Source organism: Ceratotherium simum, chromosome 39 (genome assembly GCF_057802395.1).
Source record: "Ceratotherium simum simum isolate JZ-2026a chromosome 39, ASM5780239v1, whole genome shotgun sequence".
NCBI classification, from domain to species: Eukaryota; Metazoa; Chordata; class Mammalia; order Perissodactyla; family Rhinocerotidae; genus Ceratotherium; species Ceratotherium simum.
Window position 1 is genome coordinate 4,964,519 of NC_141938.1, and position 71,165 is coordinate 5,035,683.

The 71,165-nt window shown below is 39.8% G+C and overlaps 2 protein-coding genes across 2 annotated transcripts; one reads left to right on the forward strand and one right to left on the reverse strand.

The window, feature by feature from the left end:
- Nucleotides 1–15,645: 15,645 nt before the first annotated feature.
- On the reverse strand, nt 15,646–33,602 carry LOC147912123 (uncharacterized). The gene is made up of 4 exons (XM_087425405.1): nt 33,477–33,602; nt 19,232–19,358; nt 18,967–19,027; nt 15,646–18,579 (listed from the first exon to the last, which is right to left on the reverse strand). Exons 1-4 carry the CDS (start codon nt 33,477–33,479, stop codon nt 17,427–17,429), a joined length of 1,344 nt encoding a protein of 447 aa, XP_087281531.1. The 5' UTR covers nt 33,480–33,602; the 3' UTR covers nt 15,646–17,426.
- A 3,317-nt stretch (nt 33,603–36,919) lies between these two features.
- LOC101403120 (uncharacterized) lies at nt 36,920–54,420 on the forward strand. Its single transcript, XM_087425276.1, is given in 8 exon segments — nt 36,920–36,975; nt 40,145–40,175; nt 44,147–44,273; nt 44,486–44,546; nt 44,934–45,622; nt 45,625–45,965; nt 46,012–46,016; nt 54,138–54,420. Coding segments are annotated over 8 exon segments (1,593 nt in total).
- The last annotated feature ends 16,745 nt before the right edge of the window (nt 54,421–71,165 follow it).

Here is a 71,165-nt window from a genome sequence, read left to right on the forward strand (position 1 = left end):
CACACGCTCATTATGAAGTAAGGAAATTCCTTTCTATTCCTAGTATGCTGAGTGTTTTAATCACGAAAGGGAATTGATTTCATCAATTATTTTCATTGAGTCTATTGAAATGATCTTGCCATTTTTGATTTTTACTCTATTGACATCCTTTATTACATTAACGGATTTTGAAATCTTAACCCAATCTTTCATCCTTGGAATAAATTCACTTTGTTGTGGCATATAATACTTTTTATATGTTGCTGGATTGGCTGGCTAGTATTTGTTGTGCATTTTGCATTCATATTCAGAAAAGAAATAGGTGTGTAGTTTTTTTTGGTAATACACTTGGTTTTGGTATCACAGTAGTACTGGCTTCACAAAATGAGTGTGAAGTGTTTTCTCCATTCTCTTATTTAGAAGAGCAAGTGAAGAATCTGTAATAAAACTTCTTTAGGTGTTTTGGAAAATTCTGAGTTGAAGCCACCCGGGGCTAGTCTTACTTACAGGGCTTTTCATTTACTGATTTAACTATTTCACTTATTATACTTCTATTCAGATTTTCCATTTATTCTTGAGTTAGTTTCAGTACTTTTGTGTCTTTCAAAAAATGTATCCATTTCATCTGAGTTACCTAATTTGTTGCCATATAATTGTTTATTGAATTCCTTTATAATTCTTTTTATTTATGTAATGTCAGTAATAATAGCCCTCTTTTTTCTTGATTGTATTAGTTTGAATCTTCCTTCTTTTTCTCTAGATCAATCTTGGTGAGGATTTGCCTATTTTGTTAATCTTTCCACAGAACCCGCTTTTGTTTTTATTGATTTTCTCTATGGTTTTTCTCGTTCTCATTTCATGAATTTCCGTCCTACTTGTAAAATCTCCTTTTCTCCTTGCTATGCGTTTGGTACATCATCTTATCAAGTCTGTTTAGGCGAAGTGTTAGGTTACTGTTTTGAGATCTCTCTTCTTTGCTAGTATAGGTATTGATGGCTATAAATCATTTTCCATTTTGTGCTTGAGATGCAGCCCATAAACTTTCACCCTTTCAGCATGATGTAATGCTCCTCAATGTCTCTACTGATGCGTTTGTTTTCAAGTCTATTTGCATTATCTCTCCAGCTATCTTGTGGGTGCTGTTTACAGATGTATCTTTCCCATGCTTTTACCTTCAATCTATTTGTATCTTTGAATCTGAAGTGTGCTTCCTGTACATAGCAAATGTTTAGATCACGATTTTATTTATTTTTTAATCTGAGGTGACAACCTCTTCCTCCTGTTTGGATAATGTAATCCATTCACATTTAGTAGTATTGACATACTTACAATTACATCTGCTATTTTATATTTTGATTCCTACAATTCTCGTGTTATTTTTAGTTTCTCTACTTCTTTATAGCTTTCTATTGCATTTACTGAATATTTTCTAATGTAGGATTTTAATTTTTAAGTAAGTTTTTCAGTATATTTTTGATGTTGTTTTGGGGGTTGCTCTACTCTTTTTTTTTTTTTTTTGTGAGGAAGATCGGCCCTGAGCTAACATCTGCCAATCCTCCTCTTTTTGCTGAGGAAGACCGGCTCTGGGCTAACATCCATGCCCATCTTCCTCCACTTTATATGGGATGCCGCCACAGCATGGCCTGACAAGCGGTGTGTCGGTGTGCGCCCAGGATCTGAACCGGCGAACCCCGGGCCGCTGCAGGGGAGCACACACACCCAATCGCTTGTGCCACCAGGCCGGCCCTGGGGTTGCTCTACTGTTTAACATATACTTCTTAATTTACAGGAATGAGCTTCAGATTTATACAACCTTGATCCCGGTGATACTAGGAAACCTTACTCATACATTGCTCTATTCCCTTTTGCCATGTTTGTGGTATTGTTAGGCACATTGTATCTATTAATGATGTAACCCAATAATATAAGTTAGACATATTTCTTTACCATCTGTAGTCATTCCCTTAGCTCAATACAGCTTGATCCCACCATGTCTTTTGTACATTTAATGGCAAATATATTACATTTCTATATATTATAGTCTGAACAGCACTTTACATACATAGTATTTTATACAATTCCCTTGTTATCAGTTAAGAGAAGAAAGGAGAAAATAGGTACTGATTCTGTCTTTCATACTCACATAATTACTTATACTGGTGTTTTAGATTCTTTGTTTTGATATTAATTACCACCTGGGGTCACTTGCTTTCAGCCTGAAGATCTCCTCTAGTCATTCATGCTCGGCAGTTGGCTGTCAATGTATTCTCACAGTTTCTTTTTTTTTTTTTTAAATCTAGGAAATTGTTTATTTCACCTTCATTTCATTTTTTTTTACAAGGTAGTTTTAGTGAATATAGGATTTCTGGCTGAAATGTTCTTTCCTTGTGCACTTTGAATATGTTATCCCTCTGCCTTCTGACCTCACTTTTTTTCTGCTGAGATGCCAGATGTTAATTTTCCTAGGGTTTCCCTGTAGGAGTTCAGTCATTTTTTTCAACCGCTGTTTTTTTCCCAGTATCCTTGCATATCTTATAATTCTGTTGCAAATCATACATTTTAGGTAATATATTGTAGTAACTCCAGGTACTGGTCCCCTTCCTTCTAGGAGTTTTACTGTAATTGGCTATTTCTTTGTTCAGTGATTGGCTGGATTTAAGTTTATGTCCCTAACACAGAATGAAACCTCTGACACAGCTCTTAAAATCAGACATAGTTTTGGGAAAGCCTACTCTCCTAGGACAGTAATATTGGGGGTGTTCTCTTTCTCTTTCATGAACCAAAGCCAGTGGTTAAACTCCATTAATTGCTGGCTGATTGCTTTATTGTTCTCACCAATGTCCTGGGGGCATAACTTACTCTAACAATCAATTCAATAAAAGTATGGCTCTTTTACAGAAATGTTTTCTAAAGTCACTGGGTGATATTTGTTCTGAGTTTTGTAAGCCTCCTCTCAGGAGTCTAATTATCTTTTTTTTTTTTTTCCAAAAAAATAGCCAACTTATGCTCTAGGCTGTATCTTAAATAAATATATGAATCTACTCCTACTTGCCTTTTACCGTTTTCTTCGTAGGGCCCTTTGACTTGAAATTCTCATGATCTTCAGCCAATGAAGTTAATTCTTTGGAAAGTGACTAAGAGCTTTGTGTTCTATGGCTCCACCCCCATGTTGAGGAAAATCTCTATGTCAGGAACCTGGAGCTGTTTTGAGGACAATGGGAAGACGTTCCATCATTGACCATCCCATTTTAGGAGCTGAGGGTTCAGTGCAGTAAAGAGATAGCAGCGAGTGGTCCTCTCAATTGTGTCTCCTGGCCCCTCACAAATGACTTCTGTTACACTAACCTCATGAGATGGAACAAGGGTGATCAGCTCCCAAGTACTGCCAGCACACAACTCCAAGGCATCACCTCAGTCCCATGTGTAGGGACTGAAACAGTGGTGTCCCCACTTTTCAAGCACACTCTCCCAGCACTTATTTACCCTCAGCAACAGGTAGCTGGGCACAAGTTTTAAAATGTTGATGTCCTGTTCTTCTCAAGAAGATAGCCCTGTTAGTGGGATTTGAATTGACAGAGTGCCATGTGTTCTAGATTGCAGTAGTTGGGAGTGGAGTTTTCACCAATGCAAGCTGGGAGGAGCTAGGGAGACAATGTTCTTGGTTTGAATACCACAGACTCTCATGTTTCATTAAAAACTTCATAGGAAATGAGTGACATCAGCATTGTGGTGGAGTGAGCTCTCCCCTTAGACTCTCCCCACTAAGATACAACAAAAAGGACATTCATACACCAACTGAGGACATTCACACAATACAAATGTCTGAGAGACCCACACAGCCATACATCTGAAGGTAGAGGTGCTGGAACCCATGGAGGAAGTGGAAGAAGGTAAGGAGAACTCCTCTCCATCCCCAAAGCAGCAACCCTGGGACTGGACCACACGGCTCTCAAAGAGAGGGCTGAGGGATGGCCATCCATGGCAAAACCTTCATTCTCCAAGTTCCCTCACAGTCCATGGGAAACTCTCTCATGGAGGATATTGAACTGTTGTGGAGGTGTCTTCATCAAGCCAGCACCCTAGGAAAGCAGATAGTGAGGGAAGACCAAGAAGCCCGCAGGATCAGGCAGGAAAAGAAAGCACCCTTTGTCTGTTGCTTCAGCTCAGTCACTCTACCAGAGCACCCACAGATCACAGCGGGCTCAGAATACACAGATCTTGACCCCCACCCAGTGGCAGCAGGTGGAAGCTGTGACCAGATATTCTCATTATGAGGAAAAACAAATCCAGGCCATCAAAGAGTATGCAAAAATATATTAAATCTCCAGACCAGAGGAAAATGACAAGCACACAGAAATTAATCCTGAAAGCACAGAAATTTATAATCTAAATGACAGAGAATTAAAAATAGCTATCATAAATAAGCTCAAGGAGTTACAAGAAAATACAAGTAGACAGTTCAATGAAATCAGGAACTTCTTCACAAAAGAGATTGAAACTATAAAGAAAAACCAATCAGAAATGCTGGAGATGAAAAACACACTGGAGGAGATTCAGAAAAATCTGGAATCTTTAAAGAACAGAGCTGGCCGGCCCTGTGGCTTGGTGGTTAAGTGCGCGCGCTGCAATGCTGGTGGCCCGGGTTCGGATCCCGGGTGCGCATCGAGGCACCACTTCTCCGTCCATCCTGAGGCCGAGTCACACATACAGCAACTAGAAGGATGTGCAGCTATGACATACAACTATCTACTGGGGCTTTGGGGGGAAAAAATAAAATAAATTAAAAAAATAAATAAAATAAAAAAAAAATAAAGAACAGAGCTGACAATATACAGGAAAGAATTAGCAATATAAAGGATAGGAATACAGAAACACTCCAGATGGAGGGGAGAGAACTAAGGCTAAAAAGAAATTAAGAAATTCTTTGAGAAATATCCAACTCAACTAGGAAATGCAACATAAGGATTATAGGTATTCCAGAGGGAGAAGAGAGAGAAAAAGGAGCAGAGAGCTTGTTCAAAGAAATAATAGCTGAGAACTTCCTAAACCGGGGGAAAGAGCTGGAAATACAAGTGAATGAAGTCAATAGATCTCCTAATTATATCAACATAAAAAGACCCTCTCCAAGGCATATAGTAGCAAGGGTGGCAAAAGTCAATGACAAAGAAAAAATATTAAGAGCAGCAAGGCACGGCCGGGCCCGTGGCTTAGTGGTTAAGTGCGCGTGCTCCGCTACTGGCGGCCCGGGTTCAGATCCCGGGCACGCACTGACGCACTGCCTCTCCGGCCATGCTGAGGCCACGTCCCACATACAGCAACTAGAAGGATGTGCAACTATGACGTACAACTATCTACTGGGGCTTTGGGGGTGGAAAAAAAAGGAGGAGGAGGATTGGCAATAGATGTTAGCTCAGAGCCGGTCTTCCTCAGCAAAAAGAGGAGGATTAGCATGGACGTTAGCTCAGGGCTGATCTTCCTCACAAAAAAAAAAAAAAGAGCAGCAAGGCAAATAATAATAATGTACAAAGGAACTCCTATCAGGCTCTCAGCAAATTTCTCAGCAGAAACCTTACAGGCTAGTAGAGAGTGGAATGACATATTCAAAATTCTGAAACACTAAAACTTTCAGCCAAGAATACCATATCCCGTGAAAATATCCTTTGGATATGATGGAGAAATAAAAACTTTCCCAGATAAGCAAAAGCTAAGGGAGTTCATTGCCACAAGAACACCACAACAAGAAATGCTCAAGAAGTCCCTCATGCCTGAAAAAAAAAAGAGAAAGAGAATAAAAAGCCTTGAACAAGGAAAAAAACAGGTAGACAAAATGAGAAAAATTGCAGCTTTCTATGAGAACAGGTTACCAAACACTTAATTATAACATCAAAGATAAAGGGAAGGAAAACATGCAAAATAAATATAACCTCATCACTTTAACCACAAACCCACAACACAAGATGGAATAAGTTGTGACAATCATAACTCAGAAGGGGAAGAGGATAGGGATGGAATCGACTTAGTCTAAGGAAAGAAGAAGCCATCAGAAAAGGGACTATCTCATCTATGAGTTTTTTTAATACAAATCTCATGGTAACCACTAAAGAAATAATCAGAACAGAGACACGTATGATAAATAAAGAGAAAACTAAGAAAACCATCATACAGAACTGCCAAACTGAATTGGTAGTCTGAAACACATGGGATGAGAAACAAAGGAAATGCAGAAGAACTGGAAAATGAGCAATAAAATAGCAACATTAAACCCTCATGTACGAATAGTCACTCTAAATGTAAATGGATTGAATTCTCCAACCAAAAGACACAGAGTGGCGGGATGGATTACTAAACAAGACCCAACAATATGTTGCCTCCAGGAAACATATCTCAGCTCTAAACACAAACACAGGCTCAGAATGAAAGGATGGAAGACAATGCTCCAAGCTAATGGCAAACAAAACAAAGCAGGTGTTGCCATACTTATATCAGACAAAGTTGACTTCAAGATAAAACAGGCAGTGAGAGACAAAGAGGGTTAATGTATAATAATAAAAGGACACTCCACCAAGAAGACATATCACTTTTAAATATATATGTACCCAACACAGGAGCACCAAAGTACATAAAGCAAGTATTAACAAACCTAAAAGGAGATAAACAACAACAAAATAATAGTAGGGGACCTTAACACCCCACTTACATCAATGGATGTAAGTGACTTTCCAGACAGAAAGTCAATAAGGAAATAGTGGGCTTAAGTGAAAAACTAGATGAGATGGAATTAATAGATATAAATAGAGCACTCTATCCAAACACAGCAGAATACACATTCTTCTCAAGCATGAATGGAACATTCTCAAGGATAGACTATATTTTGGGAAACAAGGCAAGACTCTATAAATTTAAGAAGACTGAAATCATAATAAGCATCTTTTCTGACCATAATGCTATGAAACTAGAAATCAACTACAAGAAAAAAACTAGGAAAGTGACAAAGATGTGGAGATTAAACAACATGCTGCTGAACAACCAACGGATCATTGATCAAGTTAAAGGAGAAATCAAAAAATATCTGGAGACAAATGAAAATGAAAATACACCATACCAACTCATATGAGATGCAGCGAAAGCAGTCCTGAGGGGGAAACTCATAGTAATACAGGCCCACCTTAACAAACAAGAACAATCCCAGATAAGCAATCTTAAACTACACCTAACAGAATTAGAAAAAGAAGAACAAACAAAGCCCAAAGTCAGCAGAAGGAGGAAAATAATAAAAATTAGAGCAAAAATAAATGAAATTTAAACCAAAAAGCAGTAGAAAGGATCAATGAAACAAAGAGCTGGTTCTTTGAGAAGATAAACAAAATCGACAAACCCTAGCCAGACTCACTAAGAAAAAAAGAGAGAAGGCTCAAATAAATAATATTACAAAGGAAAGAGGAGAAATTATAACAGATACCACAGAAATACAAAGGATTATAAGAGAATACAATGAAAAATTATATGACAACAAATAGGAAATCTAGAAAAAATGGATAAATTCTTAGACTCATACAACCTGCCAAAACTGAATCAAGAGGAAATAGAGAATCTGAATAGACCAATCACAAGTAAAGAGATTGAAAGAGTAATCAAAAAACCTCCTCAAATATAAGAGTCCAGGACCAGATGGCTTCTCTAGAGAATTTTACCAAACATTCAAAGAAGATTTAATACCTATCCTTCTCAAACTATTCCAAAAAACAGAGGAAGATGGAACATTTCCTAACACATTCTACAAGGACAACATCACCCTGATACCAAAGCCAGACAAAGATAATACAAAGAAGGAAAATTACAGGCTAATATAGCTGGTGAACATAGATGCAAAAATTCTCAACAAAATATTGGCAAACCAAATACAGCAATACACTAAAAAGATCATACACACACCATGATCGAGTGGGATTTATACCAGGGACACAGGGATGGTTCAACATTCACAAATCAATCAATGTGATATTGATATAATATGTGATACACTACATTAACAAAACAAGGAATAAAAAATACATGATCATCTCAACAGATGCAGAGAAAGCATTTTACAAGATCCAACAACAATTTATTATAAAAACTCTCAATAAAATGAGTATAGAAAGAAAGTACCTCAACATAATAAAGGCCATATATGACAAACCCACAGCCAACATCATACTGAGTGGGGAAAAACTGAAAGCCATCCCTCTGAGAACAGGAATAAGACAGGGTGCCCACTCTCACCACTCTTATTCAACACAGTACTAGAGGTTTTGGCCAGAGCAGTTAGGCAAGAAAAAGGAATAAAAGGAATCCAAATAGGCAATGAAGAAGTGAAACTCTCCCTGTTTGCAGATGACATGATTTTATATATAGAAAAGCCTAAAGAATCCATTGGAAAACTATTAGAAATAATCAGCAACTATAGCAAAGTTGCAGGGTACAAAATCAACGGACAAAAATCAGTTGCATTTCTATACTCTAATAATGAACTAACAGAAAGAGAACTCAAGAATACAATCCCATTAACAATTGCAACAAAAAGAATAAACTATCTAGGAATAAATTTAACCAAGGAGGTGAAAAATCTATACAATGAAAGCTATAAGGCATTATTGAAAGAAATTGATGACGACATAAAAAAATGGAAAGATATCCCATGCACATGGATTGAAGAATAGACATAGTTAAAATGTCCATACTACCTAAAGCAATCTACAGATTCAATGCAATCTCAATCAGAACTCCAATGACGTTCTTCATGGAAATAGAATAAAGAATACTAAAATTCATATGCGGCAACAAAAGACCCCAAATAGGTAAAGTAATCCTGAGAAAAATAACAAAGCTGGGGGTGTGACAATCCCTGACTTCAAAATATAATACAAAGCTATAATACTTAAAACAGCACGGTACTGGTACAAAAACAGACACACAGATCAATGGAAAAGAATTGAAAGCCCAGAAATAAAACCACATCTATGGATAGCTAATCTTCAATATAGGAGCTAAGAGCATACAATGAAGAAAGGAAAGTCTCTTCAATAAATTGTGCTGGGAAAACTGGACAGCCACCTTGAAAAGAATGAAAGTAGACCATTTGCTTTCACCATACACAATGATTAACTTGAATGGGGGTCAGGCTATCTTTAATGTTTGCTGCAGCTGGAGGTGTCAGGGGCTTCATAGTCTGTAGTGACCTTGTACTTACTTCCCTGGTGTGTTTGGGTTTCCCTAGACTCTCATTCTTAAGTAGAGTTTGTGTCTTGCAGGTGTGTGTTTTAATCCTGGGACACTGCTGATACGGCGTCAGGTATTTGAAAGGGAAAATATACTCTTATGTTATGATGAAACCTGCAATGTTTGGTGGTAAAGAGTCCCTGGACTATGGACTTCAGAACAGGTTCTTAGCACATATATTTCCTCCACTTTAGTCAGAGGAACCTGAAGTGACCATCGGTGTCTGTCTGCACTTTGCCCAATCAGATAAGACTTTGGCACATCAGTTTCCTTTGAGGGATGGTCTACATTACAGACAACAAAATGCTTTTTGTGAATATCAAAATGTTTTCCTCCATTTCCTGCATGAAGAAGGAGGCAATTTTTTCTGATCTTCACTATGAGGACCAGGTTGGGCTGCTGACGGAAATATTCATGAATTTTGGGGGATCCCCGAAGACTAGGCTCACTAGTTTTTAAATCTCAAGATAATCCAGGGGCCGGCCCCATGGCTTAGCAGTTAAGTGCACGCGCTCCGCTACTGGCAGCCCAGGTTTGGATCCCGGGCGCGCACCAACGCACCACTTCTCCAGCCATGCTGAGGCCACGTCCCACATACAGCAACTAGAAGGATGTGCAGCTATGACACACAACTATCTACTGGGGCTTTGGGGGGGAAAAAAAAGGAGGAGGATTGGCAATAGATGTTAGCTCAGAGCCGGTCTTCCTCAGCAAAAATGGGAGGATTAGCATGGGTGTTAGCTCAGGGCTGATCTTCCTCACAAAAAAAAAAAAAAGAAAAAGAAACAGTCTTTAAAAAAAAAAAAAAAGATAATCCATATTATGTCTTCATTCATCCATCTACTATAGTTGATGTGTTCCTAGAAAGTGACTGCCTCCAGTCATTTCTCCTAGTACATGGTAATTCTATTTACCTGTCTCTCATTTTGGGGGCATTGTTTGCCGTGTAACCTCAAATCTCTCATGGATCTAAGAAGAGATGTTCCTTTTCAGAGTGTTTAGATCTTTTCTTGCTGTGAGGATGAGAGTGATCACACAGAGCTCTTTACACATTGGATCAGAAACCATCCATTCATGTATATTTCTCTGTATTTTCCCTTGTGGGACTATACCATTTTCATTTATTGATTCTACTGCTAGAGCCACATAGATGGTTTCTAAGTTCTTTTGTGACCAATACATCTGAAAACATTATCACACAGGGATCTCTGCTTTGGATTCCTTTTCATCTTATAAAAATTCCCTGCACTGAATACCTGTGCATCAGCCAAAAGATTTTTGATGGGTTACCTTCTGTTGTATTGTTGCCCTTTTGGGAGCAGGATTGACACCTTACCTAAAATGGGATTGGATGGCAAGACTGATGTTGCCACATGCATCAAGTGAATAGAAATATGTTTATTACTCAGAGGTACTGTCTAAGGAGAGTATGGAAAGGGTAAGCAGGTTGAGGTGGCTTCTGCAAAGGAAAATGGGTTGTCCCTTTAAGGAGTGTGGGAGTAGAGATAGAAAGATTTAAATGTCTGACCCTCCTACCCACTGATACAAAGAAAAGCGTTGTGTCAACCCTCCTAACTTGTTTACCATTGTGGACCAGGCAGGGTGAGCAGGGATCTAAAGCTGATTGGCAGTCAAGTATCAAAGATGAGGCCAGTGTTTTTATTAAAGTTCACTCCGGTTGTTCATTGCCTGAGTAATGACACATCTCATTTAAATGAGTTTGATTTGAATATTAATTAAAAAGCCATGTGAAAAACATAAGGAACATAAATAAGATGACAAAGCCTCAAAAAAACTTTTGAATTCAATCATTCCAAAGTGTTGGAGAGATCCAGGAAAGTGTGTCAGTATGGTTCCAGAACCCTGGTCAAATATCTAATAATGCTACTGTTTATTTTCATTTGTAGCTTTATTGGTGGCACCTTGCCAATGTAGCCTGCTCATAGGCAGCAAATAGCCCTTTTAGGGAAACAGAACTAACCCTGGCTAGTTAATAAATAGTCCAAACTTAAGTAGTCATCAGCTACTATGGCTGCCAGGGAGTTTCCTTCATGGAAAACATCTAAAACATTAGTGTCTGCTACAGGTATTTTGAGTATTTTGGACGTTTCTTTATGGCATTGATGATGTGTTTGTTGAATAACATCATGTGTGCCCAGATCAGTACTGGTGACTCCGACAACAATAAGCAGATGCATGCAAATGGTAGGAAAAGAGCACATTTGTGTTTGATGTGTTAGAAGGGTTTCTACGGAGCATGACCAAAATGAAATATTGACACACAGGGTAAACAGAGTATGGTGATGTTAGGAGGAAGACCCAGGAGTGGGATGTGAGTGGTGGCCAGGGTGCACTATTACAGTAAACCAAAGACCTGTAGGAGTGCCCATTCTGACAGGAATGTCTAGTATAGAAAGGCTCTACTTATAAGGTGCCACTAAACCTGACGATCAGGACAAAGTAATAGGCCCTAAAGACTGGGGATTGAACCTAACTGATGACTCAAAGAGCAGGAAGACTTATTTAAGAGACAGGAAGGTTTGTCAGCCATTAGGCCATCCTATGAGGGGGTAGCCCAGGGTTGTAAGAGAGGTACAAGGTCCACTGAATACCTTTTTCAAGAGCCCAGTGTTTTGTATTTTCATAAATGAGCTGATATTATCAATAATTTCTAGAGTGTCTCAGAGAATCCTTGCATTTTGGTTTCAGGAGGTCATGTATGATAGCATGAGTAATTTTTCTATGTAAGTTTCTACCATGGTATGAGCATGGCAAGTGCCCCAACAGAGCAGGGCAGGGGCCCTACAATGTCTATTCACCATCAGCTCTAGGGACTCCTTAGTTGGACTGGAAGGTATGTCCTTCAATTATATTACCAGCAACTTGTCTTTTCACATTAGCTGCTTTCATCAGTCAGTAAGGTAGCCATGGCAGATGAGAGAAGTCTCTTGAATTTTGCCTAAACCGTTAGGTTGGAGACCTCCAAATGGTTTTGTATTATGTGGGATCAGAGGGCCAAGGTTAATACCATCAGGTTTGAGGTGTCAGTATGTCTCTCAGAAATGTGAATCAATTTATCACCCTGAGTAACGACATGAGCCTCTGCAGACTGAGGTTTAATATGTGCACAGGAAAGAGTGACCTGATTTGCACTTGGTTATTGTGAGGCAAGATATTCCCAGTGATCTTTATGCCAAAGGCGCCACCTTAGATAAGGAGTTGATGCTAGTGTTGGGATGAGACAGCTAGATCACTGGTAATGCCAGAGGACCTATAAAAATCTGCACATGAGTTCAATACTTAGCCAGGGAATTTTCTGTTACTAACATGATTATCTGGAGATTGACAAATTGATCTGATACTTGGGTCCAATATTTGATCAAACATGGCCTGTTTGATCTAGGAAAAGAACGCAGCATCTCTGCACTGGACTCCATCAGCTGTGGTGGCAGCACACTCTCTATAAAGTATATGAACACGCTGGCTACCCATGTGCTCTCAGGTGACTCCCCAAGTGGCCATTGTGCCTGTAAAGGAAGTGTACTCTCCCACATGGATTATATCAATCAGAGACGAGGGTAACACACTTCCTCCTCTCAGGAGGAAATGCCACAAGCACCAATTTTTGCTCTATCCTGTAAGTACCCATATCTGTTCAACAAAAACTCTTCTGATTAGCAAGCATGAGGGGTCCTGCATTCATGGCCCAAGGCAAAATGAGAAGTTGGCTGTGGAAGACCACCAACTCAGGCCCCGGGAGGGCCTCTATTTAAAACAAGACTGTCAGTGGCCAGCAGTGGCTTCTCTAATTGTGTGCAGCACTGGATGAGAATAATTTCAGTACAAGAATGCCTTGGGCAACTTATGCCCACCAAGAGAGGTTTAGGGACTCTTGTATTCATAATGGGAGGCTGCTAAAGCCTTTATCGTAAAGGGTTGTGTGAAGGGAGATGCTAATGGAGGCACAGTTATTTCAAAAATTTCTAGAGCCCTTTGTTCCCCAATTCAAAGTCAGTCAATTTCTAAGTGTTGTATGAATAAGTAAGCAAGCAGATCCGATAAATATGGGATGTTTGTGGTCACTGTGGCTGACAGCTGACAGAATGTGCCCGTGACATGGGTTCTACCACGGCTTCTGTCCCCCTCTCAGCTCACAGCACCCTCGTGTTGCCTCAGAGAAATTTTCCAGAGTGGGACATGTGTGGATTTCTAAAGATGTTTCCAAGTAAGCAGATACAGAGTAGACTTGAGTTAGGAAATAAACAGCTGGAAATGGTCTATGGATGGAAATGAGAAGAACTGATGCTGATGCACATGAGTGAGGTGTCCCCAGGCAGATCCCTCTTGGGATACAATTTTTTTTGTGTTAGAACCATAGTATTTCTAAAGATCATGAACCTGATTTAAACTCAAGGACAGATTCTGGAAGCCCTTTCACTTCACTCCTAGTTATGAGTATGAGATGAGGGCAGGTGCAACTCTAGGGGGTGTTTTCTCAATTAAGACAGCGTTGCAGGAAAGGCCTGTTGAGGACTGAGTCCTTCTTGCCCAGTCCTGCAATCTTCCTAAGAAGGATCCCACAGTGGTGGAAAGATTTGAACACAAAAAAATCAAGGTTCAATAGAGCTTAACATTTTTCTAGCATGTGAAAGGCATTATATTATTCATTTTCTAATAATTTATATATAGAACACATACATAGACATATATAAAATATTTTAAGTGCACTCATGAGTCTTCTCAAATGTACAGAGATACTGATGTATAGAAATACTGACATCAAAAGAAGAAAAACACTCCTGTGGTGCCCATTTGAATGAAATCCCTCCAATACATAAACTAACACTAAAGAAAAATTGAAAACATTCCATTTCCTTTGTTGTTTTACCTCTTGAAGCTGTTACTGCTGTTTCCCACTTTTCCACACTATGTGCTGGACGTCTAAGCAATGGAAATGAAGCCTGTGAACAGCTAAATGGGCTCCTGGGCTGGGTGGATCATTGAAATTAAAGACTTCCAGCCACTCCTGTGATGAAAAGATCTTGAAAATTTCCCATTCTCCTTTTATACTCAATTAGGATATTATTCAAAATAATATTGATGAAGTTCACCTGAATTATTCCTTAAATGATTACCTCTAAACAACGATACCCTCACTCACTCCTACCCTCACAGAAGAGATATGTACACACCTCAGCCTGCCTATTAGCTCAACGGTATTTTTTACTTTCCTTCACAGCCCTTGTCTCTATCTTATAAATAAAGCTTTACTATCTGTCATCATCTCCCTTTTCCCACAAACATATAAGCAGCAGGACTGCAAGAACTTGTTTGTTTCAAGCACTTCTATCCAAATACTAACCTGCATTGTTTCTGCTAAATTGGGTACAACATGGTATGTGAGGGATGTTGAAACATTAGCATTAAAAGCATAGTCCCTGAGAAAGAAAGGCTTGATTGGCAGAGTGGTCCTGTCTCTCTCCCTTGCTAGGTTTGTATTGTCTCACAATTTACCTAAACTCAAAGGCCTCTGGTGAGTTATAAAGGAGACATTAAAAACATTATGTAGTATACTAAGTGAATTTATATAATTTGACTGAGGTACTTCAGGGTCAACAGTGTCTAATACACTGTAGGAAATACATCAGTGTCTTGATAATAAGCAGGAAAGGCAAAAGCTGTCCCAGAGGACCAGGAGCTGCCTGCAGTCACTGCAAGGCCAAGTCTCATCCTGCTGAAGAGAAAAATCTCACACACCTCCCTCATCAAAGGTACAGTCACCAGGACAATACTAAAAATATTCTGTAACATACCAGTACAAACAGTAAAAGATAAAATTCTAAATCATAAATATGACTAAGTTTCCCTTCTTCTTACTAAAAAGACTGACTGGAACTTCTTAGAAAATAACTTTTGCTCCACTGCCTTGTTTTGCCTTCTAGAAAAGAATGATTATATTTACCAATGACAAAATGCTTCCAAACACAGAATTATGTTTACCTCCTCACAGCATTCAATAGAGAAAACAACCTTCCTCCTTGAATAGCAATCAAATCCACAACCACATGCCAACATCTTGTAAGGAGGACTTCTGAGCACCCTGTCACTGTCACACCTCACAGTCCTTTATGGTCTGTGGTCAATCTTCTTAGAATTTACTGCACCCCTCTCTTTGACTGCAGCTGCAGTCTTGCAGGTCACTGGCAAGAGGGCGTTAAAAAAACATGATTTTTAAGTTTTGTGTTAAGAATAAATTAAAAATTAGTTTCACGAAAAAAATAGTAACTATAAAAGAAAGAAAATTAAAGTTTGCCTGAGGAAAAAATACCTGAATTTGTATGCACATGGCAAAGTAGACTCATAATGTATAATGATTAAATGAAGAAAATTGCAAAGTATATCTGAAAATCCATAATTAAAATGAATTTTAATATGTTCTTAGGAAAGAAAAGCACACGAATATTTATTAGCATATGCTGGATTAGAACAGTTGATAAAATATATCAATGAAACAACTACAGAAGTGTTCATTTCACAAGGAAACGCATAGTTTTAATGACATACAATCAAACATTATTTAAAACATATTGAGGGAATACATTCAGCTATAACTAACAGGAAACACACACTGTCTTCCTGACATGAGAAAGGGGACTGTTCTCACGTGAAGAACCGGGTCAAGGCAGCCACTGCACAATGCAGCAGAGAAACAAATTCCCAGGTCCTTTTTTTTACTGCCCTATTGTAGATCTTCACGGTGAATCAGGAAACACACTCACTAGCACTATTAATAGCATAATTAGACCTTACACAGCTATCATCTAGAGAAGAGGGGAATCAGAGAATACTCCCAACCACAAAAGTCTGAATTAGTTTCCTGCTGGATACAAGAGACCTTACAGAAAAATCCTAACTCTAATGGATCTTTGATGTGAAACTTGTGAAAATATAAGAGGAAAAGACAACTCTAAGAAAATGCAAGTCCCAACAGTTGGTGGTGCTTTTCAAGATACTCTTGCTTAGAAGGGCAAAGAATCCAGAAAACGGGATTGAGGATGGCATCCTCGAAGCTCCTATGTAACTGTCTCTCTCCCTGTATGGTGGCTCCAAAATCTCACCAATGCCTTGTTTGCTTCTGTCTTCCTAATCTCACGCAAGTGAGGCTACTGGTGAATTCCAACATGGAAGTACAAAGGGGATGGATTCTTAAGGATCCAGTTCTTAATATTACCCACATGGACATAATACACTATAGGGGTGATGTCTCCAGCTCTAGATTTTGTTGCCCTATCACAGGCCTCTACTTAATTCAATGTCTATTCACCAAATACCAGTCAGAAGGAAGGACAAAGAGCAAAGGCCCAAACGTGAAAATAAATTCACAGGAAAGTATACTGACAAACCTGCCATACATAAAACTTCATTCCAACTGTTCCAAGTGTGGAAAATAAAAACAGGCTCATACACCCACCACCCCAAAAAAGGAGCTCTCTCTAAGAAAGGTACAAAATGCACAATGGATTAGGCAAATCTGGGAACTGCAATATAAGGCCAGGAAGCAAATGCAAAACTACAAACTGTCATTTTTCAATGGCCTTTTAACACAGAACAATTAAAACATTAAAAATTAAAGAGAAAATATTAACTGATATAAGAGGAAAGTACCACCTATTAATCTTTATATAGTATTGATGAAGGATAACTTGTAGAATTATCTCAATATTCATTTTATTAATAGAAACCCACAATCCAATGTGGCACTTTAAGTGGCTTAGAAAACACAATATATTTACAAACTTTATAACAACTCTTTCATGTTGAAAGTTTTCTAGAACATTATACACAAACAAGTTTTCCCATGTTACTTACATTTATATTTCTTTCTGGTTGGAAGTTACACACAGAAGTATGTAGGCCAAATGAAGTCTTTCCCATGCTATTTACATTCAAATATGTAACGTTTCTATCATGCCTTCAGAAAAATCTGGGATGACATAAAGCATTCCCACATTCTTTACCTTTACATGGTTTTTCCTCTAGTGTGCATTCTCGCATATCCTCAAAAGTTTGCTTCAGAAATAAATGCTTTACCAGTTTCCTGACATTCACAGGCTTTCTCTCCTATGCGACTTCTTTCATGTCTTTGAAGTGATCTAAGAGAAGTGAACGCTTTACTGCATTTTTTACATTCATGGGGTCTCTCCAATATGCATTCTTTTATGTGAGTGAAGAGAACCGGAAAAAGTGAACGCTTTACTGCATTTTTTACACTCATAGCGTTTCTCTCCGGTATGAATTCTTTCATGTAATCGAAGATAACGCGAAGAAGTGAATGCTTTATTGCATTGTTTACATTCATAGCGTTTCTCTTCCGTATGAATTCTTTCATGTAATCGAAGAGAACTGTTAGAAGTGAATGCTTTACTGCACTTTTTACATTCATAAGGTTTCTCTCCTGTGTGATTTCTTTCATGTATTCGAAGAGTACTGGAAGAAGCGAATGCTTTACCACATTTTTTACATTCATAGGGTTTCTCTCCAGTATGAATTCTTTCATGTACTCGAAGAGAAGTGGAAAAAGTGAATGCTTTACTGCATTTTTTACATTCATAGGGTTTGTCTCCAGTATGAATTCTTTCATGTAATCGAAGAGAAGTGGAAAAAGCGAATGCTTTACTGCATTTTGTACATTCATAAGGTTTCTCTCCGGTATGGATTCTTTCATGTAATCGAAGGGAAGTGGAAAAAGTGAATGCTTTACTGCATGTTTTACATTTATAGGGTTTCTCTCCAGTATGGATTCTTTCATGTACTCGAAGAGAACGGGAAGCAGTGAATGCTTTACTGCATATTTTACATTCATAAGGTTTCTCTCCAGTGTGACTCCTTTCATGTACTTGAAGAGAACTGGAAGAAGTGAATGCTTCACTGCATTTTTCACATTTATAGGGTTTCTCTCCAGTGTGAATTCTTTCATGTATTCGACGGTAACTGGAGCAAGCGAATGCTTTACTGCATTTTTTACATTCATAAGGTTTCTCTCCAGTATGAGTTCTTTCATGTCTTTGAAGAGCACTGGGAACAGGGAAGGCTTTGCCACATTCCTTACATTTACATAACTTCTTTCCATAGTTTTGATAGTCATATGGTTTTTGTTCAGTGTGACATCTAATGTGTCTATTAAGGGATGAATGATGCATGAAGGCTTTTCCACATAGACTGCATTCATATCGTTTAACTCCTATAGTCTTCTTGTTCAGACTGAGATTTGGAGTAAGGCTGAATTTATCTCCATGTTGACTACCTTCTTCACTTTCACAGAGTCTCCCTGCTATACAACCACTGTAAGAAATAAGGAGCACATTATTAATGATTTCTTTATTAATGATTTTATATTTGTTATATTGATTATGATTCATAGGAAAAGTTTAGGTTTTCTGTCTTGTCTCAATTCACAGAAACTGAATATAATGAATGCTCTACAAGAGGTTTTCACCCTTCATGTTATCAAAACAGTGATATTCCTATATAGAGTTTATTAATCCTGTTTCCAAGGGAACTATTTTGCAAAAACTGATCCTCTACATCACATTTCAGAAAGCATATTTGATAAAAATTTTCTAAGAATAGCTAAATTTGAAGCAAGCGTTATTTGTTTTCTTTGCTTCTCTTTAAAATTTCACAACATACCAGAATTCTCACATCAGACACTGTTTTCTATATACTCACCTCTGTTTTCTTTCCCGGTTTTCATACTGATCTTCAATATCATGATCTTCCCATATTTTTCCTAAAATGCAGACCCAGAAAGACGATTCCAAAGTATTAGAAATTATAGAAAAAAAATTAGCTTTAAGTCCATGATGAGCTATGACCATTTCTAGTTTATTTACAAACACCCCCTGTTTCCACATTCTACATATTGGAACCATGTTGATGGGCAAGAAACACTTGTTCTCTACTTGATGAAGGGAAGGAATGTCCTCAGTCTTACCCATTGAGGCCAGGTTACTGAAGGTTTCCCACATCACATCTCTGTAGAGTTTCTTCTGTGAAGGATCCAGTAAAGCCCACTCCTCTGGGGTGAAGTTCACAGCCACATCCTCAATGGCCACTGAGTCCTGAAACATCACAAACATGTGTAGAGTAGGATGCATAAGGCTGACAGCACTGGGGATCTGTACTCCATATGTAGGAAGGTTACATATGATTCTGTCATCTCCAAACATTTATTCTATGTTGTGATCATCAAAAACCCACTCATTTTCTGTGCACACTTGCTCATCAATTTAACAGTATTATGAACACATGGAAATTATTTATGTATTTGTACTGTGATCACATTACATCATATTTCTCTGTAATGGCAGGGTACAGAGTATATTAGGAAATGACACAAATGTTATAGAAATAAAGCAAATATCATTTTAAGACTGATGATTCCTTGTGAGAAAAATTCTTTCATCTTCTTCCTTATTACCCACCAGTCACAGCACTCCATGAGGCAGAGGGTGAAATCTGCATGAGGTTTCAATCGATAAAAACATAGTCAAGAATGGGAAACTTTTTGTGTACTCCCGTCATCAACAAGAGAGGCCAGGAGACCCGTAGAAATCAGACTTACAATGAAGCCCAACTGGCCACATTGTCCTAGATTCCTCCAGATCATTACAAGGAATCAGATGCAGCTGGTGAATGTAAACCTTCTTGGGGGGAAGCATCACTTTTAATGCGTAATATTTATCATACACTCAGTTCTTTCTCTCTGTCTCTGTGTGATTTAGTGGGGCTAGAAAGTTATTTGGAACTTAGAGCTCAGACACAAGGAAGAAGGCATGACCAATTAGACCATAAAATCCCTATATTCAAGTGCCTCAAGGCTACTTCCTGCCAATTTTTAGAACACACAGTGAGATAACAATGTGCCAGAACAGCTCTTTCCAGTCAAACCCTAACAATGTACCTTGAGCCTTGCTGGCCTTGAGGGGCAGGTTAAGAGCTGCAGAATGCAACCAAGTTCACTGAAGCCCACAGTGGTTTGATAGTCAATTTGCTGATGATTATACAATACATGAAGCTTATGGACAAGTAAAATAAATGACAACAACATGACAAAGAAATGGGAAGGGGAAACTGGGGATAGTGTGTTAAGAGGTACTTGCACAACAGTGAAGTGGCATACTGTTATTTGGCAGAGGAGGTGGGTTAGTTGTAAATGTATACTGAAAACTCAAGAGGAACCATTAAAAAATGCTTTTCAAAAATGTGTAACCGATATTCTAAGAGACGAGAAGAAATCAGAGAAATTGCACAATTTCAGCCAGAGAAGACAGAAAAATGTGGAAGACAAAAAGAAAAAAAAACAAGGGCAAAAACTAGAAAACAGTCAAAGACCTCATAAATATTAATCCAGCTTTATCAATATCAGCTTTAATTATCAATGGTATCAATACAATTGAAACACACAGTAATATCAGATTTCAAAGAACACAATTATATATTGTCTACAACAAACCCACTTTAAATACACTTTATATACACTGATAGATGAAGGGTAAAGGGATGGAGAAAAATAGACAATGCCAACACTAGTAAAAAGAAAGCTGCCATCAGTATATGAATTATAGACAATGCAGATTTCAAACTAAGAAAAATGCAGAGATAGAGGGGCATTAGACACTGATAAAGGGGTCTATTCTCCAAGAAGGCACAGCAGTGCTTCATGTGTACCTGCATAACAGAGGGGCAAAGGAGAAATAGATGAATCCAGTGCTACAGCTGTAGAATTCAACTCGCCCTTACCAAGAGTTATAAATTCCAGTAGGCAGGATGAGGAATGACAGAGGTGAACTGAAGAGCACTATGAAACAAGTGGATTTCATTATACTCTATGGAATACTTCATACACAACAGCAGAATATACATTCTTCTCAAGGTCACATGGAATATTCTCCAAGACAAACCACATTGTGGGACAGAAAGCACACCTAATCAAATTTGAAAAAACAGAACACATGGGAAATATGCTCTCACACCACCTAGACATTCATCTAGAAGTGAATAACATCAAGATTGTTGGAAAACCTCAAATATGTGGAGAAACAATAACACACTTCTAAATAATACATTGGATCAAAGATGAAGTCTCAAGAGAAATAAAAATTTCTTTTGAACTAAAGGAAATGAAACACAACATACCAATGGTTCTGGAAAGCAGCAAAAGTAGTGCCTAGAGGGAAATTTTTGCCATTGAACAAATACACTGGAAAAACCAAAGATCTATTATCAATAATGTAAGCATCTAACTTAAGAAACAATAAAAAGAAGTGCACATTTAGCCTAAAGTAAGCACAATAAAAGAATAAATAAAAAATTAATTAATAAATAAAAAGAAAAGAAATCAATGTCATTGTCGAAATCAATGGAGAAAATGAAAACAAATGGTTCTTTGACAAGACTAATAAAATTGATAAACACTATTCAAGAAAACAAGGAAAGGATGGAAGACAGAAATTACTAATATCAGAAAGGAAAGGAGGGAAAAATGAAAATAAAAAAGGATTTCATAAAATCCAACATCCATTTATAACAAACTGGTAATAAAGAGGATGTCCACTTCTTAAGAAAGAACATCTTTATGAATCCTGTAGCTAAATTTATAACATTTTTTTCCATATGACATGATAGTCAGTGGAATGGCTAAAGAATTCACAACAGAAATTAACTCCTGGAATTAATAAGAGAACATAGCAAGGTTGCAGGATATGAGTCCATTGCTTTCCTCATAGACCCACACAAATATAATCAAGTGATTTTTTGTGTGTGTGTGAGGAAGACTAGCCCTGAGCTAACATCCGATGCCAATCCTCCTCTTTTTGCTGAGGAAGACTGGCCCTGGGCTAACATCCGTGCCCATCTTTCTCTACTTTATATGGGACGCCGCCACAGCATGGCTTGACAAACGGTGCATCGGTGCGTGCCCGGGATCCGAACCTGTGAACCCCGGGCCACTGGAGTGGAGCTCACACTTAACCGCTCCAGTTGGTTAAGGCCAGCCCCAGTCAAGTGATTTTTGACAAAGAAGGAAAGGCAATTCAAACGAAAAATTAGGTCTTTTAAACAAACAGTGGTGGAAATAATGGGTAGCCACATGCAAACACACACACAAAACAAATGTAGACACGGGCCCCATACATTTCACAAAAATTAACTCAACACACATCACAGATTTAAATGCAAAATGGAATGACCTCCTAGATGGTAACATAGGAGAAAATCTAGATGACCTTGGGTTTTCAGATGAATTTTTAGATATGAAACCAAAAAGCAAGGTCCACAAAAGGAAAAAAACCAAAAATTTTACTTCATTAAAATGAAAAACTACTGCTCTGAGAAATACAGTGTTAAGACAATAAAAACAACTCACAGAGTAAGTGAAAGTTTTTGTAAAACACTTATTGGATAAATGACTTGTATCTGAAATATCCAAAGAACTCTTAAAACTCAACAGTCAAAAGACAAACAACCCAATTAAAAATGGGCAAAAGATCTGAACAGACATTTCACTGAAGAAGATATAAGATATATAGACGGGAAATAGGCAATATGAACACATTCTCCACAGCAAATGTCATTGGGAAATTGCAAATAAAACAACAATGAGGTATCATTAAACACTTATTATAATGGTTAAAACTTAAAACACTAGGAACACAGAATACTGGTGAAGATGTGAAGCTACAGGTAAGCCTCATTCATTGCTGGTGGAAATGGAATTTGGTAACTTACAATGGAAGACAGGAACCTTCTTTCAAAACAAAATTCAGAGTTACTACGTAGAGTAAGATCCAGTAATCACACTCCTTGGTATTTTTGCAAGTGTACTGAAATCTTATGTTCACACAAAACATCCACCTGAATGTTTATAGGTGCTATATTCACAATTGGCAAGTCTTCGAATTTTAAACAAGATGTCCCTCAAGAATCAAATAGACAAAACAATCAATGGTGTATCCATACAGTGAAATACTGTTCAGTGATAAAAAGAAATGAAGTATCAAGCCATGAAAACACACAGAGGAATCTTGAACGGATATTGCTAAGGGAAAGAGGCCAATGTGACAAAATCTATGTAGTGTATGATTCCAAGTATATGACATTCTGGAAAAGAGAAAAGTATGAGCCATTAGAAGGATCTTTAGTTGTTAAGGATTTGGGGGTTGGGGGAGTGACGAATCAATAGGTGGAACACAGGATTTTTAGGGAAGTGAAACTATACTTTATGATACAGAAATGATGTTCTCAATGTGGCAGTTTAATTTTTAAATGACTTCACTATATTTTTGGAGTTTTTTTTTAGGGGTTACTCTACTATTTAACACATACTTCTTAATTTATAAGAATAAACTTCGAATGTATACTAGCTTAATTCCAGGGATAAAGGGAATGTTTACTCCTATATACCGCTCTTCCCTTTTGCCATTTTTGTGGCATTACTGTTATGTACATTATCTCTATTAATGATACAATTCAATAACATATTGTTACACTTATTTCTTTACCATCTGTAGTCACTTCCTTAGCCCAACACAGCTTTGCTCTCACCCAGGAACTTTGTGCTTTTAATGAGAAACAAATTATACACATATTACACTTCTATATGGAATAAGCACAACAGCATATGAAATGTATAGTATTTTATACAATTCCTTTGATAACAGCTAAGAGAAAAAGGATAAAAAACTTATTTATTCTGCCTTTCATATTTACATAATTACTGATAGTGGCATTTTTGTTTCTCTCTGTTGATATCAATTACCATTCTGGGTCACTTCCTTTCAACCTGAAGAACTCCTGCAGTAATCTCCTAAGACAGTTGGCTGTTAAGAAATTTTCTCAGTTTCTGCTAATCTGAAAAAGTCTTTATTTCAGCTTTATATTTTGCACGGTAATTTTAGTGAATATAGGATTCTTGGTTGATACGTTTTCTCTTTGTGCACTTTGAATATGTTATCCCTCTGCTTTCTGACCTCTCTTTTCTCTGCTGAGATGTCACTTGCTAGTTTTATTGGGGTTTCCTGCAATAGTTGGGTTATTTTTCAATTGCTGTTTTTTTCCCAGTGTATAGTTCCTACTTTCCTTTATCTTTGCATGTCTCATATTTCTGATGCAAACCAGACATTTAAGGCAGTATGTTTTAGCAACTCTGGGTTCTGGTTCCCTTCCTACTTCTACTTTTTATTGTTATTAGCTTAATTGCTTGTTCAGTGACTGGGTAGATTATTTTAGTTAAGTCTGTATCCTCCACACAGAGTGAAACCTCTGATTTATCTCCTAGAATCCAGCATGGCTTTGGGTACGTCTACTGGCATGAGACAGAGGTACTGGTAGGGCTCTCTTCCTCCATCATGGACGCACCACATGGTTAAACTAGATTAATTGCTGGCTGATTGCTCTCCTGTTTTCACCAATGTGCTGGGGGGCATAACTTTATCAAATACTCCAGTGAAGTTCTGGCTCCTTTGTAGAAATACTTTCTGAAGCCACTGTTTGATATTTGTTCTGACCTTTGAAAGCACCCTCCCAGCAGTCAAACTCTCTGGTTCTTTCCAGAAACTAGTCAGCCTATAGTCTAAGCAGTATCTTCATTAAATACACAAATCTACTCGCCTTTCACCTCATTCTCCGCTTTTTTCTTTTCAAAGTGTCATCTGACTTGAACTTTTCATGATCTTTTGCTGGCCAAGTTAATTCCGTGGGAAAAGAATTAACAGGTTTGTGTTTTAGAGCTGGCTTCTCCCCCATGTTCAGGAAAAATCTCTGTGCCAGGACACTGGAGCTGTGGTGGGGACATTAGGAAGCCTCTCCCTGGGTGATAATCCCATTTTAGGGGCTGAGTGATCAGTGCAGTGGAGAGACAGCAGCCAGAGGTCCTCTTGATTGTCTCCTGTTACAGCCACCTCATGAGCTGGGGAAAGAGTGACCAGTGCCCAGTATTCTCAGCAAACCATGAGCACAGCAGAGCCTCTGTACCAGGAGAAGGGGCTGGGTGCAAGAAGGGGGTCCCGGGTTCTCATGTGAACCAATGAGGGACTTAAATTCATGAATATGTAGCTGAGGGCAGGATGGGTAATGTTGAAGTCCTGCTCTTCCTGGGAAAAAGCCCCCATTCTGGAAGCTTAGGGAGACAGAATCATGTCTTCTGGTTCAGGGTGCAGCACTCTGGAGAGGAGTGTTCACTTGCTGAGCTGAGAGTGGGGAGAGAGTGGACATGGTTCAAATCCCACACACTCTCCCCTTTCTCACAGAATATTTATCAGTTTTCTTGAATACATGTTCCTCATTTGCTGCTTGCCCTTAGAACGAATTCCGGAGGGTTTAAATGGTTGTTTTAAATTAGTTTTTACCAGTTTCACTGGGGAGTGGGTCAGTGCATCTGCTTACATTATGATACAACTCTAGTGCACTTAATACACGGCCCATATCAGAAATCCTCTCCAGATTGATATACAATGGCACTACAGGCTGTAGTATCACTTGTCATTTTACAGAGAAACAATTGAAAAAATTAATATTTTATAGTTAAAATGTATTGCACACTTGAAAAAATTATTATTTAGACAATTAACACATAGAGCTCTGGCCTCCCATTAAAGATACATTAGTCATTTGATTATAAACTATTGTTAACAAGAAAACCACAGGCCCCAAATGGAGTCACTTTTGCTAGTCCCACATCACCAAACCAGGGTTTATTATTTAACCTAACTGCAGCTTCAATCTCATTCAGGTCAGTCTAGAATTTTCTGGTCTGTACCAATGAGGTAATGGGCCCTCTCCAATTCCCAAAAGAAGATGTGGTAATCCACCTAACAATACCCTTGCGTCCCCAAAGGAAGGTAACTTTGCCTAAAATAACCCTTTTATTCTGCTTATGCCTTCCTTCTCCTGGCTTTAAAACTTTTCCCTTTCTATAGTCCTATGGACCTCCTCCTCTCTACTTGCAACATGGGATGCTGCCTAATTAATGAATTGCTCAATAAAGCCAATTAGACATTTAAAATTTATTCAGTTGAATTTTTGTTATTCAACACTATTAAAAATAAAATACGGGGCCGGCCCAGTGGCTTAGCGGTTAAGTGCATGCGCTCCGCTGCTGGCGGCCCGGGTTCGGATCCCGGGCGTGCACCGACGCACCACTTCTCCGGCCATGCTGAGGCCGCGTCCCACATACAGCAACTAGAAGGATGTGCAGCTATGACATACAACTATCTACTGGGGCTTTGGGGAAGAAAAAAAAGGAGGAAGATTGGCAATAGATGTTAGCTCAGAGCCGGTCTTCCTCAGCAAAAAGAGGAGGATTAGCAGGGATGTTAGCTCAGGGCTGATCTCCCTCACAAAAATAAAATAAAATACGGTTAATACAATTTTTTTTTGTTTATCATGAATATCAATTTTCAATAACTCAGCCTGATATTTTTAAAACCGTGCCTGGAGGCTGGTCCTAACATGAATTCTAGCATTGGCTTCTAGATTCCCCATGCTCATGTGGATAACAATGTAGTTCATTTCTTGTAAGGCTTTTCAGCATTTGTCTACAAAGAAGCAATTTAAGTACCTATTTTTTTCTTCCCTTTGAAATGCAAAGGACGTGTGTTTTCCTTTATGAACTATGCTTTGCTTTCTGGTTCACGAAAAAATAAATCCTGCACCTATTTTCATATCAATGGTGGTCTTATGACCATCATATGATGGTCCCTAACCAGGCCATCCCTGATCAAAGACAGGACCTAATGGTCAGCAGGATTAGTCAACATGCAGGCATTCATGCTGGAAGATGCCCTGCATGTCAACACCATCTTCATATTTTGAGACTCTTATGGTCTAGCTGCCTGGCAACAAGAACATCAGCTACTTATCCAAGGTCATGCTTTGGGAGAAAGCACTCTGGGATAATCTTGCTCATACTTACTCAAATACATAAGCAGGTCCCACATGTCTCTGCACATATTAAAAATCAAACGACAGAGCCTCACTTCAACCCTCAGGCTGAAAAACTAGTTACAATTTCTGAAACACATACTGACACCTCAGTTGCACTCAGAAGCAGAGAAAACAAACAGGGGGTGTGGGAGCCAGGCTTTGGAGTATCAAGACAGTGAGGGGCCCCTATGAGCCCATGGGAGGATGTGAATGGCTTATTTGAGTAACTCTGTGGACAGACACGGTAATGACACCCACTACGCTACAGACTGATAAGACTGTAATACTATTCTTTAAAAGCATAACACTATACTATACACTGCAAAACTAATTATAAATATGTTAATATATAATATATTCTATTTATACATAATATATACTAATTCTGTACAATACTATATACTACCTATAGTATATACAGGTAATACACTACCTATAACATATATATTAATATAGACACGTATACATACTGTATTATAAATTCTGTCTATATATATACATAGACACACAAAGATATACACTATATGCAGCATTAGATAATTTTATACTATATACTACATTATAATTCAGTACACAAATCTCTCTTTTCAATATAGATGAAAAACGCTCCACAAAATACTAGTACAGTGAATCCAACAATAGATAAAATGACCTGAACAGCATGACCACACGGAAATTTAACCCAGGAAAGAAATGTTGGTTTTACATCTGAAAGTGAATTAACATAAGAAACCATTAATAGAATCAACATCAACAACTACAGGATAATCTCATTAGATACAAACAAGCATCAGACCAAGTTCAACACTCCTTCACAAGGAAAACACTCGATAAACTCCCTCAGTAAACTACCTCAACATGAAATAAAGCATCAATGAAAACCCACAGCTGACATCCTTCTTGATGGTGAAAGACTGGAGGCTTTCTCTCTGAGATCAGAGAGAAGACAGAGATGTCTGCTCTCACCCGTTCTACCCAACGTGGTAGGAATGGTGCTGCCAGGGCAATTAGACAAGAACATGGAAAAAACTTAACAGATTTCAAAGGACATGTGCATAGCTCCACAGACAGACACGCAAAATCACAATAACCTTAACGTGGCACATATAGGAGGAGACACACAGACACAGACACACAAACTCACAAATCCTCAGAGTTAATGGCTCAGAGACACACAGATGTTCCCATAGACACACAGAGCCCAGGCCCTCTGCACTCCTCCCCACTTTTCTTTACTCTTCAGGGCCAATCATCAGACATACGGTATAATTTTACTTATATATCTTCTTCTCTCTTAAAATGTCAGCTTTAAAGCAAACGGGGATATTTGCTCTGCTTTGTTCACAAAAGCACCTACCAGAAGGCCTGTCACACCAATATTTCTTGCATATCAGGGCTCATAGAGAGACAGACACACACACGCTCACATGGAAGCTTCACACAGACCTCATCACAGGCCCAGACCTTCACACAGTGCATCGTTCTCACTCCCACCCCACCTGGTAGAGGGGTGTCTCCTGGCTCCCAAACCAATCCCCAAAGAGGGTGTCTCAGCTCCTCCACATGGGGAAGGGATTTCACCCTTCCTGACACCACACAGGACAAAAAGTACATCTCTACAAAAAACACAAAATGGGAGACTGGATGGCACAGTCAGAAACCAGAATGGCTGGAGTCATGATGTTCCAGCCCCTCTCACTGCTACAAAAGCTTCCAGAAACTCACTCATCATGAATTGTCCCTCTGTCACTTTGCTTTTCTATTGTGAGCTCAGTGAGGGAACAAAGGTGAGTATCTCCTCGCTCAGCATCCATGTCCTCTGCTGCAGGCTCCTTGGTAAACGTCACCTCTGCTGTGGACTCATATTCCCACAGACCTCACTCAGTCCTCCCACGGTGGCCCCACCATCGTAACTGAACGCTTTCTCCTTAGGATCAGTGTCCAATTTGTACCACTGAGATTTTCATTTATGGAGGTGACTAAGTGACAACAAGGACAGGCCGCTGTCATTGAAATATTTTATTACTTGTATTTCCCAAAGTAAGGGGGCATGCCATGTCAGGCAGGGTCACAGGCAATGTATCAGATTTGCTCAAGAGGTCAAATCAGGAGTGGGACAAAAATCTAGGCCAGAGCCTTCATTTGGGGTTCCATAGGAAACACAAGTCAGGGCAGTGTAAGCAGCTTAGGATTGGCTACTTTTAACAATTCCAGCAGGGTTTGGGGCATAGAGACGGTCTTGTCATTTGGTACCTGGCCCTGCGTTGGTTTAGGGCAGGGGAGATATCGTCTTGGTGTGTGAGAGGTGGATCAGGAGGTCTGTAGGGACAGGGCACTGGACCGGGTGGTGTGCACACGAAAGGCCTGCTCCAGACAGGCTGGCCACTGCCAAGGTGGAGTTAGGTGCCCCTGGGAGGGGCAGTGTCTCCCTATGTCTGAGAGGCCCCCAAGATGTCAAAACATCTTAAGATACAGAAAATAAAACACAGGATTAATATAATCAGAAAGAAGACAAGGACTTGTCTGCTCACACCAGGGCAGTCAGGCACCAAATGAAAGAAAAGCATTCCAGATTTTAAGGACATACACACAGCCCCCCAAACAGGCATACAAAATCTCACAGGCTTTCTCACTGGACATACCTGTGCACACACTCACACACAGACACCCAAAGTCACAAACCCTCAAACACAGTGGCCCAGAAACACACAGCCCAGGCCCTGAGAGGGGAGAGTCAGAGCCCACAAGGGCTGCAGTGGTCATAATATTCCAGCCCCTCTTACTGCTATGATCACTTCCAGAAACACGCCCCTCACCACTGGCCCCTTCCTCCCTCTGCTTTCCCATTGGAAGCTCAGTGCAGACAACAAAGTTCTGTTCATCGCCCAGCCACCGTGTCCCACCTGCACACAGACCCCATGTGGGTCGGCCCCATGGGCCATCCTCACTGAGGTGTTGATCACTACCCTGCCCCGGAACATTCACTGATCCGGGGGAGGAGGCCTCAGTATCTCAGACCCCAGGTCTCCCAGAAACAGAGACATCACCTTGGGGACCCAGGAAAGCACTGGAAGTTGTTGCAAGAGCACACTGGGATGTGGCTTGGCTCATTCCTGCCCCTTCCCTTCAGGAAACAGTGAGCGTGGCCTCCCACAAAGGAGGGGGCATCACCTGCACCTGCACATTTCAGGAGGGGTGTAAATCCTCACCATTTCCCCCCACTTCCCTTGGTGTGGTGCCTGTTGCATTCTGGGTGCCATGTGAAGGGAGGGGCCCATGACTGGAGGGTCTGGCTGGGATCACCATTTCCCACAGGCCTCAGGGCTGGAACTCTGCAGGGTGGGTCCTGTTCCAGAGAAAGTAAGCACTGGCCTTGGTGGGTGGGCTCCAAACTCACTCTGGAGGCAGGTTCTGAGGTGTGGGAGCCAGGTGTGGTCAGCAGACGAGCCACTGAAACTGCAGGGTGGAATGTGCCAGAGATCTCAGGGAGAGTGGTTTAGGTACAGCAGGGCACCTGAGGGACTCAAGAGCTGGGACAGGCAGGGCATCTCTTTTTGACATAATTGGTGGTATAGAGACAATTGTGAAACTGTGCTTGTTGGTGCAGAGGTGATGTTTATGTGACAGTGGGGAGTACTGTGCTCCAGGGGCCTGTGCCTCATGACATGGGTTCTGGGTTCTGCCACTGCCTTGCCACATGGTCACCTGGGGTTGCAAATGTCAACAGAAATACAGGAAATCTCATTGCAAGTGGAGTAGGCAAGCCCTGAAGGAGGACCTCCCATGCAGTACTACTCACTGTATTTTTCAGACCCCAAAAAAGAAGCGTACCTCCCATTCCTCAACAGGAAGATGCCTACCTTACACACCCCATCTAGAGGTAGGAAGAATTTCTCCTTGCCCAGTAACAGCCCAGCCAATGAGAAACCACAATCAGCTACTGTCAGCAGAATTCAGTTTAAGGTTGTGACACAAATAAACTCCCAAATCTATGGACCCTAATGAAGGACACAGAATTCCTGACTTTCACAGACTTTCTCAATGTGCACAAATTACCCTCTGTGTGCCCCTACACTGTGAAAACTCCAACGTGTATCTAGAAACAGGCCCAAGTGAAGCACTGTTACAACCTCAGAAAGGGCATCACCTCCCCCACCGCCACCTCCTCCAACCAAACATCACATGGTGCACCCCCAGCTTTCCGGGACTCTGCAGCTTCTCTCAGTATAAAGGCTCCTTTCAAGGTGGGGGAGAGCAGGGAGGACACCTGCAGGGTGAAGCTCCCCCAGAACAACTGGACGTTCAAGTGCTTCCACTGGAGGCTCAAGGGGGTTGTATCTTGGAGTCATCAGCCTCAGACCTCTGTCCTCCACTGGAGTTGCTCTGGACCACATTGATATTTTAAATAACAGAAACCCACTGTTTGAATAATCCAATAAAATCACTCAAAACCGGTGTTCATGTGGAGAGGAGGGAAGAAGATTGTAAGGCACTTTGCGAGCTCAACAAGAAAACCCAGAAGTATCTAAAGCATGCTGGAAAAAAAAATAATGTTAATTGTTATTTCCATGGCAAGAAATCGTTTTATAAACTATTTATTAAACTTGAGCACTTCAGGTCTGCAAGTCTAACCTCCTGGAAAGTTGGAACTTTTGAACTTCCCCAAAATTAAAGAACAGATCTCAGAATATTAGTACCAGCAATGTGAAAAAAAAAGGAAAGAATGGAATACATGCAAAGGAATATCAGAATAATTCATTTTTCTGTAATTCACCTCTAAGGGAGGAAGATCAATTTCTACCCTCTGGGTCCTTCTGGCTGGGCTACGAATTAAATTGACATGAGACAGAATAACAGGAGAAAATCCAACAAAGCTTTATAACATGTATACATGGGAGAGACCCAGGAAAACTGAGCAACTCACCAATGGCGGAGGCTGTTACCTTAAACACTATCCTCAGCTGAAGACAAAGGAGGGTGTTGGGGCAGCCGGGAGTCAGTTACGAGAGATTACCAGAAAAGTGGTCAACAAGAGTAAGGTTATTATGCAGATTTAAGTCTTTGCCTTCTGCATTGACAAGAGTTGCTAGAGATAAGGTCATCCCCCCTTCTTCCTGGTACAGGGAGGGAGACAAATGGAGATTTCCCTACAACTATAAATGGCTCTTACAAAGGGTAATTTCTACTTGATTTTCAGAGCTTCCTCCGGGTCTGCAGTTCCTTAAAAGTAACCAGCCCAAAATAATCCTCATGCCAAATAGACACATTTTAGGGTGGCCAATTCTGATCCCCCACAACCTCTTTCTTGCCTCTTTGAAAATATTTTACATTGTGTTTGAAATGGTATTGATTATAAAGTAATTTTCATTCATTGAAAAACTGAGACTAAAATAAAGTGAATAAATCTTTTAAAGGTGGCTAACTTAGGTGGGGCCAGCGCTGACAGGTGAGCTCGTCCAAAACAGTCCTCAAGAGGAAACTCCACCCAAAGGACTTCCCCTAGGCTGTCTGCGCTCAGGAAAGATCCTGGGGGGAGGGGCACAAGGATTTCTCACCACGTAGTTCCAGCTGGTTACAGGCTGCTTTTCACTCGTGTCAAATATCCACACACACACAATAAATTTTAAAACAGCCATCCATTGTGAGAAAATGATAAACAATTAAAATACTGGATCTGTTTCAAATGCACAAAGGAGGACAAATAGGTGATAATGCTGTGAATCAGAGATGGGAACGTGGCCTTTGGGAATGCGGGGAGAGAGTGGAAATTTCGACATTTGCTGTCAGCCCTAGGAAGACCTAGACTGGGGGACAGAGTCCTGGATTTGAGACTCTGCTCCCTCAAATGTATGGAAAATTCGGAATAAAATGAGTTCCCTCTGCGGAGAAAGGAAGCACTGAAGACCCCACAGCCCACAGCTCCTCCCACGCAGGAACCCCGGAGGCCGAGTCACGATTGTCCCCGATGACCCTCCCGTGGTCACCGCACCATCTGGGGACACGCGGGGCTGCGGGCGCAGCGCTGCCCAGAGAGGCTCCGGGGCCGCAGTCGCCGCGCGCAGTGACCACAGGACGCCCGGGGTCCCGGCTGCCGGCCCGGCCCCCACGCTGCGGCCGGAGGGGACTGAGGTCCGAGCGGCGCCCCCGCGGACTCGGGTCCGCAGACTCGGAGGTGACCGCGGGGAGGCCGGTCCCGCCACGGCCGGTTCCGACCAGCCCCTCCTCCCCCAGCCCCAACGCCCGGGCCAAACTCTCACCATTTCTAAGTTCCCGGGTTCTGTGGCCTCCTTCCTACGATTTGGTAGCGGTCACAGCGCGACACCGTCGGCGGCAGAGCACCGTGGGGGCTTTAATGGCGGAGGACAGAGGATCCCGAGCGCGGAAGGAGCGAGCAGCTACTTCCCGGTGATGCGACCCCTTTGTCCCACCCACCTGCCCCAGCGCCGCCTCTGATTGGACCGCTCACAAGACCTCGCCCCCTCCTGCCTGAGTGACAGCCCCCTGAGGTTACGTTTCTGAGCCTAACGCCCCCCAGAACTTGTCCTTCCCAGCGAGATTTGCGTTGAAGAGTAGTGCTGGGAGCGCCCTCCTGGAACTGTGATTCTTTTACAAACACAATTAAAAGTCACCTCGCCATGTGCAATAATTACTCTCTCTCCATTTTGACCTTTGTTGACAACTGGAGTCTGACATAGTTTTGCCAAATACGTACACAGACACCAGGGATGCATTAGGTGGGCATCCTTCCAGAACTTCAGTCAGGTTCAGAGAAAGAGCATTAAAACCAAGAACAAGCCTTGGTTTCAGGAGAAAAATGACTTCTGGGTATTCAAAATGGTTAACTTTAGAAAATGTTTCTGGGGCTGGCCCCGTGGCTTAGCGGTTAATCTGCTACTGGCAGCCTGGGTTTGGATCCCGGGTGCTCACAGACGCACCGCTTGTCCAGCCATGCTGAGGCGGGGTCCAACATACAGCAGCTAGAAGGATGTGCAGCTATGACATACAACTATCTACTGGGGCTTTGGGGAGAAAAAGGGGGAAAAAAAGGAGGAAGATTGGCAATAGATGTTAGCTCAGGGCTGATCTTCCTCAGAGAAAAAATAAAAAAATAAAAAAATAAATAAAAATGTCAAGATCATGGATACAAATGTAATTTGTTTACATTGAGAAAGTCTGTGAAAGTCAAGAGTTCTGTGTCCTGGATTAGGGTCCACTAATTTGGGAGTTCGTTTGGGTCAGAACCTTAAACTGAATCCAGCTGAGTTTTCCTCATTGTGAGAATGGGAGCCTGAGAGAGGGAGCATTTGCATTATTCCCTGGGGAGGGGAGGGTGTGTGGCGCTCCCAGAGTTCACTCCTGTGGCTGCTCAGGTGTCTCCACCCGCCTTCACCAGGCACACAGCACTCTAGGGGGTACGTCTCAACCAGAGGTGTTTAGACCCTAAGTTTGGGAATATGGTCACTTTCTGAGTGTGGGTTTTCCTTCTTTTTTTTTTTTTTTTTTTTAAAGATTTTATTTATTTTATTTTTTCCCCCCAAAGCCCCAGTGGATAGTTGTATGTCGTAGCTGCACATCCTTCTAGTTGCTGTATGCGGGACTCGGCCTCAGGATGAACGGAGAAGTGGTGCCTCGATGCGCACCCGGGATCCGAACCCAGGCCACCAGCATCGCAGCGCGCGCACTTAACCACCAAGCCACAGGGCCGGTCCTGGGTTTTCCTTCTGAACTGTAGACAAGCAGGCTGTTCTATGGGCTCATTGGAATATTCAGTGTCTGTCCTTGGATTCCTTTATCAGTTGAAGATTTCAGCCCTTTGCTTATAGTTTCATTTGTACTTGGGGTTTTAAAATTTATGCTGATTGAGAGATATGATGTGAGTACGGCAAGAAAATTGTGCAGCCAAATACAATTTTTGTTCTGTTTAGGTAAGAGAACCTCAGCACGAGAGATGGGTGTACTTAAGTTGTCAGGTGCTTTTTCCACGCTTGGGTCAATTTCTGATGTCCCTGTCCCTAGAGAACATCGATGTTTATAAGGCTGTACTCTCCCTAAGGCAAATGATTTCCTGTTTTAGCGGATGTGAGGAAAAAGCACTTGAATTTCTGTTTTCATTGATATGAGGAAACAGGTCAAACCTTATGCAAACTTTTGGAATTCCTAGTTTATTTCAAGGCTTAAGTGCAAACCTCTAATGTGTTATAATATGCTATTCCTTCCTGAAAATATCCCCAGTGTGAAATAGAGTGGAGGGACAATCTACAATGTCCCTTGTCCTTTTAGTTAGAAAGGGGTTTGTCATTTTTTTATGGTTTACAGTTTTATGTTTACTAGCATTTAAAGGATTAAATCTAGGAGTGGTTTCTTATGTAGAAAAGTTAAAATTAAATTAATTTTTAAAAGCTAAAGTTAAGAATAATGATTAACCATGTGAAATATGGTGTTTATAAATTTCTCTCCTTATTTTAAATAAATAACACATGGGAAGGTTAAAGAAATTCCTAAGAGAGAAAACTAACTTAAGGAGACTCCCTGCCTGCACATCCTGCCCCACTCCTCTGCTCTCACTCCAGCCCCCCTCAAATGACCAGTTTTGATTCCTGCTGCATCATCCTGTTAGTGTTTCTTTATATAAAACCAAGACAGTGCAAATGCCTATTTCTCTTACCCCTGTTTATTCTTTTTTTTTTTTTTTTTTAAAGATTTTATTTATTCATTTTTTCCCCCCAAAGCCCCAGTAGATAGTTGTATGTCATAGGTTCACATCCTTCTAGTTGCTGTACGTGGGTCTCGGCCTCGTGTTGGACGGAGAAGTGGTGCCTTGGGGCGTGCCCGGGATCCGAACCCGGGCCGCCAGCATCAGAGCACGCGCACTTAACCGCTAAGCCACGGAGCCGGCCCCACCCCTGTTTATTCTTGTAGTGAGTGTCCAGGGTCCACACATTTGATGTTTGACTTCTGAACACTTAAGCCTCACCCCTCCCTTTCCCCTAGGCCTTCTTGTCTGGACGGGCTGATGAGAAAGCCTGGAGGCTCCTGCACTGTGAGCTGCTGCTTGCTGGGCAGCTCCTCCTGTGAGCTGTGCTGCCCTGTGTGCACTGTTCACCCACCACGCCTGGGTCTATGTACAGAGGACTCTGAATTGGCAATTTTAGTTCTTTTGAGAGAAGGAGTCTGGGGATGGGCCCTTCTCAGTGTGGTTCTGGGTTATGTCTTGAGTGGAAATCATCTGTTTGTTTTGGTAATTTTTGGCAGTTTTTCCTTGTCCTTGGAGCAGGAATCTGGGAATGAGGCGCTCCTTAATGTAGTCCTCAGTCAGTGTCTTGAGTGGAATCTGTCTTTGTGTTTGGAGTGAAGGTGAGGCTGAAGCTGGGTTCGCCTTGACGTTAGGGGGAATCTGGGGCTTCAAGCATGATTATACCTGTGAATGATCTGAGCCCATCAGATGGTCACTGGTTAAAGAGCAATTATTTCACAAAGAAGAGATTGGAAAAAGCAGGCAGTAGGTAGCAAGCTTACGGAGGGCTCCCCAGGACCCCTGAGTAACTCTGCTGCTGCCACCCCTGCATCTATTGCGATAAAGATCCTGACACTCTGGGTTATAGTGGACAGCACCCACAGATTGTATTTGGCCCAGCAAAGGGATTAATTCATACTCGACTTAAGCCCGTGTTCCTGAAATGCTACAAAGCAACCAGCTGTCATGGAGGAGGCCACTAACCCTGATGGCAGTGATTTGAGGCTCTCAGGAGGAGGACTGTAAGTTGTCCATAGGCTTCTGATGCAAGAACCTGCCCTGGTCCCCACACTATACACCATTAGAGCTGCTGTTGTCACCAGGTACTGAGATCTCTTGAAAGTATAGGCTCTCACAAGCACTGAGCATGTGACCCTCTACTGAGGTGCCTGTTATGCCTTTGGCCCTGGAAACAGCCTCCCACCAGCATATCCCAGGTACTACACCTACTTCTGATATGATGGAGCCTAACCTGGGCCCTGTAGCTTATGTCACCTGCAGGAGGAGCATGGCATTTGTTTCTTCAGTTTTTTGAAAGATGCTAGGGGGTGGAGGAGGTCACCCCTCTCCCAGACTCCTTGGTTCCCTGGGTAGTTCCTTGGGGTTAACTGAATGCACAGCACTGGGGAGTGCATAGACTTGAAGAACAACAATACACATTCGTACATGATGGAGCTCAGTGGAGAGTTGCTGCTCTTCATCCCTTAATTGGGACATCCCTGATGAAGAACCAAATCCAAGTGTCACCAGAGCTATCCAAACATCAGGCAGTCGTCATACTACTGGCCAAAAATTGGGCTCATCTGCATATGTTCACAAACTCTTGGATGATTGTCTAAGAGATGACCTTTTGTGGAAAAAGAACTTTGGAAAACTCCTGACTCACTGATAGCCAAAATAGAATCAAGGTAACACTTGTCTGTACATTGCTAGGTGTACAATATAAGGCCTCACCAGGACACTCGTTATCCACCTTGGAGTTTTTTCTGACACTACTGATAGTAACCATGGCACCTCTCAGAGTATACAGTGCCCTGCTCTCCAACAAGACATTTGGTGGAAGTTTCACCTCCCTTGTGGGTCTCAGGCTCATAGAGCACCATACTGGCTTATTGAAATCAGTTGAATGAGAGATGTCCTGTTTCAGTCACCAGGGGTGAATTGTAATGAGTCTGTCTTCACCTGTTTTTTGAAAGACTTCATTTTTTTAGACCAGTTGTAGGTTTACAGAACAATGGATCAGAATTTACAGTTTCCACATAACCCTTCTCTCTGCATCCACACAGTTTGCACTCTTTTTCACATTTTGTTTTACTGCTGCACATTTGTTACAATTTCAAGACCCATATTGATGCATCACAGTGTACAGCGGCATTGATTCTTTGTGTTATACGTTGTATGGGTTTTGGCAAATGTATAATAACATGTGTCCATCATTTCTGTACCACATATTGTAGTTTCACTTCCCTGAAAATCCCCTGTGCTCCCTCTATTGATTCATCCCTCCCTCCATCCCACAAGTTCTTCACAACTAAAGATCCTTCTACTGGCTCATGCTTTTGTCTTTTCCAGAATGTCATATACTTGGAATCATACACCACATACCCTTGTCACATTGGCTTCTTTCCATTAGCAACATACTTTTAAGATTCCCTCATGTGTTTTCGTGGCTTGATACCTCATCTCCTTTTATCACTAAACAGTATTTCATCGTATGGATACTCCACTGATTGCTTTTGTCTATTTGACTCTTGAAGGACATCTTGCTATAAACTCTAACTCTTGCCAATTATGAATAAACTGCCTATAAACATTCATGTGTAGGTTTTGTGTGAACATAAGGTTTCAGTTCATTTGGAAAAATAACAAGGAGTGTGATTGCTGGATCTTACTCTATGTGGTAACAGTGTATTTTGTTTTGAAGGAAAGTTTCCGTCTTCCCTTGTAGACATACCAAATTCCATTTCCACTGGCAATAGAGGAGAATTATTTGTAATTTTGCATCTTCACCAATGTTTGGTGTTCTGATAGTTTTACCCATTTAATAAGTGTTTAATGATACCTCATTGTCGTTTTATTTGCATTTTCCCAATGACATTTGATGTGGAACGTGTTTTCATATTGCTTATTTCCTATTTATATCTTCTTCAGTGAGCTCTCTGTTCAGATCTTTTGCCCACTTTTAATTGGGTCATTTATCTTTTTGCTGTAGAGTTTCAAGAATTCTTTGGATATTTCAGATACAAGTCATTTATCTGATAAGCATTTTACAAACGTTTTCTCTTACTCTGTGAATTGTGTTGTTATTCTCTTGACACTGTCTTTCCCAGAGCAGGAGGTTTTCATTTTAATGAAGTAAAATTTTATTTGTTTTTCTTTTGTGGACCTTGCTTTTTGGTTCTGTATCTAAAAATTCATCTCCAAATCCCAGGTCCTTTAGATATTCTCCTGTGTTATCTTCTAGGAGTTTACTTGTCTTGCATTTTAGATTTTGATCTGTGACGTGTTTTGACTTAATTTTTCTGTGTGTGTTCCCTTGTGGATATCTATTATTTCCACCAATGTTTGTTTAAAAGACTTTGTTTTTCATTTGAATTGCCTTCCTTCTTTGTCAAAGATCACTTGACTATATATTGTGTGGGTTGATAGGAAAAGCAATAGACTCACGTATTCTTCAACCTTGCTATACTCTCTTATTAATTCCAGGAGTTATTTCTGTTGTAAATTCTTTCAGAGGTTTCACAGAGACAGTCATGCCATATGGAACAAATGTGATTCATAAAGATTTCATAAAGATATTCTTTCTTAATAAGTGAAAGTTCCCCTTTATTACTAGTTTGTTATCATAAGTGGAAGTTGGATTTTATCAAATCCTTTTTTATTTTCATTTCTCTCTCCTTTCCCTTCTCATATTAGTAATTTCTGTCTTCCATCTTTTTTTTATCTTGACTAGATGTTAAGCAATTTTGTTAGACTTGTGAAAGAACCAGCTGTTTTTGTTTTTTCTCCATTGATTTCCCACAATGACATTGATTTCTTTGCTGATTTGTATAATATCTTGTATTGTGCTTAATTTGGGTTTCATTTGCTCTTCTTTTTATTGTTTCCTAAGGTAGATGCTTACATTATTTTTTTTTAATAATTTTATTTATTTATTTTTCCCCCAAAGCCCCAGTAGATAGTTGTATGTCACAGCTGCACATCCTTCCAGCCGCTGCATGTGGGACGCGGCCTCAGCATGGCCAGAGAAGCGGTTCCTCAGTGCGCGCCCGGGATCCGAACCCAGGCCGCCAGCAGCAGAGTGTGCACACTTAACCGCCAAGCCATGGGGCCAGCCTGATGCTTACGTTATTGATTAGAGATCTTTGGTGTTTCCAGTGTATTTGTTCCATGGCATAAATTTACCTCTAGGCACTGCTTTTGCTGCATCCAAGAACCTTTGGTATGTTGTGTTTTCATTTCATTAAGTTCAAAATAATTTTTATTTCTTTTGAGACTTCTTCATTTATCCTATGTATTATTTAGAAGTATGTTGTTGAATCTCCACGTATTTGGGTTTTTCCAGCTATCTTGCTGTTATTGACATCTACATGAATGCCTGTGTGGTGTGAGAGCATATTTTATTTGATTTCTCTTCTTTCAAATTTTTAAGGTGTGCTTTATGTCCCAGAATGTGGTTTGTCTTGGTGAATGTTCCATGTGACCTTGAGAAGAATGTATATTCTGCTGTTGTATGAAGTATTCCATAGATTACAATGAAATCCAGTTGTTTCAAAGTGCTGTTCAGTTCACCTCTGTCCTTCCTCATTTCCTGCCTACTGGAATTTATAATTCCTGATAAGGGTATGTTGAAGTATATGCTTATAGGACTGGATCCATCTATTTCTCCTTGCATTCTATCAGTTCTTGACTCATGTATTTTGCCCCTCTGTTGTTCTGCAGTTACACATGAAAGATTGCTGTGCCTTCTGGGAGAATAGATCCCTTTATCAGTATTTAATGCTCCTCTATTTCTCTGAATCTTTTTTGGTTTGGAATCTGCATTGCCTATAATTCACATACCTATGGCAACTTTCTTTTGATTACTGTTGGGATGGTCTATTTTTCTCCATCCCTTCACCCTTCATGTATCTTTGTCTTTATTTTGAAAGTAGGTTTCTTGTAGACAACATATAATTGTGTTTTTTGAAATCTGATATTACAGTATCTTTCAATTGTTTTGAGACCATTGATGAGTAAAGTGGTTACTGATACACGTGGATTAATATTAACTAAATCTCTTCCTGTTTTCTATTTTGCCCCTGTTCTTTGGTTCTTTGTTTCTTTTTGCCTTCTAACTTTTTTCCATCTTCTCTGGCTGAAATTGAGCATTTTTTCTGATTCTTTTTTATCTCCTCTCCTAGCATATCAGTTACACAATTTTTAAAAAACATTTTTTAGTGGTGTCCTTGAGTTTTCAGAATATATTTATAACTAACTCACCTCCTCTGCCAAATAACACTATACCACTTCATGTTGTGCAAGTACCTCTTAACAACTGTTCTCAATTTCTCCCTCCCTGTCCCTTGTCAGATTGCTGCCATTTATTTCACTTCTACATAAGCTTCTCATTTCCAGATACATTGTTGCTAGTATTATTTTAAACAAAATGTCATCTGTTATATTAATTATAAGAAATATAAAAGTTATTTTACCTTCATTTTTTCTTTTTTTAATCCTCTGCATTTATCTTTTGAATTCTTTTTGATACATTTTTGAACATTTCATTCAAAGTAGGTGTACTCATGACAAATTTCCTCAGCTTTTGTCCGAGAAAGTCCTTATTTTTCCTTTATTTTTGAAGGACAATTTTGCTTAACAGAATTCTAGGAGAGTGTTCTTTTATTTTCAAAACTTTAAGTATTTCACTCTACTCTATTCTTGCTTGCATGGTGTTTGAAAAGAAGTATAATTTATTTCAAATCTTTGTTTCTTTAAACCAAAGGTGTGTTTCTTCTCTGGCATTTCTCAATATATTCTGTGTCTTTGATTTTTCTCTAGTTTGAATGTGATATCCTTGGGTGTGCACTTTTGTAGTTTATCATGTTTTGTGTTCTCTGAGCTTCCTGGATGTACAATGTGCTGCCTATTATTAATTTTAGGATATTTTGGTGATAATTACTTCACTTGTTTCTTCTGTTTCTTTCTTTCTTTTCCTTCAAGTATCCCCATTGTACGTATTTTAAACCTTCTGTTAAGGCACTTCTGGGTTGTCCTAGGCTTCATGAATATTGTATCCTGTTTTTTTGTTATTTTCGTCTTTGCGTTAGACTCTGGTAAAGTAGATTTTTTGTTTAGTACAGGCCTTGTTAAGAACAGAGTATCTGGGCCGGCCCTGTGGCTTGGTGGTTAAGTGCGCGCGCTGCAATGCTGGTGGCCCGGGTTCGGATCCCGGGTGCGCATCGAGGCACCACTTCTCCGTCCATCCTGAGGCCGAGTCCCACATACAGCAACTAGAAGGATGTGCAGCTATGACATACAACTATCTACTGGGGCTTTGGGGCTTTGGGGGGAAAAAATAAAATAAATAAAATCTTTAAAAAAAAAAAAAAAAAAGAACAGAGTATCTGTGGCTTATTTAAAAATCCCATTGTTCTTTTCCTCTTTCCCAATTTTGAAGACAGTAGTTTGCCTTGTGACCTCAAGGCACTCAAGGATTTAAGATGAGTTGTTCATTTTCTTCTTGTGAGTCAAGAGTGACAGCTTCTAAGTTCCTTAAGCATGGCATCAGAAGTTGGCAGGGCATCATCTAGACTGTCTGGTCAGGAAACATTCCTCTTGAAGTTGGATAATGGAGATTTTACGTTCTTTTGGAGGAAACCCCTGTTAAATCCTTCACATATTTTATAATCATGGGCAAATTTACCATCAAACCATTGTGGACTTCAAGGAACTCCATCGTAAAATGCAGCTCTTGGGCTGGACCCGTGGCTTAACAGTTAAGTGCGCATGCTCCGCTGCTGGCGGCCCAGGTTTGGATCCCGGGCGCGCACCGATGCACTGCTTCTCCTGCCGTGCTGAGGCCGCGTCCCACATACAGCAACTAGAAGGATGTGCAACTATGACATACTACTGTCTGCTGGGGTTTTGGGGGGGAAAAAAAGGAGGAGGATTGGCAATAGATGTTAGCTCAGAGCTGGTCTTCATCAGCAAAAAGAGGAGGATTAGCATGGATGTTAGGTCAGGGCTGATCTTCCTCACAAAAAAATAAAAATAGAAAAAAAATTAAAATGCAGCTCTTAACCTGCCCTTCAAAGCAACCAAGGCTCAGGGTACACTGTTAGTGTTTGATCAGAACGAGTGCTTATGGTATATTATTATCTCACTATGTGTTCTTTTTTCTTTTTTTTTTTTTGTGAGGAAGATCAACCCTGTGCTAACATCTGCCAATCCTCCTCTTTTTTTGCTGAGGAAGACTGGCCCTGGGCTAACATCCGTGCCCATCTTCCTCCACTTTATATGGGACGCTGCCACAGCACGGCTTGCCAAGCGGTGCATCGGTGCATGCCCGGGATCCGAACCAGCGAACCCCGGGCTGCCGGAGCAGAGTGCACGCACTTAACCGCTTGCGCCACTGGGCGGCCCCTCACTGTGTTCTTAAAATTGGTGGGAAGTAGCCTTGAGGCACATGAGTATTGGTATTTTATGGTCTAAGTTGTCATGCCTTCTTCCTTGTATCTGGGCTCTAAGTTCTGAATAACTTTCTATCCCCATTAAATCATACAGAGAGAAGGGAAGAACTGGGTCTGTGATAAATATTATAGAAATTAAAAGCAGTGCTTCCCCACAAGAATATTTACATTCACCCAGCTGCATCTGATTACTTGTAGTGATTGCCTGGAGTACTGTAGGACAACGTGGCCAGCTGGACTTCGTTAAAAAGTTTCATTTCTGCAGCCCTCCTGGACTCCCTGTTTGGTGATGGGACTAGACATAAAAGCTTCCAGTTCTTCACTATGTTTTTATCCATTGAGACCTCATGTAGACTTAACCCTCTGCCTCATGGAGTTCTGTAACTGGTGGGTAATAAACAAGAAGATGAAAGAATTTTTCTCACAAGGAATCATTGGTCTTTAAGTGATAAATATTTGTTTCATATGTATAGCATTTCTGCCATTTCCCAACATGCTCTGGACTCTGTTATTAGAAATATGATTTAATGTGGTCACGTAAAAATGTGTAAATAATTTTCATGCATTCATAATACTCTTAAACTGATGAGGAAGTGTGTACAGAAAAAGTTTTTAATGATGATGTCATAGAATAAATGTTTGGAGATGACAGAGTCACATGTAATCTTCCTACAAATGGAGTGTGGATACCCAGTGTTGTCAGTCTTATACATCCTACTGTACACATACTGTGATGTTTTAGGACTCAGTGGCCATTGAGGATGTGGCTGTGAACTTCACCGCAGAGGAGTGGGCTTTACTGGATCCTTCACAGAAGAAACTCTACAGAGATGTGATGTGGGCAACCTTCAGGATCCTGGACTCAGTAGGTAAGAATGAGGACATTTCTTCACTTCATCAGAGAACAATTGTTTCTTGCCCATCAACATGGTTCCAAGACGGTAGAATGTGGAAATGGGTGTGTGTGGGGGGTGTTGCTAAATAAACTAGAAATGGTCATAGCTCATCATGGAGTTAGAATCTAAAAACTTTTCTCTAATTTCTAATACTTTGTAATCACCTTTCTGGGTCTGCATTTCAGGAAAAGCATGGGAAGATCATGATATTGAAGATCAGTACAAAAACCAGGGGAGAAGACTAAGGTGAGTCACACTCACAGTGGAAAGCAGTATCTCACATGAGAATCCTGGTATCTTATGAAATTTTTAAAGATGTAAACAAAACAAACCTCATTTGAAATTTAGCTATTCTTAGAAAATTTTCACTAAATATACTTTCTGAAGTGTGATATAGAGGTGCAGTTTTTGCAAAATAGTTCACTTGGAAATAGTATTAATAAACCCTATATATGAATATCACTGTTTTGACAATAGCAGTGTAAAGACTTCTTGCACAGCATTCAGTATATTCAATTTCAGAGAATTCAGATAAGGCAGAAAACCTAAACTTTTCCTATAACTTATATATAAGAAATATATAATCATTAATAAAGCAATAATTAATAATGTGCTTCTCATTTTTTACACAAGTCATATGGTACGGACACTCTGTGCAAGTGAAGAAGGTGGTCAATGTGGAGAAAATTTCAGCCTTGTTGCAAACCTCACTTGGAAAAAGAAAACTACAGGAGCTAAACCATGTGAATGCAGTGCATGTGGGAAAGTCTTCAAGCATCATTCATCCCTTAGTAGGCATGTTAGATGTCACACTGAACATAAAGCATGTGACTATCAAAAATATGGAGAGAAGCCTTATAAATATAAGGAATGTGGAAAAGACTTCCCTTTTCACAGGTCTTTTCAAATTCATAAAAGTCATACTGGAGATAAACCTTATGAATGTAAAAAATGCAGTAAAGCATTCACTTCTTCAGGTTATCTTCTAATATATGAAAGAATTCATACTGGAGAGAAACCCTATGAATGTAAAGAATGTGGGAAAGCCTTTACAAATCCCTCAAGCCTTCAATCACACATGATCTTTCACACTGGAGATGGACCTTACAAGTGTAAGGAATGTGAGAAAGTATTCATTTCTCCCAGTGCATTTCAAATATATGAAAGGAGTCACACTGGGGAGAAACCCTGTGAATGTAACGAATGTGGGAAAGCCTTTAATTACCCTTCAGGCCTTCAATCACACATGATCTTTTATACTGAAGACGGACCTTATAAATGTAAGGAATATGAGAAAGCCTTCATTTTTCCCAGTTTACTTCGATACATGAAAGAACTCACGCTGGAGACAAACCCTGCGAATGTAAAAAATGTATTAATACGTTCACTTTTTCCAGTTCTCTTCGAGACCATGAAAGAATTCATACTGGAGAGAAACTCTATGAATATAAACAATGTGGTAAAGCCTTCACTTCTTCCAGCTCTCTTCGAAAAAATGAAAGATATCATACTGGAGAGAAACCTTATGAATGTAAAGAATGTGAGAAAGCATTAACTTCTCTCAAATCACTTCAAAGACATGAAAGAAGTCACACTGGAGAGAAAGCGTATGAATGTGAGGAAAATGAGAAAGCATTTATTTCTCATGAAAAGTTGCAAAGACATGTGAGAATGCACACTAGAGGAAAAACAAACCTACATGTAAATGTAGATGATGTGGGAAAGCCTTTGTCATCTGAGTTCTTTCTGAGCGTATGAAAGGACTCACTTGATAAAAACCTCTTAAATGTAAAGAGCATGAGAAAAACTTCAATTGGCCTGGGTCACTGTATGTGAAGGTCTCTCCAAAAAAATATAAATGTAAGTAATATGAGCAAGCTTGATGGAAATTAATCTGTGTATAATGTTCTAGAAAACTTTGAACATGAAAGAGGTGTTATAAAAGTTGTAAATATATTGTGTTTACCGAGGCTCTCTTTTTTTTTTCTTATTTTTTATTGATGTCATAATAGTTTATAACATTGTGAAATTTTGGTTGTACATTTTTGTTTGTCAGTCACCGTACACATGTCTCCCTACTCCCCTTGTGCTCACCGCCACCCCCATTGCCCCTGGTAACCACAATACAGTTCTCTCTGTCCGTGTGTTGGTTTATATTCCACATATGAGTGAGATCATACGTTGTTTGTCTTTCTCTTTCTGGCTTGTGTCACTTAACATAATACCCTCCAGGTCCATGCATGTTGTTGCAAATGGGACGACTTTGTCTTTTTTTATGGCTGAGTAGTATTCCATTGTATATATATACCACATCTTCTTGAGCCACTCATCAGTCGAGGGACACTTGGGTTGCTTCCACTTCTGGGCTATAGTGAATAATGCTGCAATGAACATAGGGGTGCATAAGCCTCTTTGGATTGTTGATTTCAGGTTTATTGGCTAGATTCCCAGTAGTGGGATAGCTGGATCATAGGGTATTTCTATTTTTAATTTTTTGAGGAATCTCCATACTGTTTTCCATAGAGCCAAGCCTCTTTCTTAAAGGGCAACACTTGATTGTGGATTTCTTTTCATTACTTTCAGAAATGAATATTGAGGTGAGAGAATTCTGCAAGTTGTCCTTCATCAGTTGTACATAAAGATTAATAGGTAGTGCTTTTTCCTTGAATCAGTTAATAATGTTTTCTCAATTTTTTTATAATATTTTAATTGTTCTGTGTTAAAGGGCCATTGAAAAATGAAAGTTTGTATTTGTTGGGATTTTCTTTTTTTTTTTGTGAGGAAGATCAGCCCTGAGCTAACATCCATGCCCATCTTCCTCCACTTTATATTGGACGCCGCCACAGCATGGCCTGAAAAGCAGCGCGTTGGTGCGCACCCGGGATCTGAACCGGTGAACTCCGGGCCGCTGTAGTGGAGTGCGTGCACTGAACCACTTGTGCCACTAGGCTGGCCCCTGTTGGGATTTTCTTATTGGCCTTGTATTGCCATTCCTGGATATGCCTAATCCATGGCATATATTGTTCCTTTCTTTGAGAAAGCTCCTTTTATGGGGTGATGGGTATAGGAGCCTATTTCTGTTTTCTATAGTATTAAACAGTTGGAATAAATTTTTATGTATGGCAAGTTTATCAGAGTATACTTTCCTGTAAGTTACTATTTTCATATTTGTGCCTTTTCTCTGTCTTTCCTTTATTTTATTTTATTTTTTAATTTTTTTGTTGAGGATTGGCCCTGAGCTAACATCTGTTGCCAATCCTCCTCTTTTTGCTTGGGGAAGATTGGCCCTGAGCTAACATCTGTGCCAATATTCCTGTTTTGTATGTGGGATGCTACTACAGCATGACCTGATGAATGGTGTGTAGTTCTGCACCCAGGATCTGATCCCAAGAACCCTGGGGTGCCAAAGCAGAGCACACAAGCTTAACTACTACACTACTGGGCCGGCCCCTGTCCTTCCTTCTGACTGGTATTTGGAGAACAGACTTTGAATTAAGTAGAAATCTCTGACAGAGGAACAAAATCTAGAGCTGGACATATCACCCTGTATTGTGTTATGTCATGAGGGTACTGTGTAGAACTAGATCTTTAAGAATCCATCCAGTTTATGGTTTCATGTTGAAATTCACAAATAGCCTCACTTGCATGAGATTTGGAAGGCAGAAACAAGTTATTAGGCAGATTTTGGAGCCACCATACAAGGAGAGACAGTTACCTAGGAGCTTTGAAGAACCCATCTTTGATCCCATTTTCTGGATTCTTTGCCCTTCTAATCTAAAGTATCTTGAAAACCACCAACAACTGTTTTATTTCCATTTTCTTACAGGTGTATTTTCCACTGATGTTTTCACATTAAAGATCCATTAGAGTTAGGAATTTTCTGTAAGGCCTCTTCTGTCCACCAGGAAACTAATTCAGACTTTTGTGGTTGGGAGTATTCTCTGATTCCCCTCTTCTCTAGATGATATCTCTATAAGGTCTAATTTGTATACAAAACACCTTATATTGTTAACGTTTTCCTGATTCACCATGACATCTACAATGGGGCATAAAAAAGGAAGACCTGGGAATTTCTCTGCTGCATTGTGCAGTGGCTGCCTTGACCCAGTTCTCCCACATGAGAACAGTCTGCTTTCTCATGTCAGGAAGACTGTGTGTTTTCTGTTACTTGTATCTGAACACATTCCCTCAGTATGTTTTCAATAATGTTTTTTTTTGTTTGTTTGTTTTTTTTTAAAGATTTTATTTATTTTATTTTTTCCCCCCAAAGCCCCAGTGGGTAGTTGTATGTCGTAGCTGCACATCCTTCTAGTTGCTGTATGTGGGACTCGGCCTCAGGATGAACGGAGAAGTGGTGCCTCGATGTGCACCCGGGATCCGAACCCGGGCCACCAGCATCGCAGCGCGCGCACTTAACCACCAAGCCACAGGGCCGGCCCTCAATAATGTTTGATTGTGTGGCATTAAAACTACATGCATTTCCTTTGAAATGAACGTTGCTGTAGTTGTTTCATTGATATATTTTATCAACTGTTTTCTGAGCCATTGAATGCTAATAAATATTATTGTGGTTTTCATTTCCTCAGAGAATATATTAAAATCCATTTTAATTATAGATTTTCAAATATACTTTGCAATTATCTTCATTTAATCATTATACATTATGAGTCAATTTTATCATGTACATACAAATTACGGTATTTTTTTCCTCAGGCAAACTGTATTTTTTTTTCTTTTTTGGTGAGGAAGATTAGCCCTGAGCTAACATCTGTTGGCAATCCTCCTCTTTCTGCTGAGGAAGACTGGCCCTGGGCTAACAACCGTGCTCATCCTCCTCTACTTTTTATATGTGGGATGCCTGCCACAGCATGGCTTGATAAGCAGTGCGTAGGTCTGCGCCTGGGATCCAAACCTGGAAAACCCTGGGCTGCTGAAGCAGAGTGCATGAACCCAACCACTACACCACTGGACCAGCCCCTTTTTTTCTTTAATAGTTACAATTTTTGTCATAAAACTAATGTCTCATTCATTCTTAATCCAAAACTTAAGCAGCATGGGTTTTTCATGCCCTCTTGGCAGTGTCCTGTAGGATTGTACCTGTAGTCAAAAAGAGGGGTGTAATGAATTCTAATAAGACTGACTACAGACCGTGAAGGACTGTGAGGTGTAAGAGTAACAGGCGGCTGAAAAGGACTTCTTACAAGATTTCAGGGGCCAGCCCAGTGGTGTAGTGGTTAAGTTCACATGCTCTGCTTCAGTGGCCCAGGGTTCAGGAGTTCGGGCCCCGGGCATTGACCTACACACTGCTCATCAAGCCATACTTGGATGGCATCCCACATGCAAAACAGAGGAAGATTGGCACAGGTGTCAGCAACAATCTTCCTCAAGCAAAAAGAAAAACAACAACCAGATTTTGGCATGTGTTTGTGGATTTGATTGCTATTCAAGGAAGCAGGTCATTTTCTGTATTGAATTCTGAGAGGTGGTAAACTCATTCTGTCTTTGGGAAACATTTTGTCTTTGGTAAAAATAACCATTGTTTTCTAGAAGGCAACAACAATGTAGTGGAGATAAAGGTAATTTGTAAGAAGTTCCAGTCAGCCACTTTAGTAAGAAGGAGGGAATATTAGTGATGTTTATAATTTGGAATGTTGTATTTTACCACTTTTACTAGTGTGGTAAAAAAGTACCCATAGTTTTTTTTTTGGTGACTGTGAACCTTTCGTAAAGGAGGCATGTGACATATCTGTCATCAACAGGATGACCTGGCCTTGCAGTGACTGCAGGCAGCTCCTGGTCCTCTGGGACAGCTTTTGTCTTTCCTACTTGTTATCAAAACACTGATGTATTTCCTACAGTGAATTAGACAGTTTACCATAAAGAACCTCAGTTAAAATACATAAATTCACTTCTTAGTATAGTATGTAATATTTTTAATGTCTCCTTTATGACTCAACTGAGGCCTTGAGTTTAGGTAAATTGTGGGACAATACGAACCTAGCAAGGGAGAGAGACAGGACCACTGTGCCAATCAAGCCTTTCTTTCTCACAGACTATGCCTTTGATGATAATGTTTCAACATCTCTCACATGCCATGCACTATAGAGTCAAGGCACACAATTTTGCACACATAGGATTTGGATATAGTGGTGTGAAACAAGTTCTTGCAGTCCTGGTGCTTATATGTTTGTGGGAAAACAGAAGTGGTTAACAAATGGCAAATATATGTCTGATAAGATGGAAATAAGGGCCTTGAATAAACATAAAAAAATATGAGCTAATAGGAATGCTGAGATGAATATATATCTTTTCTATGAGGGTAGGGGTGAGTGAGGTTGTCATCATTATTGTTATCTGGGACTTGAGACTTCCTATTGATTTAAGCCACAGATATTTGTGGTGTCTTTTTGTTTTTCCTGTTGAGAGGATTTTTATCTTTAAATATTTAAAATACATAGTCTTGGGCTGGCCCTGTGGCTTAGTGGTTAAGTGCAGGTGCTCTGCTACCGGCGGACCGGGTTCGGATCCCGGGCGCGCACCGACACACCACTTCTCCGGCCATGCTGAGGCCACATCCCACATACAGCAACTAGAAGGAGGTGCAGCTATGACATACAACTATCTACTGGGGCTTTGGGGGAAAAAAAATAAATAAAATTATGAAAATGAAAAAAATAAAATACATAGTCTTGGGCATTTTCATTTTGCTGTTTTACAGACACGAATGTGCAATATACACCCCAGTAAACCATGGAGTTCCTCCCATTTAGAGAAACAGTTGCATTCATCTGCACTGCTCTAGCTCATCCTGAGTGTATTCTATGAGTAGAGTGATATCTGTGTGAGTCCACTGTGAACTCCTAGTGGAAACCCCAGAAAGAGCTATGGGTGTTTAGAGGCAATCATCCAAGGAATAATGAGGTGAACTGCAGGGAGAGGGTATCATTTTGAGTAATATCCTAACTGAGTATAAAAGGAGAAATTAGAAATAGTTTCTTTTTATCACAGGAGTAGCTGGAAGTCTTTAGGTTCAATGATTCTCAAAGCCCCGTAGCCCATCATGCTATTCATAGGTTTTATTTCCATATGCTTAGACATCCAGCACATGGTGTGGAAAAGTGCAAAACAATAGTAACACGGTTGTTTTATACGCCGGTTTAATAAAGAGCAAAAGAAAGCATTAATCTTTTCCATTTATTTTAGCGTTAACTTATGTATTGGAGGGGTTTCAATCAAATGGTCACCACAAGAGTGTTCTTCTTGGTAATGGCACGTTTACCATGTTTTGATGGCAGTATTAATATACATTTGTGAAAATTCACGAGTCTACATAAAGTATTATATATTTATGTAATTAATGAAAAATGAATAACAGAATCACTTTCATGTGCTAGGAGAATGTTAAACTTTCCCGATCCTTGCTTTTTATGCGTTCAGTACTTCTTTCTAGCACTGTGCGATCTGTCTTGGGATGAATTGAAGACTGAGAAGAATAATTCAGTCCTCAACAGGCCTTTCTTGCAGCTTTGGAAATTCTGTGGTTCTGAAACAAAAAGGTGTCTCCTAAGTGGGATCTGTCTGGGAACAGCCTCATTTGTGTGCATCAGCATCATTACTTTCCATTATTATCCGTAGACCATTTCCAGCTGTTCATTTCCTAACTCAAGCCTACTTGTGCCTGCTTACCTGGAAACATCTTTAGAAATTTACACATTCCATCTTGGAAAATTTCCCTGAGATAATGATGGGGGCCTGTGAGGTGAGAGGGTGACAATTCAGTGTTAGAACCCACATCAGCAGCACATTCTGTAAGCCATAGCTTTCCCAGCTGTCACATATTTATCAGACCTGCTTGCTTACTTATTCACACAACACTTAAAAGTGACTGACTCTGGCTGGCCCTGTGGCTTAGCGGTTAAGTGCACGTGCGCTGCTACTGGCGGCCCGGGTTTGGATCCCGGGCGCGCACTGACACACCACTTCTTCAGCCGTGCTGAGGCTGCGTCCCACATACAGCAACTAGAAGGATGTGCAGCTATGACAGACAACTATGTACTGGGTCTTTGGGGGAAAAAAAGGAGGATTGGCAATAGATGTTAGCTCGGAGCCAGTCTTCCTCAGCAAAAAGAGGAGCATTAGCATGGATGTTAGCTCAGGGCTGATCTTCCTCTCACACACACACAAAAAAGTGACTGACTTTGAACAGGGAAATGAATGCCTCTAGAATTTGTCAAAATAACAGTCTCTCCATTAGTGTCTCTCTCCACACACCCCTTTACCATAGAGGCTTTAGGAGACTCCCATTATGCATCCCAGATTCTCTAAACCTCTCATGGTGGACATAAGTCGCCCAAGCCTTCTTGTAGCAAAACTATTCTCATCCAGTGCTGCACAGAATTAGAGAAGCCACTGATGGCAACTGACAGCCTTTTTGTAAATGGGGGCCCTCCCAGGGCCTGAGTCGATCCTCCACAGCCAGCTTCCCGTTTGCCTTGGGTCATGAGTGCAGGACCCCTCAGGCTTGCTAACCAGAGCCTTCCTCATTGAAGAGATGTGTACTTACAGCATAGAGCCAAAAATGGCACCTCTGGCATATCACACCTACAGGAGGAGGTGTGTTCTCCTCTGCTTTGACTGAGGTAATACAGTCTGCAGGAGGTCACCTACTTTTTTTTGGCCAATCCCAGAGTGACTTGGGAGCACATGCGTGACCAGGGAGTTCATATACTTTATGAACAGCGTGCTCCTCCACACCTGATGGGGTCCACTGTGGAGTTGCTTTCCCTGGGTCAAACAGGCCATCCCTGATCACAGATTGGATCAGATTGATTAGTCAAACTCCAGGTAATGGTGCTAGCAATAGAGGATTCCCTGGCCTAGAATCAAACTCATCTGCACGGTTTTATAGGGGAGAAAACTAAGGTGGGTCACACTCACAATAGAAAGCAGTGTCTCATGTGAAAATCCTAGTATGTTATGAAATTTTAAAAAGCAGCAAACAGAACAAATAACCCCTGCTTCAACTGTATTTAGTCTTAGAAAATTTTTACCAAATATACTTTTTTAAATGTGACATAGAATTTCAATATTTGCAAAATAGTTCACCTGGAAACAGTATTAATAAATCCTATATATGAATATCACTGTCTTGATAACAGCAAGCGTGAAGTCCTCTAGCAGAGAATTCGGTATATTCAATTTCAGAGAATTCAGACAAGGCAGAAAATCTAAACTTTTCCTATATATCATAATAAATATAATAAATATAAAATCAATAAAGAAATCATCAATAATGTTTTCATTTTTATAGAAGTCATATGGCAGAGAGACTCTGTGAAAGTAATGAGGATAGTCAACATGCAGAAAAGTTCAGCCTTATTCCAAATCTCAGCCTGAACAAAGAAATAGTGGAGTGAAACCACATGAATGCATTGCATGTGGAGAAGTCTTCATGCATCTTTCATCCCTTTATGGGCATCAGCTGTCACACTGAAGAGAAACCATATGAGTATCAGAAATATGCAGAGAAGCCCTATAAATGTAAGGTATTTGGGAAAGCCTTCATCTATCTCCAATTTTTTGAAAACCATGAAAGAAATCATAATAGAAAATGTGTAAAAGTAAGGAATGTGGGAAAGCCCTCATGTGGCTCAAAATCCTTTGAAGACATGATAACACACTAGACATGATCTTTATACAGGTAAGGAATGTGGGAAAGGCTTCACTTGTTCCAGATCACTTCAGATATAGGGAAGAGCTCACTCTGGAGAGAGACTTTCAATGTAAACAGTATGGAAAAGCCATTAGACAGTATTATTCCTTTAAAAAACATGATAGGACTCACATAGGAGAGAAACTTTATGAATGTAAAAAATGCTGTAAAGTCTTCAGTTCTCCCAATTCTCTTCAAAACCATGGAAGAACTCATACTAGAGAGAAGCCTTATGAATGTAAGGAATGTGGAAAAGCCTACAAATATTATAGTTCCTTACAAAGACATGAAGGTACTCACACAGGACAGAAAACTTATGAATGTAAACAATGTGGTTAAAGTTTTAGATCTCATCTAAGTTTCCAAACACATGAAAGAAATCACACTGGAGAGAAACTGTGTGAATGAAAGGAATGAGGGAAAGCATTTATTTCTCTCTCATACCTTCAAGTACACGTGATCACTTGGACTGGTGTTGGGCCTTAAAAATGTAAGGAATGTGAGAAAGCACTCATTAGTCCCAGTTAATTTTAAATACATTAAAGAAGTCACACAGGAGGGAAACCTAATGTATGTAAAGAATGTGGGAAAGCCTTTTGTCATCCATCCAGCACTTCATCACACATGAAAATGCATACTGGATATACACCTTATAAATGTAAAGAACGTGCAAGACTTGCTTTTGTCCCAGTCCATTTGGAATACATAAAAGAACTGACGAGAGAAACCCTGTGAATGTAAACTATGTGGTAAAACCTTCATTCGTTCCAGTTATTTTCAAGTACACGAAAGAACTAATACTGCAGAGAAACCCTATGAATGTCAGGAATGTGGGAAAACCTTCATTTGTTTTTTGTTTTTTGTTTTTTTTTTTTAATTTTTTAAATTTATTTATTTATTTTCCCCCCCAAAGCCCCAGTAGATAGTTGTATGTCATAGCTGCACATCCTTCTAGTTGCTGTATGTGGGACGCGGCCTCAGCATGGCCGGAGAAGTGGTGCATCGGTGCATGCCCGGGATCTCAACCCGGTCCGCCAGCACTGGAGCGCGCACACTTAACTTCTAAGCCACGGCACCAGCCCAAAAAACCTTCATTTGTTACACATACTTTTGAAGACACATGAGAGTGCACATGGGAGAGAAGCCATATAATTGTGAAGAATCTGGGAAAGTCTTCTGTGATCCCAGTTCTTTCTGAAGGCACGAAAAGACTCACTGGATAAAACCTCTTGAAAGTAAACAATATGAGAAAGTCTTCAATTGACCCCCATACTAAAATACGAAAACTCCTACTGATAAGAAATATAAATGTAAGTAACCTAAGAAAGCTTGGTGAGAGTTAACACATGTATAATGTTCCAGAAAACTTTCCATATGAAAGAGTTGTTATAAAAGTTGTAAATATATTGGTTTACTAAGCTTCTTTCTTACAGTAAATCATTGGACTGTGGAATTCTACTAATGACATTTAGAAATGAATATTGAGATCAAGTAATTATTCAAGTCATCTTTCAACAAGAGTACATAAGATTAATAGGTAGTGATTTTTCCTTAAATCAGTAAATGATATTTTCTCCTTCTATTCTGAAGCCTTTTGGATTCATGGGTGAATTAAAGTTTATTTCTAATATGCAGTTAGGTTTAATATATTTATAATGTTTTATTTGTTCTACGTTAAGGGGCCGTTGTAAAATGAGTTTGGCACTTGTTAGGACTGTCCTACTGGCCATGTGACAATTCTTGGATATCCCTAGTCCATTTTATACTTTCTACCTTTCTTACTGAGAAAGCTCCTTTTAGAGGGTGGTGGATATAGGATCTTTTTCCCACTTTCCCCAGCATTCAACAGTTGAAATAAATTTTTATGTATGGCAAGTATATCAAAGAGTATAGTTTCTTGTGAATTATTATTTTCATATTTGGGCCTTTGCTCATTGTCCTTCCTTCTGACTGGCATTTGGTGAATAGACCTGGAATTAAGAAGGGAGCAATGAGATAGGACAAAAAATCTAGAGTGGCAGATATCCTCACTGTGAATATTGCTAGGAATTAGATTGTCCATTACCTATCCCCTTTACAGTTCCATGTTGGAATTCACCAGTACCCTCCCTTGCAGGAGATTTTGAAGGTGGAAGCAAGGAAGGCATTTGTCAGAGTTTGGAATCACCACATATGGAGAGAGACAGATATATAGAGGAAATCACGTTCCAGCCCATTTACAGATTCCTCACCCTTCCAGTCAAGAGTATCTTCAAAACCACCACCAACTGTTTGATTTCATTCTCTTAGAGGTGTAGTTTTCCACTGATGTCTTTGTAAGTCCCACATCAAACATACATGAGAGTTTTTTTCTGTAAGCCTTCTTGTGTTCACCAGGAAGATTCAGACTTTCGTGACTGGGAGTATTCTGATTCCCCTCTTCTCTAGATTATATCTGTATAAGGTCTAATTTGTATAAGAAACACCTTATTTTGGTTAATAGTGCTAGTGACTACCTTTTCCTTATTCACCATGACATCCACAATGGTGCCGTAAAAAAAAATGACACTAGAGTTTGTTTCTCTGCTGCATTCTGCCTTGACTTAATCCTTCCATATAAGAATAAGCATCTTGGGCCGGCCCCGTGGCTTAGTGGTTAAGTGAGCGCGCTCCACTGCTGGCGACCCGGGTTCGGATCCCGGGCTCGCATCGACGCGCTGCTTCTCTGGCCATGCTGAGGCCGCGTCCCACATACAGCAACTAGAAGGATGTGCAGCTATGACATACAGCTATCTACTGGGGCTTTGGGGGGGAAAAATAAATAAATAAAATCTTTAAAAAAAAAAAAAAAGAATAAGCATCTTTCTCATGTCAGGAGGACTGTGCGTGTTTCCTGTTACTTGTAGCTGAATGAAATCCCACAAGATGTTTTCAATGACATTTGCTTGTACATGATTAAAAGTATGAAGTATGTGCAATTTTGTGAAACAAACATTTCTGCAGTTCTTCTGTAGAAATACTTTATCAGCTGTTTTCTAAGCCCTCATGCTAACAAATATTGTTTTCATTTCTTCAGAGGATATGTTAAAATATACCATTATCATTATGGATTTTCAGATAAACTTTTCAGTTTTCTTCCTTTAATTACTATACATTGAGTCAGTGTTATCATGTATGTAAAAGTTCATGTATTATTTACTCAGGCAAATTTTATTTTTTATTCCTTTATAGTTAGAATTTTTCTCATGAAACTGTGTCATTCATTCTGAATACCAAAAACTTAAATTATAGTTTTTTCAGTGTCTTCTTGCCTGTGATCTGCAGGATTATAGCTGTGGTCAAAGAAAGGGGTGTAATGTTATGGGGGTTGACACATGGCCCTTTTCTTTTTGCATCATCAGTAGGATGGTCAAACCTTGGAAACCTGCTCCATCTACCTCTACACACCTTAAAGTTCCAACCCATTCTTTTTTGTACAAACCACTTGAACCAACTGACCCTTGCCCTACTCTTCTTAAAAAGTACCTTTGAGTAATAAACATTTTTCTTTCCACTTGATGCATGTGGTGACATCAGTCTTTTCATGCAATCCCATTTTGGGTAGGGTGTTAATCTTGCCCCCAAAGGGGCTATACTAAAACAGAAAGTACCCCATCAAAAATGTCTCTTAAAAAAGTCTTTTTGATGACAAACATGTTTTCATGATCTGGAATTTTCAGAAAATCAGGATAAGATATCCAAATGCAGAGATCCCAGTTTGATATTTTTAAATGCATTGGTCAGAAAAGAAAACCTTTGAGAGAACACGGTCACTAGCAATATAATCAATAAGTGAAAATGGTACAGTCTCACAATGCAAAAAAACCGAGCAACAGAAATGAATAGATGGTTTGCTTTGACACGTAGAGAGCTTGAAGTGATCATTCTCATCTTCTGAACAAGAAAAATGCTGCACAACCTGAGAAGTAACACCTCTTAGATTCATGAGAAATATGAGGTTACATGACAAACCAATGCCCCCAAAATGAGACAGGCAAATATGGAGAACTACCACATTCCAGGAGGAGAAATGACTGGATCCATTATCCTCTAAGAACATATAAAATGTAGAAGATGAATTTTGGAGGCACAGTATGGGTTACCTTGACAGTTAAAACTCTAAGCGGGAGCTGTCTGAGGAGGTCCCCCACAATTTATGAACTTTTTCTTCAGGAGCTCAACTAGGCCCTCATAGTGAAGATTAGGAAAAATATGTCTCATGCTTCATGCAGGAAATGGGAGGAAACATTTTGATATACACACGGTATTTTTTTGTTGCATAACATAAACCATCTGTCAAAAGAAAATAACCTGCTAAAGCCTTATCTGATTGGGAAAGTACAATTAGACAACTCCCAGACTCTTCATGTTTCCTCTCTGACAAAAGGGGAGGAAATACAAAAGCTAAAAACACGTTCTGAGTTCACAGACCAGGGAGTTTTTACCACCAAAATATTGAATAACATAATAGGACATTGTCCCTCTCAAATACCTGACCCCATATCAGCAGGGCCCCAGGATAAAAACAGTTGGTTAAGACACAGGACACAGAGTCTACTTAAGAATGAGTTTCTAGGGATATCCAGACACACCAGAGGGCATAAGTACAAGGACACTGCAGGATATTGAAGCCTCTAGCACCTACAGCTGCAGCAAACATTAAACATAGTCTAATGCCTGTTCAAGAAATAATAAAACCTCACACTAAAAGCCTGTTTATCTCAAATCTTGTCGTAAAAATTCACAATAATACATGGAAACTAAAATACTCTTGGACAAGAATGGGTTAAGGCGTTAAAAGGGAATTTTAAAAATATGTTGAGACAGACAAAAATGAAGACAACTTTCAGGAACGCAGCATAAGGAGAACCAAAAGGAAAGTTTGTAGCAATAAACATCTATATTAAGACAACAGATATCAAGTTAAGCTAAATTTATGCCTCAAGGAACTAAAAAAGAAAGTGAACCCAAAGTTAGCTAAAGTTAGGTCAGAATGCAGAGGGATAACATATTCAAAGTTTGCAAGGAAAAAACCTGTCAGCCAAGAATTCTGTATTCAATGAAACTACCTTGTGAAAAATGAAAGTGAGGGGCCGGCCGCGTGGCGTAGCGGTTAAGTGTGCGCACTCCGCTGCTGGCAGCCTGGGTTCAGATCCCAGGCACGCACCGATGCACTGCTTGACAGGCCATGCTGTGGTGGCGTCCCGTGTAAAAAAGTAGAGGAAGATGGGCACAATGTTAGGCCAGGGCCAGTCTTCCTCAGCAAAAAGAGGAGGATTGGCATGGATGTTAGCTCAGGGCTGATCTTCCTCACACACACACAAAAAAGAATGACTAGAGGAGATCTTCAGGCTGAAAGCAAGTGACCCCAGGTGGTAAATTCATATCAATATAGAGAAACAAAACATCAGTATAAGTAATTATGTTAGTATGAAAGACAGAATCAGTTCCTATTTTGTCCTTTCTTCTCTTAACTGATATCAAGGGAATTGTATAAAATACTACGTAAAAGTGCTGTGGGGAGTATAATATATGGAAATGTAATATATGTGTAACATGTTTGACATTAAATGCACAAAAGTCATGGTGGAAGCAAAGAGATATTGGGTTAAGGAAATGACTACAAATGGTAAAGAAATAAGTGTAACAAGATATTATTGGTTATATTATTAATAGATACAATTTGCATAACAATACCACAAAAATAGCAAAAGGGAATAGAGCTGTATATGAGTAACATTTCCGTGTATTACTGGAATTTAGTCTGTATAAATCTGAAGCTCATTCTTACAAAATAAGAAGTATATATTGGGGCCAGCCCGGTGGTATAGCAGTTAAGTTCATGTGTTCCAGTTCAGTGGCCCAGGGTTTGCCGGTTCAGATCCTGGGCCTGGGCCTACTCACCGCTCAAGCCATACTGAGGAGGCATTCCATATAGAAGAGCTAGAACTCTACAATTATGATATACAACTATGTCCTGGGGCTTTGGGGAGAAAAAGGAAAAAGAGGAAGATTGGCAACAGATATTAGCGCAGAGCCAATCTTCCTCAAAAAAAAAAAAAGTATATGTTAAACAGAGCAACCTCTAAAAAAATAACTTCAAAAACATAGTGAAGGGGGCTGGCCCTGTGGCATAGCGGTTAAGTGTGTGCGCTCTGCCACTGGTGGCCCAGGTTCAGATTCTGGGCGCGCACTGATGCACCACTTGTTAGGCCATGATGTGGCGGCGTCCCACATAAAGTGGAGGAAGATGGGCACACATATTAGCTCAGGGCCAGTATTCCTTCGCAGAAAGAGGAGGATTGGCATGGATGTTAGCTCAGGGCTGATCTTCCTTGCAAAAAAAAAAAAAAAAAAAAGTGAAAATGTTACTTAAAAATTAAAATGCTACAATAGAAAATATTCACTTAATGCAATACAAAGCCATAAAGGAGGAGCAGAGAAACTAAAAAGGATGTGAGAATTGTAGAAAATGAAAAGTAAAATGGCAAGTGTAATTGTAACTATGTCAACAGTACTAAATGTGAATGGATTACATGATCCAAACAGCAGGAAGAGATTGTCATCTCAGATTCAAAACATAAACCATGATCTAAATAGATGCGATGATATAGGAAGCACACTTTAGATTCAAATATACAAATAGATTGAAAGTAAAAGCATGGCAAAGATACACTTGTAAAGAGCCCCTAGAAGATAGCTGGAGAGATGATATAAATATCCTGCCAAATAGACTTGAAAACAAAAAATATCACTAGAGATATTGAGGGACATTATATTATGCTAAAAGGGTCAAAGTTTATGGGCTGTATCTCAAACAGAACATCGAAAATGATTTATAGCCATCAATGCCTATACTAGCAAAGAAGAGAGATCTCAAATCATAACCTAGTTTTTCACCTTAACAGATTTGAAAACATGAGGTACCAAACCCAACGCAAGGAGAAAAGGAAAAAATAAAAATTGGAGCAGAGATTAATGAAACGAGGAATAGAAAAACCACAGAGAAAAAAAAGAAATGAAAAGCACATTCTATGAAAAGATTAACAAATTGACAAATCTTGAGCTAGACTGATTTAGAGCAAAAGGGGGAAGATTCCAATAAGTAAAATCAGAAAGAGAGAGACATATTACTACTGACATTGCAGCAATAAAAACAATTATAGAGTAATTCAATGAACAATTTTACAGCATGTGATGAAATGCAGAAATTTCCTTACTGGACAAAAACTACAGAAACTAACTCAATAATAAATGGAAATCTGAATAGAATGATAATAAGTGATGTGGTCGAATTAGTAAACAAACAAACAAAATACTCTAAGTAAGCCTAGGCCCAGATGGCTTCAACTCAGAATCCTCCAAAACATTCAAAGTAGGTTTATTATGGATTTTCTACAAACTCTTTTAAAAAATAGATTGTAGACAACATTTCACACTGATTTTGTGAGGCCAGTACTTCTCTGATACCAAAACCAACAAGTGTATTGCAGAAAAAAGTGACACCCCTATTTCTTTTGTGAATATGGATGCAAAAACCTCTACAAATGCTAGGAAGCCCAATCCACCAACATATGAAAAGAATTATAAACCATGATCAAGTGGGTTTATTGCAGAGGAGAAAGATTGAGTTAACATCTCAAAATCCATTAATGCAATACAGGATGTCTATACAGTAAAATGCCAAAATGGCAAGATTGTTTCAATATACTCAGAGAAAATAACTGACAAAATGCAGTACCCTTTCATGATTAAAATACTCAGCATACCAGGAACAGAAGAAAACTTCCTTACTTTATAATGATCATCTATGGAAAACCCACAGCTAATATACTTAATGTTGCAAGACTGGAATGCTTTCCCCTGATGATAAGGAACCAAAGATGGATGTCTCCTCTTGCCACTTCTATTCTAGAATTTTCTGGAGACTTTAGCCAGAACCATTAGGCAAGAAAAGCAAATAAAATGCATGAAGATTGGTTGAAAAGATGTAAAGCTCTCTCTCCTTAAGGATGAGGTATTTTGTGTAGGAGTTTAGAATACATCATCCATCATCTCAAAATATAGGCCGTTGGCCCACTGACTATTTTGAATAAAGGTACTTGAGAAACTCCCATTTTGAGAAAGACACTCTGCCCCTCCTTTGTTCCCCTGAAAGCAGTAGATGAATTTCCCATGTGAATGGTACCCTCCTTGAACCTGGAGGACAGAAGACAAACTTCTCATTTAGAGACAGGGAATTTATGGCTGAGAAGCCTGTATAAACAAACCTTGTTATTTCTTCACCCTTTACTACAACTAGCCCAGACCCCTCTGCCTTGTCAATTATTCCCAAATTTATTGTTTCTATATCTAAAAGGTATAAAAGCTTCCTGCTCTTCTCACTTCGAGTCTCATTTTTTTATGGGTCTTCTGTATGTAGGAAATTAAATTCATTTTTTTCCTGTTAATGTCTTATGTCAATTTAATTATTAGACCAACCAAAGAACCTAGAAAGGATGAAGGCAAAAAAAAATGCAGGTAAACTTTTTCTACTTGCATATAGAAAACTCTAAGGAGTCCACACACAAAAAAACTCATAAAACTGCCAATTGACTTCTGCAATGTTGTAGGATACTAGGACAAAATATAAAAGTCAATAGTATCTCTGTACACTTGCAATGAACAATGTGATAATGAAATTATGAAAACATGCATTTACAGTAGCATCAAAAGGAATACAATACTTAGGAATAAATTTAACAAAAAAGTAGAAAACAAATACCATGAAAACTACAATCCTCATTGACAGAAATTAATAAAGGTATCAGTAAGTTGGAAAATATCCCAATTTCATCGATCAGAAGACATGATGTTGTTGAAGCAGAACTACTCCCCAAAATGATCTGAATAGTCAACACGATACTCATCATAATGCCAGCTGATTTTTTAAAGAAATTGTCAAGTTGGTTTATAAATTTATATAGAATTGCAGGGAATCAAAATAGCCATACCATACTTGAAAAGAATAAAACAAATAGTCTGGACTAATATTTCCTGATTTCAAACTTTTTACTAAGAAATGGTCATCAAGATATTCTGGTACTGACACAAGGAGAGACGTACAGATGTGTGGAATAGATTGAGATTTGAGAAATAAACCCACACATTTATAGTCAATGGATTTGTGAAAAAAGTGCCAAGAATGAGGAAAAACATTCTTTTCATAAATTCATGCTGGGCCGAGTGGATAGCCAAATGAAAAGAAAGAGGTTTTACACTTACATCATATACAATAATTTACAAAGAAAAATCAAAGACCTAAACACATAAGAGTAAAACTATAATGCTCTTAGATAAAACGGGAAAAAATTCCTGACCTTCAATTTGGCAAAGAATTGTTAAATATAACACAAAGATAAAAAACAGGCAAAAAGGTAATTTGGACTTCATCAAATTAATGACTTTTATGCTTCAAAGGACACCATGAAGGGGAAAATACCTTTTGGAACCCTAGTGCACTATTGCTGGGAATATAAAATCAGATTCAGGTATGGAAAACATGAGAATTCCTCAAAAAATTAGGAACTGAGTTATCATCTGATCTAGCAATTCTGCTTCTGGTAAGCACCCCAAAGAATTGAAAGCAGGGACTCAGATACATGTCCACTCATGTTCATATTAGCATTATTTACAATAGCCAAAAAATGGAAGTAACCCACGTATCCATCAACGGATGAACAGATCAAAAAATTGGATACATACATAAAATGGAGTATTTCAGCTTTTAATTCTGACACAATGTACAACATGGATGAACCTTAAGGATATTATGGTAAGTGAAATCAGCCTGTCAAAAAAAGTCAGAGTGATGTCAGCATCATGGCAGAGTGAGCTTTCCTGTAAACTCTCCCCAGATAAGATACAACAAAAATGACATTCACATACCAACAAAGGACACTCACACAACACAAAAGAACATCTGAGAGACCCACACAGCTGCACTTCTGAGAGTGGATGTGCTGGAGCCCCCGGAGGAAGTGGGGAGAGGTAAGGAGAAATCCTCACCCTCCCATTCGATCTGCAATTCTGGGTCTGTGCGGCTCCCAGAGAGAGGGGGGAAGGGTGGCCCGCTGCAGGAAAACCATAGCTCTGCAAGTTCTCTCATAGCCTGTGGGAAATTCCCACATGGAGGAGTCTGAACAGTTGTTGGGGTGCCATCAACATCTGAGCACCCCAGGAGAGCAGATAAGGAACAGCAAGAAGGCCCCTGGGATCGGGCAGGCAAAAGAGAGAGACTGTCCCCCCACATGCCTGGCACCTCAGTTCAGCCGGTCGGCCAGAGTGCTCACAGATTGCACTGGGCTCAGAATACACAGTACTTGACCCCTACCCAGTGGCGGCAGGTGGACACTGCCACCAGATATTTTAGGATGAGGAAAAACAACCCAACGTCAGCAGGCATGATGCAAAAATATATCAGATCTCCAGACCAGAAGGAAAATAACAAGCACCAAGAAATCAACCCTGAAGGCACAGAAATTTATAACCTAAATGACAGAGAATTCAAAATAATTAACGTAAAAAAGCTCAACAAATTACAAGAAAACACAGAATAACAATTCAACAATATCAGGAATTTCATCACAAAGGAGATTGAAAGCATAAAGAACAACCAATCAGTATTGCTGGAAATGAAAAACACAATGGAGGAGACAAAGGAAAATCTGGAATCTTTAAAGAACAGAGCTGACAACAAGGAGGAAAGAATTAGCATTACTGAGGATAGGAATGCAGAAATGTTCCAGATGGAGGAAGAGAGAGAACTAAGACTAAAAAGGAATGAAGAAATTCTCTGAGAAATATCTGACTCAATTAGGAAGTGCAACACAAGAATTATAGGTATTCCTGAGAGAGAAAAGAGGGAAAAAGGAACAGAGAGGTTATTCAAAGAAATAATAGCTGAGAACTTCCCAAATCTTGGGAAGGAGTTGGAAACACTAGTAAATGAAGCCACTAGATCCTCTAAATACATCAACAGGAAAGGGCCCTCTCCAAGGCATATAGTAGTAAGGCCGGGCAAAAGTCAATGACAAAGAAACAGTATTAAGGGCAGCTAGACAAAAACAAAAAATAACATACAAAGGAATTCTCATCAAGCTCTCAGCAGATTTATCAACAGAAACTTTACAGGCTAGGAGAGACTGGAATGATATATTCAATACTCTATCTAGTGAAAATATCTTTCAAATATGATGGAGAAATAATAACTTTCCCATATGAACAAAAGGTAAGGGAGTTCATGGCCACAAGACCCTCACTACAAGAAATGCTCAAAAGGCCCTCATGCCTGAAAAAAAAAAACAAAACAAAACAGAAAGGGGATACAAAGCTTCAAGCAAGGAGAAAAATAGGGAGACAAAATCAGAAAAATAGTAGCTCTCTATCAGAATAGGTTAGCAAACACTTAAACATCAAGATCAAAAATCAAAGGAAGGAAAACACCAAAAATAAATACAATCTCATCACCTTAAACACACACTCACAACACAAGATGGAATAAGCTGTGACAATAATAACTTAGAAGCGGAAGAGGAGAGGGATCGAATCAACTTAGTCTAAGGAAATAAGAGCTCATCAGGTAACAGACTATCTCATCCATGAGATTTTTTTATACAAACCTCAAGGTAACCACCAAATAATCAGAACAGAATCACATATGATAAATAAAGAGAAAACTAAAAGAGTTATCATACAGAACTACCAAACTGAATTGGTAGTCCAAAACACACGGGATGAGAAACAAAGGAAATGCAAAAGAACTGGAAAATAAATGATAAAATAGCAACATTATATATCAATAATCACTCCAAATGTAAATGGATTGAATTCTTCCATCAAAAGACACAGAGTTGGGGATGGATTAAAAAGCAAGACCCAACAAGTGCTGCCTCCAGGAAACACATCTCAGCTCTAAAGACAAACACAGGCTCAGAGTGAAAGGATGGAAGACAAGACTCCAAGCTAATGGCAAACAAAAGAACACAGGTGTTGCCATACTTATATCAGACAAAGTAGACTTCAAGATAAAACAGGTAATGAGCGACAAAGAGGGGCAATATATTATGATAAAAGGGACACTCCACCAAGAAGACATAGCAATTATTTTATATATATATATATATATATATATATATATATATATATGCTTCCAACACAGGAGCACCAAAGTACATAAAGCAACTATTAACAAACCTAATAGGAGATATTAACAACACAATAATAGTAGGGGATCTTAATACACCACTTAAATCAACGGATAGGTCATCCAGACAAAAAGTCAATAAGGAAATAGTGGACTTAAAGGAAAAACTAGACGAGATGGACTTAATAGACATATATAGAGCACTCCATCCAAAAAGAGCTGATTACACATTCTTCTCAAGCATGCATGGAACATTCTCAAGGATACACCATATGTTAGGAAACAAGGCAAGTCTATAGAAAGTTAAGAAGATTAAAGTCATAACAAGCATCTTTTCTGACCATAATGCTATGAAACTAGAAATCAATTACAAGAAAATAACTGGGAAAATGACAAAGATGTGGAGATTAAACAACATGCTACTGAAGAACCAATGGATCATTGATGAAATTAAAGGAGAAATCAAAAAATACCTGTAGACAAATCAAAATGAAAATACACCATACCAACTCATATGGGACATGGCACAAGTGGTCCTTAGAGGGAAACTCATAGCAATACAGGCCCACCTTAACACACAAGAAAATGCCCAAATAAGCAACCTTAAATTACACCTAACAGAACTAGAAAAAGAAGAACAAACAAAGCCCAAAGCCAACAGAGGGAGAGAAATAATAAAAATTAGAACAGAAATAAATGAAATTGCAACCAAAACAGTAGAAAGGACCAATCAAGCAAAGAGCTGGTTCTTGGAGAAGATAAACAAAATTGACAAACCCTTAGCCAGACTCACCAAGAAAAGAAGACAGAAGGCTCAAATAAATAAAATTAGAAAGGAAAGAGGTTGGGCCAGCCCAGTGGCTTAGCAGTTAAATGCGTGCACTCCACTACTGGTGGCCCGGGTTCGGATCCCGGGCACGCACTGATGCACTGCTTCTCTGGCCATGCTGAGGCCGCGTCCCACATACAGCAACTGGAAGGATGTGCAGCTATGACATACAAGTATCTACTGGGGCTTTGGGGAAGAAAAAAAGGAGGAGGATTGGCAATAGATGTTAGCTCAGAGCTGGTCTTCCTCAGCAAAAAGAGGAGGATTAGCATGGACGGTAGCTCAGGGCTGATCTCTCGCACAAAAAAAAAAAAAAAAAGAAAAGAAATGAAAGAGGAGAAATTACAACAGATACCACAGAAATACAAACAACTATAAGAGAATACTATGAAAAACTATGTGCCAACAAATTGGACAATCTAGAAGAAATGGATAAATTCTTAGACTCACACAACCTCCCAAAACTGAACCAAGAAGAAATAGAGAATCTGAATAGACCAATCACAAGTAAAGAGATTGAAACAGTAATCAGAAACCTCCCAAAAAGTAAAACTCCAGGACCAGATGTCTTCTCTAGAGAATTTTACCAAACATTCAAAGATTTAATACCTATCCTTCTCAAAGTATTCCAAAAAATAGAGGAAGATGGAACACTTCCTAACACATTCTACGAGGCCAACATCACCCGGATACCAAAGCCAGACAAGGACAACACAAAAAAGGAAAACTACAGGCCAATATCACTGATGAACATAGATACAAAAATCCTCAACAAAATAGTGGCAAACCTAATACAGCAATATGTTAAAAGATCATACACCATGATCAAGTGGGACTTATACCGGGGACACAGGGATGGTTCGACATCCACAAATCAGTCAACATGATACACCACATTAACAAAACGAGGAATAAAAACCACATGATAATCTCAATAGATGCACCGAAAGCATTTGACAAGATCCAACATCCATTTATGATAAAAACTCTCAACAGGGGCCGGCCCCGTGGCTTAGTGTTTAAGTGCGCGCGCTCCGCTGCTGGCGGCCCGGGTTCGGATCCCGGGCGCGCACCGACGCACCGCTTCTCCGGCCATGCTGAGGCCGCGTCCCACATACAGCAACTGGGATGTGCGGCTTTGACATACAACTATCTGCCGGGGCTTTGGGGGAAAAAATAAATAAAAATTAAAAAAAAAAATCTTAAAAAAAAACTCTCAACAAAATGGGTATAGAAGGAAAAGACCTCAACATGATAAAGGCCATATATGACAAACCCACAGCCAACATCATACTCAATGGGGAAAATCTGAAAGCCATTCCTCTGAGAACGGGAACAAGACAAGTGTGCCCACTCTTGCCACTTTTATTCAACATAGTACTGGAGGTTTGGGCCAGAGCAATTAGGCAAGAAAAAGGAATCCAAGTAGGCAATGAAGAAGTGAAACTCTCGCTGTTTGCAGATGACATGATTTTATATATAGAAAACCCTAAAGAATCCATTGGAAAACTATTCAAAATAATCAACAACTACAGCAAAGCTGCAGGGTACAAAGTCAACTTACAAAAATCAGTTACATTTCTGTATGCTAATAATAAACTAACAGATAGAGAACTCAAAAAGATAATTCCAGGGGCCGGCCTGTGGCGCAAGCAGTTAAGTGTGCGCGCTCCGCTGTGTTGGCCTGGGTTTTGCCGGTTCGGATCCCAGGCGCGCACCAACACACCGCTTGGAAAGCCATGCTGTGGCGGCATCCCATATAAAGTGGAGGAAGACGGGCACTGATGTTAGCCCAGGGCCAGTCTTCCTCAGCAAAAAAAGAGGAGGATTGGCAGATGTTAGTACAGGGCTGATCTTCCTCACACACACACAAAAAAGATAATTCCATTTACAATCACAACAAAAAATAAAATATTGAGGAATAAACCTAACCAAGGAGGTGAAAGACCTATACAATGAAAACTATAAGACATTATTGAGGGCCGGCCCCGTGGCTTAGCGGTTAAGTGCGTGCGCTCCGCTGCCGGTGGCCCGGCTTCGGATCCCGGGTGCGCACCGAGGCACCACTCCTCCAGCCATGCTGAGGCCGCGTCCCACATACAGCAACTAGAAGGATGTGCAGCTATGACAGACAACTATGTACTGGGGCTTTGGGGGAAAAATAAATAAATAAAATCTTTAAAAAAAAAAAAAAAAGACATTATTGAGAGATATTGATGATGACATAAAGAAATGGAAAGATATCCCATGCAAATGGATTGGAAGAATAAACATAGTTAAAATGTCTATATTACCTAAAGCAATCTACAGATTCAATGCAATCCCAATCAGAATCCCAATGACATTCTTCACGGAAATAGAATGAAGAATACTAAGATTCATATGGGGCAACAAAAGACCCTGAATAGCTAAAGCAATCCTGAGAAAAAAAGAACAAAGCTGGAGGCATCACAATCCCTGACTTCAAAACATACTACAAAGCAACAGTAATCAAAATAGCATGGTACTGTGTACAAAAACAGATACACAGATCAACGGAACATTCAAAGCCCAGAAATAAAATCACACACATACGGACAGCTAATCTTTGACGAAGGAGCTAAGAACATACAATGGAAAAAGGAAAGTCTCTTCAATAAATGGTATTGGGAAAACTAGACAGCCACTTGCAAAAGAATGAAAGTAGACTACCTGCTTTTACCCTACACAAAAATTAACTCAAAATGGATTGAAGACCTGAAGGTGAGACCTGAAAGTATAAAACTCATAGAAGAAAATATAGGCAATACACCGTTTGACATTGGTCATAAAGGAATCTTTTTGGATACCATGTCTACTCAGACAAGGGAAACAAAAGAAAAAATAAACAAGTGGGACTTCATCAGACTAAAGAGCTTCTGCAAGGCAAATGAAACCAGGATCAAAATGAATAGACAACAAACCAGCTGTGAGAAAATATTTGCAAGTCATATATCCAACAAGGGATTAATCTCCATAATATATAAAGAACTCATACAACTGAACAACAAACAACTGGATCAAAAAATGGGCAGAGGGGGAGTGACATCAGCATCATGGCGGAATGAGCTTCCCCCATTGAACTCTGCCCTTCTAAGACACAAAAAAAGGACATTCATATTCCAACAGAAGCTATTCACACAACACAGGGGATATGTGACCCACCCATGCAGCTGTACACCCAAGGACTGAGGTGCTGGAGCCCCCACAGTGGGTGGATGGAGGTAAGAGGAGATCCCTTCCTTCCCCAAGGACTGCGACCCTGAGACTGAGACCACGTGGCTCTCAGAGAGAGGGGGATGGCGCAGCTTTAGGCGTTTTTTTTTTTTTCTGTGTGAAATCATCACAAAGATCATATATTATATAATTCCATTCATTTGAGAGCCCAAATAGGGAAATCTATAGAGACGGACAGAAAGTAGATTAGAGATTCCTAAAGCTGGGGATTGCAGGAGGAAGATGTGAATATTGGGAGTGATAGCTAAAGTGTAGATGAGTTTCTTTTTAAGGTGAATGGAAATGTTCAAAAATTGACTGTGGGGATGATTTCACATATCTGCGAATATACTGAACCATTGAATTGCACACTTTAATGGAGTGCACTGTATATGTCGTGTTGAGAAGCTAGAGCTAGTGCAATAAATTCAGTGCAGGCAGATTATGACCTGCTGACTGGGGAGGTACAAGCCACCCACGTGGGGCTGCTAGGGAGCTCCCTCAGCATCTGAGCTCCCACTTGGGGAAGTGAAAACCACAGGTCTTGTGATTGAAGGTGCAGTTTCAGTGCACCCGCACAAAGCAAGTAGACTCACAAGATTTATTAATGATTGATCCCAGAAACAGGTTGGGGTGCAATGAGCCAGAGGACGGGCAGTACTCTGTCCCAGGTCAGGAGCCATCAAGAGACAGAGCACAGGGTAGCAAGCACCTGTTACTTATAAGTTGACCTTGGTTGGGGCAGAGGTCACTTTTTGTGGGCTCGATTGTAACTGGATATATTAAAAGGTGCCCCAGGAAAGAAAACTGGGAACCTATGGTGGGATCCTAAGCCCAGGTTCTTAACTAAATGTCCAGACTCTGGATATGAGCAGAGTTATCATGCTG

What these genes read in the sequence shown, in the direction of transcription:
- LOC147912123 (XM_087425405.1), bottom strand. An exon ending in CAGTAACCTGGCCTCAATGG is followed by an intron (nt 19,028 to 19,231) that starts GTAAGACTGAGG and finishes TCTGCATTTTAG; the next exon opens with GAAAAATATGGGAAGATCAT. An exon ending in AACCGGGAAAGAAAACAGAG is followed by an intron (nt 18,580 to 18,966) that starts GTGAGTATATAG and finishes TATTTCTTACAG; the next exon opens with TGGTTGTATAGCAGGGAGAC.